Here is a 69,891-nt window from a genome sequence, read left to right on the forward strand (position 1 = left end):
TTTCTGGCCTTGCATTTCTACTCCCATTGGTCTGGGCAGTGCCAGGGCCATGGAGGACACAGAAACCTTTCCCTGAATTCCAGCCTCTCCTTCTCCAGGCTGACACTTCCCAGCTCTGTGACAAAGTGCCCACATACAACTACTTTAATGATGTTCAGCAGGATCAAGGAGCACAGGATTGCAGTCCTTTCAGTCTTTGTTAGATTTAAACCACTGTGGCAGACTATGAAACAACTCCTGAGAGGTTGATGGGCTTGCTGGTTCTTTAATTGCAATGTAGAGTCTCTAATGGTCTGTGGCGCTCTGACATTTACAAACAAGCAGATATGCTGAGAATTACCTGATTTAATTTTTTCCAATGCTTTGAATCAAAGGCTGAAAGTGAACTTGGGATGAGCTAATACGATTCCAAAATGTATATGCCTGGGATTGCCAATCTCTGGTCTTAAAACTGTCTCCTTTGTTTTGATATGAAGGATGTTCTGAATGAGAAGGTGGAAGATAAAGGCTGTGATGACTACAAGGATTTGAAAACTTAGTACTGTGGCATCAGTGTCAGCTTTGTTTACAGGGCAGGAGAGGGTCCATGCACTTGTGCTGTCATCACCATGCCAAGCACATCCTGTCCTGTATTCAGAAGACTTTCAAGTCTGACTATTTACTTGTCTTTGAAATGTGGAAGATGTGACCTTTCCCTTCAGCTGTGGAAGTTGAGGGAAGGATCTGCGTGTCCTCAGCCTTTACATCACACTCTCCTTGCTCCTTTAGAGTTGAGTTGAGGTTCCTATGAGCTGTTCTTAAATCACGTGCCACTACTGCCTCTGGAGTGTTTAAAACTCATTTGAGTTCTCTCCTGCCTTTTCTTACAAAGTTATGCTGACAGCCTTTACCTAAAATAACTTTCCATATCACCTCTTTAAAATGTTTTAATGGAAGCAAAGCATGCATTCCTACTTTGCACAGTACGGCTGTACTGTGAATCAGGACTTCCCACTGTATTTCGAGATGCTAAATCTGGAAACACATTTCCTATTTATTCTATTTGCGTTCGGGGTTTGTGTTTTGGGTTTTTCAATGGGTGTATTCCTTCTGGATGCTGTGTTTCTGCTCGAGAGTAGGCTGTGCTTCCTTCTGTCGTGTTTCAGCCTCCAGACCGGTGGTAGCTGGCACCGCTCGGGGGGTTTCTCCGGTAGTACTGCCGGCCCTGGACGTGTCGGGGGCCGGGAGGCGCTGCCCAGGAGCCTGTCAGCGGTGATGCTCCGGCCGGGAGGAGGCGGGGCCGGGGCGGGCGCGGGGTGGGGCGGGCTCCCGGGATTGGCAGCCCCGGCCCGGCCCCGGCCCCTCCGCGGCGGCGCTGGGGCGGCCCCGGCCGCGCACACACTCGCGGGCAAGCCGGGAGCTGCTGCGGGCTGGGGCAGGGGCAGGCAGGGCCGCCGGCGGCACCATGAGCACCGGCATGCGGTACAAGAGCAAGCTGGTGAACCCAGGTGAGGCGCTGGGGACGCGCGGCCGCTCCGCCCCGCGGTCCGTCGCATCCCTCACGCCTCACTCTTTCTTCTTTTCTTTCCCCGGTGCCGGCTCCTGCCGCGGGCATCCCGCCCTCCTCGCTGTGCCCCGCAGAGGAGAAGCAGGTAGGTGGTGGGTTCGCGGCGCGGTGCAGCAGGGGCTGAGCTCGCCCGCCTTGCTGCAGCAGCGGGTGGTGTCCTGCTACCTGGGCACAGCACCGTTCCCCCCTGGCGCTGGGCATGGTGGCCCTGTTTTAGCTGGGTTCGTCCGGGAAATGGATTCCCCTGCGTTTTGGGTCGGGTTTCTTTTTTTGTGGTGCCTTTGGGTGTGTCGAGTAGGTTCCGATGGAGAAAGGCAGCGCAGGGGCTGGCAGAGGCATTTCAGCATTAGGAGCACGTCGCCCCATCACAACCTCTTCCCTCCGCAGCACAGATGCGCAGACACAGACCCGATTCTGCTGCTCGCCACTCCTGGGTGGTGTAGCAGATCATCACCTCTCAGGCAGCCGGGATTTGGGCGTTAGGGCACATCTGTTTTGCTTTGCAAAGCAAATAGCGTTTTGCCTTTGAGTCCTGGAGAGAGAGGAGGAGTGATGCAATCAGATGACATCGACAAGGGCTTTTTTATGTCCTTTATTTGGTATTTGGAGGATTTTAGAGTGTTTGAGAGGAAGAGGAATCCTTCTCTTCCTGAGCTTGAATGCCTAGGTAAGGGGTTACTAGCAGAGTCCCATGTGTTCCTTAGCACCATTACCATGATGTAGGCGATGTCTGCCATGTGTGGAAGAGCTTTTCTGCCTCACAAAGGTGGGGATGGATATGGTGGTTAACACAGCAGGGTAATGCATCAAGTCCCTGCAGCAGGAAGAAGTCCACCCATCCATTCCCAGCCTAGCTTTGACTTGTCTTTGAGTCCAGTCTTTCTCTGAGGCTCTAATTCCATGTACAGCAGACACCTACCAAAACAGTGGTATTGCACAGCCATTCTGGACTATAGAAAGGCAAACTGGTGGTGTAGCAGCTTGGACATTCACCTGGTTACTGCAGGAAATGGTGTTTCCCTATATAATGCAGACTTGGGCACTGAGAAAAGACATTGGGGTATTTTGTGAGCTGCTGATTGCAGTGGTGAGATGAACAAAGTAAATTCAGGGGTAACAGGATAATTGGGTCACTGGGTGCATTTCTCCCAAGCTACTTAAATTTTCGGTAGTATTTTGTTGTTATTTGTATTTAGTAGTTATCTGTAAGTGTTGCTGTTAATTCTTGTTATTTCTGGAGGAAAACAATCCAGAATGTCTTCTTGAAATTGTAGTAAATTCAATGTAAGCTGTGAACTGGAGGGGAGCTTTGTGACCCTCTCACCCCCCAAAAAAACCCAACAAAACCACATGCTGTTCTTTAGTTAATTTGTTTTTAAATAAAGAGGGGAGCAGGCTATGTATAAGGCTCCTTTCTGCTCATTCCCCAGGGGAAGAAGTGAGGCAGAGATCAGAGTAGTCTGTTGTAGATATTATCATAAATCCTGAGGGCCTTTGTCACACTGCATAGGCAAGAGTGGGCTGGAGTCGGTACCCCAAAGAGTTTGTGTCTGCAGGAGAAGGTTCTCCTGGGGCAGAGGAGGTCTCTCCTCAAACATGCAGTTGTGTGCATGTGCCTTACACCTAGAGCGCAGAATGGGTCTTGCATGGCAGAGCACGGTGCATTATGAATTTGTGCCAGCCATGGACGGTGGAGGGAAACCAAGCTGTGAATACAAAGCAGTCTGTTAAAATTAAAGTGAACACACAAAACCACAAATGATTTTTCTTTAGCATCCTTTGAGAGCAGGACTTTTCTTCCTGTGCTGCCTTGTTCCCGTTCCCTCACGTTTGGCAGCAGGTAGCAGTCCAAGAGGCTTGCTAAAGCTGTGATACTTGCTAAATTGCTTTTTCAGAATTTATTATAAAAGCTGGTTTTTATAAGCAGCTGGGAAATGGAGTGAGCTGCTGAGAGGCCAGTACAATAGAGTGCATGTGAGTAGAGCAGCCTTCAGTAAAATCTTAATTTGGATTTACTGAGTCAAAAAATAGAACAATGTGGTGTCTAAGAATGTGTCTTTGACTTCCCCCGTAGTATAGTCAGAGCTGATGCATTTGTCTAGTTCCAGAGGACTCTGCCTTGCAGGTTGGATTTGTAATTGTTACGATTTATTGAAGAAAAAATAATGGTAGATTCTCCCCCTCTCTGGTTTCCAAGGAATGGCCTCTTAACTGGTACTGAAGTCGTGCCGTTGATGTCAGTGGAGGCTTGATGCTGGTCTCTGTGCACACAGAATCAAGCTTTCCAGGAGGAAGGGTTGTGGTTTAAGACCCTGGACTTGGGAAAACCAGTTTGGTCTGTAGCTCTACAGCAGGTTGCCTGCTAAGACCAAGCTCCTCAGTCTCATACTTTGGTTCAGCACCTCTCAGAGGGATGGTTTCTCTCCTGGCAATTTATATACCGCTGGAGTGCTGAGGGGGATTCTCGTGGTGAAACTGAGTAGGCAAATGAAGCAGCGACTAATGTTCCATGTGCAGAAAAGCAGGCCCCATGTATGCAATTTGTCAAAAGAGCATTGACTTGAGAACCAAACAGGGCAAGTGCAGCAGATGGATGCTCTACCAAAGCCCAAGGTGTTGCTGTGGGAGGAGTACAGGTGAAACCTTCCAAATACCCAGTTAAACTGGAGTCTCCTGGCACACTTCTGCAGAACATGCCTCCTAGCTCCTGTTGTTGGCGTGTGTTTGGGGCGTTACCTTGCTGCTTCTCTGAAGCTCCCTCCTGCTCATTCAGGCCTGTGTCTCTAATGTGCTTTGAAGTCATTGTTTCTTTTTAAATCAAGAGGATGGGAACCTCTCCTTCCCAAGTTGATCTCTCCCCACCCCATCAACTTGCAAAGTTGTTTGGGTGTGGGAGCAGAGACTATCTGGTGAATCCAGTTCTTTCAGTGGATCTGAAATTACAGGGCTGTGCCTTTTGCATTTAGCTTGGTCCTTTTTTCCACTTAAGAGTATTTTGAAGTGGTCTGCTTGCCATTAAAAATATATATGGGGGTACTGCATATAGAGAAGATGCTGTGCAGAAGGTAATTTGACTGGAGGAATGGTTTTAGTGTGAGTCATTGGGAGGCACTAAGAATTCCTGAATTCACTGCTTTTGTGTTTCAGGTTTTGAGAATCTGGGGTTTATATCCTAAAAATTATACTCACACTCTGTTGCTTTTTTCTTAGAAAAAAAAGAGAGAAGCAGAGATTTCCATTGGTCCTGGAAGAGTAGATATCACAACAGCAGAGATGTCTTCCATCTAAAACAGCAACAATAACAACATAGTGCATCATTTTAAGGTCAACCTTCAACCACAGCCTTGCCTTGCAGAGGACATTGACCGATGGAAATCCCCCAGTTCCCTGTCAATGTGTGCTGAACCACCTTCTCCTTTTCTGTACTGTGCTTATGGAGAGATGAGCCCAGATGGCAGAAAGTGTGGCCCCTGAAAAAGCTATGCTTTGCCTAGTGCAGAGGTACCACCCTTGACACACTGAGGACAGCTCCAATGCAGGTAGTTGCTGATGACAATGAGCAGATTAAGAGGAGGGAGGGGTGGTGATTCCTGTGTCTTGAGCTGGTTGAGGATGACCTTAACATCACCTTTGATTTCTGTGTAGATACCTATGTGGTGAAAATTGGTTAGCTTAGTTTTGTGAAACGTGATGAGAAGCATCTTGTGAATTTGATGTTCCCTTGTACAGCAATTGTACAACAAAGACCAGAAGCAGAGCATGGCCTTACAGAATCCCCTCACAGCCTGTGCTGGAGCATCTTGGATAATCTGTGCTTCCACTGCATGTTTGTGTCATTGCCGTCTTTCACCTAAGTATGTTCTTTACAATAGCAGCTCTTGTAATCTTGTGATTAGAGGAAAGTTCTGCACAAGGAAGAAGAAAAGCATGGAACCTGACAGGTGAGCAGAGTACCACTGACTCTTCATTCTCTCAGAGTTAAGCCACTTATTTTATAGCTGTGATTCTTTGAATCACTGGGAGTGGCAATGTGGAACAATGTTCCTGTGCTGTCTGCCATGCTCTGTATCAGTGCAGACAGGGTGGTTTTTGCTCAGAGAAAACAAAATGATGTTTGCAGCTGGCGAGTGGGATATTTCACCACAGCTGGATAGTCTCTCACTGTGTCATAGATCGCCCTGGCAAGGCTGTTTCTCTTTGACTCCCCATGTTAATGTCTCTTCCAACCTCTGTTTTCCAACCCTGGTCTTAACATCCTGACTACCAAGATGCTCCTGCCAGAAAGGGAGTAGCAAATTAGTCACAGACTCTGGAGGTAAATACTGGAAACACTCTTACAGCAGCACATCTCTGTTTGTCTTTCTGATGTCCCAGTGTATCTTGGCCAGATGCAGCACAGGAGTGGAAGCTTTTACTTCTCTGTAAAAAGCCTTGTGTGGTTCATTAATTTTTTTTGGCCTGTTTCAAAAGACAAACGTTGGTCTTTAACCCTCCACACTGGGCAAAGGCTCAGTGCTAAGAACAGTGTGTCAGGAGCTGGGTGGGACTGGAGCCGGTCAGGAGGTTCAGTCTTGCCTGTCCTGCTATGCATCTGTCTAAACAGTCCTGCTGCAGGAGGCCCTTGTGTCCCACAGATGGGCTGTTCTGGGCTGGGGGGGAAGCCCATTCTGGGCACTTTGACTTCGTCCCCCCCCCCCCCCCCCTCCTTCTTTGTCTGGTTGGCTTCTTGGAAAAGGACTGTAGAAAGAGGTTAGCACATGAACTGCATGGTGAAACAGAACTGCTGGAGAGCTGGGCTCAGAATTTGCCTCCTGCTGCTGCTGCTGTCTCTCTTCAATTATTTATGCTCCAAATGGATAAATGGTTATTAGCGCAGGGCAGGGGTTCAGCCCTCTCAGTGCAAGTAGAAATCTGCAGTTTATGAAAAGGGGGAAGTAAATGTTTCCTGCACAGGGATTTCTGTCCCTTGAATTTCCATGAATTGCTTAGCTACTTGTGCATGAGTCCAAAATTCCACTGCTCTTGCAGGAATGGTACAGAGCTGTTTTGGGTACATTGGCCAAGTGCATGAGTGTGACATGCGGCCTGATCCTTGCTAATGCTAATGAAGTAGGAGCAAGTTTTATTTAATGCCAAGAGATGCTTGTGACACTTGCTCAGCTGCTGGGTTGCAGCAGCTGGGGCATTACAAAAGGCAGCTCACGGTTGCAGAGGTGGCAGTGTTGCTGTCATCTGAATGAAGGAGAAACCCAGTCACTGAATGTTTTTGGTCTTCAAAGTCAAGGAGTCTCTTACAACTGCTTAACACTCTCAGAAATGATACTGACTTCATAATGATGCTATTCTTCAGTTGACTGTTTTAGCAATAAACTAAGGGGTATGACAGGTCCCTGCAAAACCTGAAGAAAGTCAAGTCTAGAGAGAGAAACAGCTGTTGAGGTTCAGTGCCTTCCAGAGCCCATATTGCCTACCCTCAGTTTCAATCTAAGTTGCTATTCATTAAATACCCATTAAATGGACATCTTGGAAATCCAGGGGACAGTCCACCTTCAGCCAGCTGGTTGCTTCCTGTGCCATACCGGCTTGGGTCTCTCCTGTGTATCTTTAGAGCTTTGCCAAGTTAGTTTTAAATGTTCAGTCCAAGGGGTTTCCCCAGCAGTTTTGGGACACCCCACTGCCCACAGCAATGTTTCCTATAACAGTGCTGCAGCTACTGTTCATACATGCACAAGCTAGGTCTGGAGAGCTCTGCTCCATCTTCAATACTTCAGGCACTTCTTGCTGAGATATCTTTTAGATAAGCCAAGAAGGTTCCTCTCACGTTGTTTCTCTTCAAGTTAGTGGCTTCTATGTTACTTTTTTCCTGGAGAGCAGACAATGAACTGGAAGGTACCTTCTTTGCTTACCTGCAGAGCTTTCTGCCTCACCAATACTAAGACTTTGTCCCCTCAAGGCAGAGATTTCCCTGGGAGATTGAAACCACATAGAAAATCCTCTAATATTTGTGAAAGAAACATGTGGCATTTCTAATACATTGTGTGACTTCTGATTTTTGTGAAGCATTTTCAAGTTGTTTCATAGCATTCTGGAGTAACTCCATACAGGCTGGATTTGGTCTGTGTGTGTGTGCGCGTGTATGTCTACAGTGTGGTTAGCCACGAAGCACAAGGAAAAATGTTTGTCTGCTATTACACATTCCTTTTCTCCCAGAGAATTGTCCCTGGAGCTGTGAAGAGGTTTGCAGTCATCTTGTTCCCACAAGAGTGTTCAGGAGCTGGATTTGTGTGTGAAGCATCAGAAAAGCCGGGATCAGATCCCAGAATGCATGTTCTTTGTCAGTATGTGTGCTGCTGCTCCCCCACCACTTGGAATCCCGGAAATACTGTTTAAAGTGAATAGGGGAAGGTGGCACTAAGTGTACTGAAAAAAAAGGGTTTGTATGTGCAATGCTACCCATAGGGACTGGGCTGCAGAAAGTGGAAGAGATCAGTTGCTCCCAATTGATGTACGAGTCCTTTGCGTTTTGCATGCTGAATGGGTTAATACTTTCAATTCCTTCTCTCCTGTGTGAGTGTACTTCCTGTGCATTAATTGAAATTAATGTATTGCAGCCTGCTAACATTCCACTCTAGACTGCTGTGCCTTCCCTTGGTCTGTCAGTCCAAGCCCCATCCCATGTGGCATCACCTTCATATAGCTGTGAGAAGAGCATACTGGATGGCTGCAGGGACAGGCTTGCTAATAAGAAAAGCCTGGCTAAGTGTTGACCAGGAGCTGAAGAGGAAGTGAAACCCTGCACAAGCATCTGGGAGGATGTAATGCCAAGAGGGGGAGGAGAATTGTTTAGTTTCTGGCTTGGGTACAACTGTTCACTCCTGAAGTCAAAAGAAAAAGAAATAACAGAGAGAATCTGAGGCTGAAGTTCAGCTCCAGAAGATGGATGTAGCTATGATGTGCAGGGATGCTCAAGATGGCAGAAACCTCTCTGAATACAGCAGCTCAGCCTTCAAATTGCACCAGCCTGGTGCCATGCCGTGGCAGTGGGGCTTGAGGGAAGCTTAGAAGTGCAGTGTGCAGGAGGATCTCAGGCTGTGTGGTTCATACTAGCTCAGGATGGTGTGGGAGGTGAGCCAGTGCAGTTGTAAAGTCAGTCAGAGGTGTGAAGCCCTCTAAGTTAATGGAATTAGCTCCAATTTTCCACTCACCTCTTAAATTTTGGCTATTTTCTGCACAGTGGTACTAGCTGACAGAAGGAACAGCGATTTCCAGAACTGGAGTGCTCATCCTGAAGTTATCTGATGGAGGGAGAGGAGCAGCACGGTGGCCTATCTGTCCCTGTGTGCTACTGGTGGCTGGACTGCACGAAGTCAAGGAGCAGGAGAGCTGAGGTCCTGCATTTGCCAGCTTTGTTCAGCTCAGCTCTTTGCTCTTCCTGGGAACTTTGGGAGTGCCCTGTTTGTTTTGAAGGTTGTTATCAAGTGTGTCCAGGGTGTGTGTATGGAGCTGGGATGGTCTCTGCCTGACCCCACCCGGGGCAGCCGGTACTGTTCGCCCAGAATGACTCCTGGCAGGCAACAGGGAGCTGGAGCGCGGGCTGAGCAAATAAACCACAGCATCATGAGCGTTAGCTGCTGGAGGCTGGCCATGGGGAGGGAGCCTGTCCCACTGACCTCTGGACATTCTCAGTGCAGAAGTAAGGGAGGGGGGAAAAGAAAGATCCACTCAGCTTGTGGGAAAAAAGGCTCCAATGGCTTAACATCTGCCTTCTGCTGTCTGCAGGGCAAAGCCTATGGAGGTACAGATGTGGTCAGGGCTCCAGTGACTGATTTTCCCTTGCAGACCCCTGGTGCTGGGAGCTGTGTGATCACACATGAGAGTGCAGGCCAGGCCTTCTACTGCTTTAGTTTGTATTGCAGTTAATTTTAAGATCACCTCCCAGGCAAGTCACTTTGCTTTTGGCCTTTGTAATCTCTCCTGGATGTTTCCTCAGTGTGGGAACTGTTCTAATCCTGCTTGCTGCACTGAGCTCATTCTTGCTGTGATATGTACACACATGAAGTCTCTTTAGATCTGCAGTCTTACATCCACTTATGTTTTTTTAATAAATTATATACTACATTAATTATATATTCAGGTGAAATATGAGTCACAAAGGCATCTGCTATCTGCCTGCCCTACATACATGGCCCCTTTGGCTGTGCTTTCTTTATAGTTTAAAGCTCCCCTGAGTCTCAGTATTGGATATTAAGTGATGTGAAGTCCTGGAAATGTAGAGGCAGTATTGGAAATGCCCATCTGGACCAATAATAATTTTCCTCTGCCCAAGAGCAGCCGTAAAAAATGTCTAGAAGCTTTATGGCTTTTAGGATCCTATAGATTTCCAGAGGTTCCTGCTGCTCAGAGGAGTTGGTACCAGCTGGGATCAAACAGTAATGGAAGAAGCATCACAGCCTTCAGGAGCTGGTATTTGCAGTGGGCTGAATCAAGGCAGCAGGGGTTAAACTTCAAGTGATGCAGTTGGCTTGCAGCAAAGCCTTGCTGCTGTGATTGCACTGTGCTGAGATGAGCGAGAGTATGTCATGAGGACAGCAGGGGAGCTGCTGTCTGAGGTGATCTCTCATCTCTCAGCAGTTGTGCTCACAGTCCTGACTCTGTAGATGGTTTCTGTGGAGCAGCACCCTGAAGCCCTTCACTGGAGCATGCAGAAGGGAAGCCGCTCGTGTCTTACCCCTGAGATTAATGCCTTTGCTGTTTGCTTACTTTCAAGAGCTCTCCTCCCCTTGAAAGGAGCCCTTGGCAGAGGGTGTATTTATGAAGGAAGTGGATATCAGGGAGGACAGTTATTTAACGGGACCTGGGGCTTTTACTGGGAAGTTAATCCAGGCACATGCTTGGGAAGGACTCCAGGTCCACTGAGTAGCCGAACACTCTGGATCCGCTCTAGTTTGCGGGCAGCCTTGGGGCTGACACTTCAGAAGCTCAGACTAGGCGTGCAGAGGTGAGAAAGTTAGAGGCATGTTTTCTGGGTACACCCCAGTACTGTTAGATTGACCATCACCCTGCAGCAGGAGTGTGTCCTCTTGTCGCTTGGATAAGCCTCTCCTGCCCTGCCCCACCACACTCAGCTCACACTATGTTCACAGCATTTAACTTCACAGCAATTTAAATAAACCAGAAGCGACTGGATGGAGCCCAGCGTTCTTCCTCAGTGGCTGCTCTGTTCAGCCTGCTGGTCCTCAAACAGAAAGGCTTCATGCCATCTCATAGCTGTGTGATGGCATTATTTTCAGCAGCTCTCATTAATGTCAGTGAAAGCCTTTCTGTTTGAGGTGATAGGGCTGGTCCTCAGCAGCTGCTCAGAGGTTCCGGCCAGTGCCAGGAGCTTTGCTGCCTAGTTTGAATGGCCAGTGTCATCTGAACATCTCCCTGCTCCTCCTGTGGTCACACTGTCATGGGCAGGTGTTGGTCAATAGCAGATTTGTTGTTCTTCTGGTAAACAAGTGATGGTGTTGGAGCTGTTCTTCATATAGCAGCAATGCACTGAGTGCATGGGGTTGCTAACAAGGGATATAATGGGGCTTATTACTCTGAAAGCTTAATGAACCATCTTTTGTTTCTTTGCGAAGTGTGTAGAGGCTTCTTCACATGTTCTGTTCCTATGCTGTGTCTTGCACTCAGGTGTATGTGGTACTAAAGAGTATCTCTGTGAGGTAGAGCTCATGGCACAGACGTGGGCATTTTGGAGAACTTTGATTCTGCCTATCATAGCATTAGTGACAGTGAACAAGAAATGTTGGGGGGGGATGAAACCACTTCTTTTGCTTCCTCAGACACCCTATGTATGCCCAAAGGATAAGCTAATTTGTTGCTCCAGTGAATCCATGTGTATTCCTAGGCACCTAGAGCTTGTCCCTTGGGGGTTTAAGGCTTTTCATTCATGACAAATAACTATCTTTCTTATCGTTCAAAAAATTAAATGATTAGGGCATCCACCCACCTCTTGGCAGGCATCCTGCTGTAATAGGCCAGCATGTGTTTTCTCCAGCAAAAAGCATATTCTGCTTCATATTTGTAAGGCAGTGGTTTAGAAATGAGCCTGAAAAGAAAAGCTGATTTTCCCACTTATGCCAACATTACATCAGGAAAGAGTCCCATCAAAATTTCTTAAGGCTGGGCCATGAATTTGGCCTGACATTACTGATTGGATCATGTACAGTGGAAATAGTGTGTTCCAGAGGTGTGCAGCCGAGGGAGCATGTTCCTTTTGTGCACATAAAACCAGACCTCTGCCATCCTGGCACTGGGGGTTAGAAATCCATACAACCCTCTTGAGGCTGGAGATAAGAAGGAAAAGAACTTGACCTCATGTGGTCTGAGGGCACACGGGGCTATGAGTTGCTGTTAACAGTTTTGCTACAGGGCAACTAGAGATTATATTGATGACTCTGATTTGATAAACTTTATAGTGGAAATCCATGCTGAAGTGGCAGCAAAACCAGTGTCACAGCAATGTTACCTGCAAAGAACAGGAGTTATTGTTGAATTGATATTGTTGTTCAACTGAATTATTGAACCCAATTTGTTCAGTATGGCAGAGCTGTGTCCCTGATGCAGTGGCATCAGTTATTCAGCTTGGGGCACTAATCTTTTGTGGTTGCTTTCTCACTCAATTTTTCAGGGGAAAAATTGTCTTAAGGTGGAAAGGACTTGGGGAGGAGTGGGCAATGTGATTTAGAATGTGTGTCCTTTAATGACCCTCTGCAATGTTTAGGGCTTTGGGCTCTGTTTTCAGCAGTGCAGTTGGATGCTAAGGTTTGTTTCTAAGGCTGTGATTTTTGATGAGGAGAGAGGAAAAATGGCACTCTTGAATCTGGTAGAAAACACCATCTCTGAGACTTTCTCAGGACAATATTAGTACTGCAGGTCTGTCCTGGTCACAGTGGGTTGCTTGATCTGGCTGCAGTATTTTATACTGAATTATCACTGATGAAATTTGCCAAAATGGCAGAGTTGGGCTGTAAACCCTGTGCCTTTATGGAAAGATCCGAACAGCAGCTCTGATGTTCTTGTTCCTAGTGCAAAGCTCACTGGGGCCTCATGGCACAGTGGCAGGGTTATTGAGTGTCTGCATGATGACGGTGTCTGTGAAGCCCTCCCTGAGCCACAGACCTGCAGTTTCACCTTGTGCCAGCTCAGAACTGTAGGCTGTTCCTTCCCCAAATGAATGGATCCTGCTTACAGTGCCTCTGAGTTTGTTGGCATATTCTGGATTAACCAAGGAGCTGACACATTCCTCTGGTCTGGGTTAGTGGTGTGGAGATGAAAGGCAATAGGATGAAACATTAGCTTTTCCACAAAGGCCATTGTACAATAGGGTTATTTTAAAGGCAAATTTTTTAGGCAGTTTGCAATAATATAAACCAAGGCCCAGCTTTCTTTAAATACAGATGAAAGTGCCCAAGTGCTTTGAAACTGAGAGGAGCTGAGCACATCCTGTGTTTTTATAAATTTAGCTCTGGTGAGCAGCCTTGCCACTGTTCTCCCCCTGCCATCACTCTGTCTGATATAAATTGCTGTGTAGCACAAGCTCTTGCCATCTCCCATGAGCAGGCTCTGCAGAGGAATTTACACACCTGGTGCCAGGCTTACAGTTGCCTTTCATGTGCTGTGGTCCATGGATTAGGTCCAGGAAAGGGATTGGCAAAGAAAAATAACTGGGAAGATACTGTAGGAGGTAGGTTCCAGGCTGCTCTGAATGGCCCTTTCATCTTTGTCTCAAAAAAATCAGTGAGAACTGTAGCTCTGTGGAAACAGCTTTGAGAGGCTCATGGCCATGCTCAGGAGCGATAGACCCATCCAACATTTTGGTTTCTTTACTGGAACTGAAATTTCTACAATGCTGCTTCTTTTTTAGGGACTCTACTTGGCAGAGATGCTCCATTGTGGATTGGTGTTCCTAACATCTCATCCCACCTTGCTGCTTTTGAGAACTGTCCTCTTTGGAGGTGGATAAACTCCTCCTGTGTGTGTACTTGGCAGCAGCTAGCTAGTGGGCAGTCACTGTTCATCACACTAGCTGTGCTGCTTTCTGACTGATCTATATTCCCTGTTAGTCTTCTTCTAGGGTGGGATTGCTTTTGTGCTCCACTTCTGCACCCTGCACATGGGGATGTGTTCTCAGGGAGCTGGTTGCAATCCATGCCCTGAATGACAAATCCAGGGCTGGAGAGCTAGGCAGTGCTTTACCCTGAGGCTGGATGCTTCTGCATCCCATGTGCCTCTGTGCTTCACCTAGACTTGTCACAGCATGAAAAGCTCATGCAGGCTTTGCAACTGCACATCCCTTCTTATTTTTTGCAGTGTTGATAATCAGTCCTCACCTGGGTAAACTCCTGTGCTCTGCTTTTTGTGGATGTGGCAGTGGGTGATACGGCAAAGAATTTGAGAAGTGCAATGAAGAAGCTGTTTGCTATAGTAAGATGAACATGTATTGACTGCGCTCCTGCAGTCTGGGAGTGGGTACTTTCACCTTTAAAATTCTGAGGCTCTTGCATAAACAGTGAAATAAAATCTGCTCCCAGGGGAACAGTTTATATAGTTAAATCCAAGTATTACTGGAAAAGGAAAATACAACCTTCGTCATCTCTAACTCTGCCAGGGCACTAATGTCCTTGCATCTGTGGAATTCCTTTGCATAGAGGAGGCTTGGTTTGCCTGGGAAGAGAGGGGATTTTTGAATTGAGTTTCTTTCTGTTGCTCTTAATACATTAATGATTTCATAGCATCTCTTCTGTATCCTCTGAGCTTGCAGTTCAGAATGTTCAACAATCCTTCAGTGGATCTGTGTTTTGGAAAACATAGGGTGTGGTTTTGTGTGTTTATCATATCTGTGTTCCCCAAATGCAGGACAGTCTGATTCTTATTAAGCTGCCCTGACAGAAGCCTTTGCCTTCAGTCTGAATGGCTTTTTCTAGTAAATTTAGCAATTAAAACAAAAACCAAACCCAAGCATGTCAACAACAACATTTAGGAAAACTGGGAGTGTTAGTGCATGCCTGCTCTCACTTGCAGGATTATTCATGTCCAGTGGTTTGCAGATAAAATAGCTGTCCTTTCCTGCACACAAGGAGCAGCTGAGTACTGGAAAAGCATGAAGCTGTTTGCGAACAAGAGTCTCCTACAAACAGTGTTGATAGGCGATTTTTTTGAGACAAAGAGTGTGGCTCAGAGCTCTCCAGGGTGTCTGGGTGCAGGGTGAAGAGCACAACCCTTTCTCAGTGCCTTCTAGCCCAGCCAGGCCAGGTGTGGATGCTCATAGTGAAGTTCTCCTCACTGCTGTTTTACAGGTGTTTAGTTCTTCTCATTGCTGTTTTAAAACTGAAGCCCAGGACATAACACCTCTGCATAGATGCATTTCTGTCTGGAAGCCGTGATTTTTAGGGATACATAGCAGCTACTTTGATGAAGGAGTGGCTCCACTCCTCTGTGAGTCAGTCATGCCACAAGTGAAGCTTCCCAGAAGCATTTGAGCCTCAGGAATCCCCTTAGCCCAAATGTTCAGCTTCAGACCTGTTCCTTCCATGTAGTGGTTGGTGTTTCTCAGGGCAATGGGGTGTGCAGCACACCCTGCTCAGCTCATTGCTGTTGGAGCTCTTCCGTTGGGAGCTAGCAGCAGCTTGCCTGTAGGTCTGTGTCTCCTCATCTCTCTGACAAGGTAACCTGCTTGTTGGACATTTGCTTTCTCACCGAGTCCTCACTTTGTTATTGACTTCTGCTGGCATCTTACCAACTTACAGGTGGGAAGCCAGAATGGGCAGAATGCAGCCAGGTTGGAACAGCCTGCTGCTTCCCCTACTGAAAATTGTCTGTCCTACACCTGTTTATTCCTAGTCTGTGCTGAAGAGGAACCACCTGTACAGCCCAGGTCTGCACCTGATGCCTGGATCTGAGAAGTTCCTTCCCCTGGAGCTCACTGCTTCTAGAAGGGCTGAAGCTTTTGCTTTTATTGAGTTTTGCTGTTTGGTATCCAGGACTGGCCTCTGGAAAGAGGCTTGGGAGCAAAGTGCTCTCTGGGAGAAGCAGTCATGCTGTACTGCTGCTGTTCAGCCTCAGGGGTGGCATGTGATCCAGAGAACCTAGCACAGGATTGGCAGTGCACATAGTCCTGAGTTCCAGTCAACCATGTGGTTGAGGAAGTCCTAAAAGTATGCAGCATGTGATCCATAGCTGCACACTTGAGCATGCTCTGTCCCTTGAGAATACTCTGTCCCTTTCTTCTCTGTCTGTTGCTTTTGCAATAGCTCCCATTACCCCATGGTACTGAGAAGGTACCATGCCCAGTATTGCTTTGGCCAGTTGCTGCTGTGGCACAAGTGAGGCCAAGGCCATGTGCATTGGGCTGCAGTTGGACTTCGTCCAAGCAGCGTATGGATCACAGCAGCTGTAACTGCTGACACAATGGCCCCATCCAATGGCTGCCATTGCAGTGAGACTGGGAATTCTGGAAGAGACCCACAAAAGCTCAGTGCCTTCCTGTGTAGGGCAGAATCTGTGGTGAGGGGAAAAACCCCACGACCATGTAGGAGGGTGCTGTGTGACATTGATGTGTCTTGGCCGTTACTGCTTGAGGCACTGTTGGATACTGTGGTTGGTTTAGTGCTTCCAAGAATGAGACACTGATTCAGCTGTGGTCAATGTGTTTTTTAAATTATGCTACTGAACTGGCAGTCTGGTTTCTTCTGGCCAAACATGACCACTGCAAGGCTCTTTCCCTTAGGACTCCCCTGTGCTGGTGACCTGAATTTCCATCCTTCTTGCTCAGCCTGGTTCTTCAGGCATTGGGTTAAATACTGCCTGATCCAAGTAGGAAAATCCTGCTGCTGCCTTGGCCAGTGTGGCCACTTGGACAGTGGAGAATGGGGCTGTTGTAGAGGCCACAGGCTTGTGGTATTGGTTCTCAGTGCTTCATGGACAGGCTCAGCTGCCCACTAGAAACCATTTCCAACACTATGTGTGTGTGTGGAGAAAGCTGGGCTGCTGCAGTGCAGGCATTTGGAGACCAGCAGTTGGAGCTGGGCACAAGGTGGAGTGGTGTGGCTGAGCTAGTCTGGCAGCACCCAGCTGTGATTTCTCCCCACTGCTCTGCTTGGGTTGGCTTTGGGGAGCCGGGGGTTGAGTGTAATCCTATGCAGCTTGTGCCATACCCTGCTATTAACTCCAATCAGTCCCTGCCAGGTTTGTTCTTGCAGGGGAAGAAGGGAGGGTGGGGGTTTCGGATGGCAGTTTATTGGGAGGCAGAGATTAATGAAGTGTTGAGCTCTTAATGGGGAACATGCTCCACTGATTTGGGTTTCCCTCCCCACCCATCCCACTCTTTAATCTGTGGCACAGTCTTGAGAGCAGCTTGAGAACGGAAGTGATTTCAGACTGGAGATGACCTCATCCGTCTCCAGCTCTGAGGTGGAGCAGTGTTTGAAGCCATGGCCACAGCTTAAGCCACACTGAATGGCAGAGGCAAGGCATGAGGCTCCTGGGAGGCCCCTGTGCTTCCTGCTCAGCAGAGGGCTCTTGGTGTATATGGGGCAGAATCTCACCCCAGGGCCTCCTGCAGCTTGCCAGCCCCTTGAGTGTGAGGACCGGTAAGGCACAGCTCCAGCTGAGAGCTCCTGGCATCTTGCTCTAGTTACCAGGACTTCAAGGCTGCTTGTGCTGCTCTCTCCAATGGTTGTGACCTTTGCAGGGTGGGATCAGGGGTGTGATGTGTCCCCTTTTGGTGGAGGGAACAGCTCTATAGAGAAGCAGCATCACTGCTGGGAACCAGCTCCATGTGTCTGCTTAAGGAAGTGGGTGTTCTGGGGTGCTGGGCTGTATAGTATGGTGCTCCCTAGCCCCACAACTGAGGGGCAGCACCCTGCTGCCAGGTGGTGTGGCTGTGCAAGTGGGGATGGCTGTGGGGGTTTTTAGCTTTCTGTTCTCATCCTTCTACATGCTCACACAGAGTAGGGTGGGGAATAGGAAGAAGACAGAACAGAGTCCAAAAAACACAGCTGGATAAAAGGCCTAGAAATGGTACTTTTTGGAGCAGTTTCCTGATGAAAACTTCTGGCCTCTCCTGCAGGGTGCTGAGCCTGGGCCGGCTGGAAGATGTGCTCAGTGCAATCATGTGTGGGTGCAGGAAGGTGCTGAAGGAATGTGAACGGATGTAAAGAGTCCCCACGGGGGTCTTTGTATCTGAGGGACCTGTGGATTGATGGAAAAGGGGATCAGGGCCCTTCTGGAGGCTTTGCTTTCTAGGAGCAGAGATGTCAGTAGGAGCACTGAGGATTGGGAGCATGGGGTGGGAGCCAGCTGGGGAGTCAGCTCCAGGTCCCAGGCAGTGGCAAGGAGGTTGGAAAACCTGAAACTGCCAAAGAATTCTCCTTCCTGACGTGGCAGAGGGCCCTTCTCCCTCCTGCCTTGATATCTGCTGCTGAGGTGACCAAGATTTTCTCTGGCACCATTGGAGCCTGGAGTCCTTGGACTCTGCTGGTCTCCCTGGCTGCTGGAGCTGCTTTGCCAGACGCAGCTCTGGACTTCAGTAAATGCCTGTGTGCTCTTGTAAGGACAGTTTCCAAGTGCTGTCTCACAACCCTTATTGGGAAGTCCAGCCACTTCGCCTTAAACCTAGTTGTCTTCTGGCTTCAGCTCAAGCTGAAGAGATGCTGGGTTGTGGCAAGCTATGGGTGGGAAAATAAAAGCAGTGTTTTCTCATGGCCCTGTGGCTGTGGAGGAGACTCCCAGTAGGTGGTAGGCAGTATAGGAGGGGATAAGTTCACTGGAGGAATTTGCTTGTCCCTTGGCCTCATCACAGGTGGTATCAAGACTCTTGCTTGAAGATAAATTCCCTCCAACCACTGCTAAATAAGGAGAGTTTAACCATTCATGGGATCTAGCAGGAGTTCCTCCAGCCCTCCTACCCCTCTTCCTGGTTCGACTGAGAGCAGGGACTGCAAACAGATCCCACCATGTCTGTGTCACAATAAGGACAAGAGTTTACACTCCCATTTTCCTCCTTCCTGCTTCAGAGTTGTCTCCATAGTGGTACATAATGGAACAATCTGAAAGTGCATGGACAAGGAGGGATTTTGCACAGAAACGTGTTTTCTGTCCTTTCTGCTCAGCATCCCACAGCTTTGCCCACAACAGAGGAGTCAGTGGCAGGTGACTGTGGCTGCCTGGGTGATGCAGGAGCTCTGCCATGTCTGTGAGAAGGGGTTTAGGTCATCGAAGCCCCAAGAGAGGCTTATGTTGCTGTCAGTAGTGAAAAACACACAGTGCCAGTGCTCACTGCTTGGCAGGGCTCAAGACCTTGGCAGTCCCCTGCCATTTGCAGCCTCCTGTGTGTGAGCTCCAGCCTCATCCCAGAAAGGGGCTATTGAGCCCTGCCTGTTGTTCAAGTCAGGAGGGCACAATAAAGATGATGTGTCCAGGCAGCAGCCTGGAAAGGGCTTGTGTGTCGGAAACAAAGGAGCCTTTGCGCCAGGCGCTGCCTTTGGTGGGAGGTTTGTCAGCTCTGGAGCTGGGATGCTAATGTGGGGTGCTGTGCCCAGCTCCACTGCACTGCTCAGGGACTCCCCCCAGTTCAGAGCTAACCAGCAGGCTGGTGGCAGAGGTGCTGGTTCTTCCTTGTTTGTGAGAGGTCTTTGCAGCAGGTCCTGCTTGCCTGAGCATGGCTGTGCCCAATGGGCTGCAGGACTCTCCTGGCCCCTCAAGTCCCAGTATTCAGCAGCCAGGCTGTTCTGTGCAGTGTGTGTGGCCTGAAGCTGTGTGTGTACAGGCTGTGTGTATGCCCTGCAATGTGTGTGAGTCCCCAGGATTGCCTCAGGGTGCCTGGGACAGGGCTGTAATGGACCAGGATAGCAATGTCGCTATAACTGGGGCTCTGAAGGGAAGTGTCTCCTGGAGAAGTTCAGAGCTGAGTAGGACTGCTTGTCAATATATAACAGCAAGGCAAAGGCAAACTGGAGAAGTGAGGGCAGATCCTATGCTTGCACTGTTACACTAGATGTGCTTGTTACAGGGTGGTATGCTGTAGAGAAAGCTCTCTTTTCTGGTGTTTGAGAATGGACTTGAGGTCTGGCCACTCGCCCATCTCTGGTTGCAGCATCCGTGCCATGGTGGTGTAGAATCGAGCGTGGCCGTGCTTCAGGAGGTGCCTGATGGGTGATTCAGAGCTGCCATCTCCAGGCATTGTGGCTGGTGGTGGGGTAAGCAAAACCACAGACAGGCTGAGGAGCTGGTAATGGGATTGAGGCAGTAGGATAGGATCATGTTGGGAATCCCCTCTGTGAAGCTGTGTAGGATGCTGTAGGCTTTTGCTTTTGTGTCAGTTCTGTCCAGCTGGTTGTTACTACTGCAGTATCATAGTGTGCTGTTGCATTTTGTTCATGGTATGTCCTGATATTTCATACTTTCTCACCAAAGAGCACCGAGAGTTCTATAGGAAAACGTAGTTCAGCTCCCTCCAAGCAAGACTATTTTGTTGGGAAGGAAAGGAGAAACTATTGCATCTTCTGTTGCTCTGCCGTGGTTGTGAATCCACTATAGGCACCAGCTCTTACAAAGGGAGTTGTTGAGGGGAACTGCAGGGCCCAGGGAGCAGGCTGGGGGGAGCATAATGTCTCTTCTGCCTCTGAAAAAGTGTGTGCTCAGAGAGGAAGCAGCAGCCACAGGAAAACGGTAGTTGCTGAACTCAAACTGCCAAAGATTAAGCAATCTGTTTCAAGCAATGAAACCTTCTGTTGAGCAAGAGGACTGCTCTCCCTCCCAAGGCAGGTATGACCTGTAAAACAAGGTGGTAGAGTCCTGCAGCTCAGCTGCCAGGCAGGGCCAATGCTTCCTTAGCCCTCCCCACACAAGGTGTTCCCTGTTCTTTATCCCTTTCCTCCTGCTACTGTTTTCAGAAGCCACCTGGACACTCCCATGCTGCTGTTTTGATGTTCAGTGTCTGCTCCGTACTCTTGTGCAGGCTAGGACTGTGCAGACACTGCTGATACATCATGCCCCTTTTTGGGGCAGGTGGGTACATGGTTGCCCCAAGCACTGTGTACATAAAAATGAATACATGAAAAAGGTGTCTAGGTAAGGATTTCTCTGCACAGTGTGATCTCTACAGGACCCTGATCTAGAAAGAAAGAAAATAAAAAGGAAGGAAACAAAGCCTGGTAGATGTTAATTTTGGGGTCCTGGCTTATCACTGGCAAATTCCTTTTGGCTTTGTAGAGGACAGACCAAGAGATGTGGGAACAGCTTAGTCAACCCCTCCTTTGCTGTGCTGCCATGCAGAGCAGTTAAGTCAGTGAACTTGTGATGTCTGTTGGGAGCAAGTTCTCTGTGCCTGTAGGGAAGTGGCCTGTGATGGAGCTTGATAGCAAAACCAAAGTGGGAGGGCTGCTGTGCCTCCCAGGTGTGTACTTTGCACAGAAGGGAAGTACTAGGCTGCTTTGGAGAGGTGAATTCAGGCTGTGTCTGTCCCAGCAGCTGCTGTTCAGTCTCTGTGTGCTCAGGAGAGCAAAGTCTCTCTGGAGTCCTTTGCTCTGTAGCTGCTCCTGTAAGCCAGCACTTAAGTGGAAACAGATGGCATCATCTCAGTGGTTAGCAGGAATCTCTCACTGCTGCAAAACTGCTAATGAAGTTTGGGACTGGACTGAAGCAGCCCAAGGCTGTGGCACTGGCAGGGTGTGCTGGCTCTATGCTGGGCTGCCTCTTACTGCCTCTCTGTTGCAAGAGCACTGCAATTGCAGAGCCAATCTCGCAGGCCAGCAAGCTGTGGTGTTACCTGTAGCAGCCTCAGGCAGGGTGTTCATCTGGGTACCAGAGGACCATTAGGACCTGTCAGTGTCCACCTATCTTGGTAAATAGCCTGTATTTATAATCACTCCTTGCTTTGTGTTCCAGACCTTGCATTTCACACCTGCATTGTGGAAGGGCATGGGTAGCTCTCTGGTATCCAGCACAATCTCTGTTAAGACTGAGACAGATATTTCTCGATCCAAGAAGATCTTTTGGTGTGTTTCACTGTAAATTCAGACTGACTATTCTAGGTTTTTCCCTACAGGTCAGCATCTCTGATAAGGAGAAGCACCATTCAGTAGTTTCTGACTATTACTCTTCAGCTTGGAAGAAATGTTATTTAAATTCCTTTTGACAGCACCTTTTGATTTAGATATTCTGTGACTTCAAGTTTTCTTCCATCATCACAGCATTTAACAAAATGCGAATCTCCAGTCATGCTGCAGGGCATAGAGAAGTGGTGAGCTGTGCAGCAGAGGTGTAACCAGACTTGGTGTTTGCTGGAGCAAGTAGATGAGGGAAGATGGGGGAGAAGGGCATTGGAGAGCATCTCTTGTTTCCCTTTTTGATCATTCTGATGACATCCTCCCCAGCCACGGCGTTGGTGTCTGCACTGGCAGGGTACAAGAAGCCAGTATGAATGCTCCATCCAGTGCTTGGTGGGCAGCCAGCAGTGGGCTGACATGGATCTGGGAGCACAGAGAGCCAGTAGCAAGCTCATGAAATCCAGAAGTCTTCAAAGTCCCATTCATTTGGGGTAGGTGGCAGTCTGGGTTTTACAGCCATGTGGAGAGTCAAACTACACAGCCCAGGCTGGGATGTGGAGCTGCTGGAGGTCTTGGTGGAGGGATGTGAGACCTGCAGTGCTCTGCCTGGGCTCAGGACATTGCCTGTGGAGAGCACAGAGTGTTACAGGGTACAAGAGGTCCGAATTGACAGATCAACTCTGAAAACCTCAGTCTGAACATTTGTGAGGGGTATCTGCAGGGGAGCTGTAAATCCCAGCAGGATAACTCCTGCTCTGCTGTCCTCTGTCAGGTGGAGATGGTGTGTGTGTGTCTCTGCAGGTCCAGGGGATGCTTTCGCCACCATCAAAGGCTTCAGGTACCAGTACTGCTTCCAAGAAAGCCACTGCTTAGTGGCAGGGAGAAGGACAGACATCTTGTATGCTCAGTGGGGATCTGTGTGTATACTTCATCTGGGCACACACTCCTTCCCTTCTGTGGGAGCTCTGAGAGACAGCTCTTTGATTTACCTCAATTTCATCGTTGCCCCATCTCTTCCTCAGGTGTCCTGCAGGAGAGCACCATGGTCTGTTTCTGAGAGCATCTCACACCATTGCTGATAGGCTTTTTTAGCCCCTACCCTCAAGGAGTGCTTTGCACCATGGCTCATAAATTGAGGTGTGCTGCAACCCCAATCCAGCTGATTACATATTCCTGATCATTAGTTAATTGCTTCCAATTGCCAGGAACATAGCACTCATTTTAATCACACACATCAGCTGTGTTACTTGGGGAGAGGGTGCAGGATGCAAGTGTGTTTGCCAGCCTGAAAAGGGCAAATGCTTCTGCAGCTCCAGCTGTTGCGCAGTTCCCTCTGCTGTTTATATTGAACCAAGAGCAACATCCAGGGGAGGAAGGGAGCAGAATTTCCCTGACTAATGTTGCTGGATTGTGCAGGGCTGCGGGGGAGCTGCCAGCCAGAGAAACCATCAGGAGGAGAAAGGAAATGGAAAGGGAATTTAATTATCCATCTGCAAAGACAGACACTAGTCCTGACGCAGAGCCCAGCCCTGGGCAGACTGACGTGGGCAGGGAGGTTTACACAGACCTGGTTGTATGGCAAAGTTGGAAAACAGGCTCCCAGGGGTCCCCTTTGGGATAGCAGATGGTTGAGTGCTCATCATGGGGAGCCAGGTGAGGCTTGGAGGCTACATAGCTGTGTTTACCAGGGACTCTGCCTTGTGCTGGGCTCCAAGGGGCAGCACTTTGCAGCTGGGTATGGCTGTGTCCTGTCTTGGTGAAGAATGGGCAGAGCTGTGCAGGTGCAAATGGAGGAGGGTAATTTCTTGGCACCCTCAGCATGCTCCTCTTAGTCAGGTGGGATGGTGGTGCAAGCCCAAGGGCAAAGGAAGGAAGGTGGAAGCCCCTGTGCACATGTGTCATACTTAGCTGGTACCACTGTGCTTTGTGGTACTGCAGTGTCAGTGCTGGGGCAGCTGAGAACAGGGAGGGAGGGTAACAAACTGGAGCTGGGGGATCTGAGCACTGGATGGAGACCTGCAGGACATCCCTTAGGAAGGAGGTGCTTCTACCTCCTTGTCATGGAAAGCAGCAATCTGTCTGGCCTTGAAGGGTGCAGTCTTCAGAGCTTATTCCTTATACAGACTAGCTTTCCACTCCTTGGGTGCCTCCCAGGACTGGAGGCTGCTTTAGAGAGCTGCATTTTTCCCCTTAAGTAGTGGAATTAAAAATGAGCTGGTGAGCTAAGAGTGGGCTTATTCTCTTCTCTTGTGGGCATCAGCTGCTCCTAAAGTTATGTTAATTGTAGCTGGGAGGTGGGGAGCTGGCCCAAGACTGTTGGCTTTCCTTCTCCCAACATTGTTTTCAGGAGCCTCCTGGGAGCACAGCAGGATTAAGAAAAACCTCCTCACAGAGCTGGGATTATCTGTGAGATGGCATGCTGAGGATGAACCAAGAGTATCCCTGTTTGGGTGGAGCATCCCTTGTCCAGCCTTATTTGTCCACTGCCTTGCTGTTTGCAGATGTGGTGCCCCAGCCTGGACTATCTCCCAGCAAAACCCTTGGACCAGGCGTGTCTCACAATGCTCAGAGGCCATGATGTCCTCTCCAGTTCAGGATTCATCCTCTATGGTAGACAGGCCTGATCCTGCATCCCTTACTCACATGAGCAGTCGTCTCTATTTCAAAGGGACTACTCGGTGAGTAAGGATGGCAGGACTGGGACCACTACCTATAACTTTAAAGTGGACCTTCTGTAGGATCCTGTCCCCAAACCTCTTTTTGTTCATGTATGTTAATGTGTATCAGGAGCTTCCAAAACTGCTGATGCTCTTGTCATTTGGATGGAGAACCTGAGAGCTGGAGAAGCAGTGCTCTTCCATTTCATCATTATTTTCCATCCTGTCCCACCAAATTGCTCCCAGTCCAGCCAGCTTCTGTGCCATGGAGCCGTATGTGCCTGTTTGTGTCCCAATCATTCCTGTTCCTGGCTTCTCGAGACTGGCAGGGCTCTGCCTTGCCTCTCTGGTTTTCCCAGCTGTGGCTTTGAGATGAGAGGCAGCAAATCTGTTTAAGCCTGATTTGTGCTGCAAAGCAGGAGGTGAAGCAGGAGGAATGATGAGCAGTGCAGACCTTCCTGCACCGCCTGGCTTCTCCTCCTGTCTGAAGAGGCTAAATTTGGAAACCTCTGTCCTTTGCTAAGGTTTCGAAAGCGTTTGCCGTTGGAGTGCCAGTGCCTGTGACCCTGGGTGAGGCAGCAGCACCAAGGGTTGCAGGTTTGATCTGCGAATTGATCCCTCTCTGGCCCTGCTCAAGGGAAGCCGCCGTGGGAGCTGCGGGTCCCTGTTCCTGCTGTTCTGCGGACAGCTTCTCCCTCGCGTGGAACGAGCCGGTACCGCACCAGGGAAGGGCTGGCTGGAAGCGGCTCCTGCGCTGCTCTGGAGAGGGGAGCAAGCAGGCGCTTTGTGGAAGAGCTCCAGGCAGCCCCATGTCTGCCCTCTTGGATACAATTTGCAGTGGAGCTGGGTGTGACAAGAGCTGTGGACTTCCTCCAGAGGGAGTTTAAAAGAGCAAGAGGCAATTTATGGTCGTTGGTCCTTTTTCAGAGCTGGAAGTGGAGGCATCACGTGGGTTGCTCAGTGCTTGAGGGAAGCATGAGGTACTTCAAGTGGAAGCAGGGAGCACAAATACCTCTAAGATGGAATTTGCTGGGTTTCTGGAGGGATTATGTGACAAAGCAGCAGTGACCTTAGAGCGGAAATTAAAGCTTGACCTGTGGCGTAGGTAAAAGCAAAACCAGGAGATCTGGTTGCTGATTGCGCTTTGTGGCACTGTACGTACAGGAGATTAGTGCAGTGCTTTGGGTTTTCTGTGTTTGTGCTCTGGTATCTTGCTTTTATCTGAGCATCAAAGGATGAAGCCTGGCTTAAGTGTTAGGGTTTGATGCTCCCCATAACCACTTACAGAGAGCCTTGCTTGTAAGTTCAAGGTTAAATAAATCATCAGAGTTCAGACCAGCAAGGCATTTTCCCTTGGGTCAGCTCCGCAGGAGCCTCAGGGTGAGTGTGCAGCTTTACTGGTGATGAAGCAGCAAAGTCAAAACCTTGTGATACCTGTAAGATCCCTCAGTCAGCACTGGTTTTCCATGGAGTGGGAGAGGAAGTGGCAGGAAGAGGAGGTGGGAACTGAGCCATGAAAGGTCCTGGCTGTGGACCCACAAAGAAGACACCTGCAGCTTCTCAGCCTCCATTGCCATGGTCCAAGCTGGGGATGTATTTACTGTACTGCTGCTCCCATCTGACTTGAGCAACTGAACTGCCTTTCTCATCCTGGTAGAAAACAGACAGGAACCAAATATCCCTTCAATAGGGAACTCTGAAAATAGCTTTGTATGCTTCAGAGGAAAAGACCATAAATGCTGTTGTGGTGTGATGATGCTGATCCTGCTGAGCCATGGATGTACAGAGCTTCACCAGTTGTCTGTGCAGGACAGGCTGGTTAGGTGCATCCCTCATGGGACCCTGTTTCCTGACTCTGTGCTGCTCAACACTGCATGGATCAAGCCAAAGACTTTCCTTCCATGACACACTTCTGGTTGTTCACCAAGGATGGAGCCTGTGCACTGCAGTCTTTAGAACATAGCATCTCTGTGAGAAAACGGCCCCCCTGAGGGTGAGTGACCTCTCATCTGAGCTGGCTGGGGCTCTGTCTCCCTCCACGGTGCTGTTTCCCCTCACTCCCCTTCCCCTGGATGCTCTCTGGTTGATGTGAGGGGAGAACTTTTCACACCTGGAGCTGGATGTAGTTTCCATTCGTATTGCTGCTTATAGCAATAGAGTGGAAGAGCCAAGTGGCTTGAGCTTACAGTGAGCTCACATACCATCAGTATTGGCAGTGTATTTTAGAGGGCATAAGATGTGTCTGTGCCCCTGTCTGATGGATGCCTCAGTCTGTATCCCTCTGGGCATCCCAGGAGGCTGAGCATCTTGGCTAAGGGCATGCCAAAGGGTGAGTGTGGAAGCTGCTGAGATGAAAGCGCCTTTGATGGGAGCAGAGGGCTGTGGGGAGGAAGGTGTGCAGGGCTGTGGTTGTTGTGGCTGGAGCCTGGCCAGGATGCTGTTATTTTAGCCAAGGCCAGAATTTCCTCTCCCTGCCCCCATCTCTGATCTGTGCTGATGTCTCTGTGCTCATCCTTGTGTTGGTTTTGCTCCTGGCATGTCAAGTTAGCAGCCACCTCTCCCCACCATACTGAGCTCCCTGTGGCTGATCTCTGCCCATCCCTGCTGCCAGGTCCTAAGCACTGGGTGTTTTTCTTAACTGGGTGTATTGCTTCCAGCTCCAATGACTGTGCAATAGCACAGCCCTGTGTCTGCCTTCAGTTAGCGCTGCTGCTGAAGCACAGCTCCTTGTTCTTTGTTCCCTGGGCTGGTGTGTGGAGTGAGCATGGGTGTTTGTCCCCCCTGCCCTCACAAGGCTGATGTGCTGCTCTCTGGAAGCATTTTGACACTCCAGCCAGCTGCCCAGGAGTGAATTTTGCCTTCTGTGGGTTTACATCTAAACCCACAATTAATGTGTTTTCTCTCGTCTTCTTAGAACCATCTTCAATACTGCAGGCTAGAAATCCGCTCTAATAAAGGGAAAAGTAGGACATTGCTCTGTTGCTGCTAGTGCACAGCCACAGCTCTACCTACACGTGCTACAGCCCCTGCCCTGAGCAGCCCTGTGGCTGTGCTTGTCCCAGATGGCTTCAAGGAGCTAAAGAAGAGAGATGCTGCAGAAGGGTGGGTGCATGGCTTAGCTCTGCCCTGGCCTTGTTGTTAATGAGCAAGTGCTCAACGTGGCAGCACCATGCAGGACCCAGACAGTGCTTGTTGATTATTTTTTTTGTCTTTCTCTTCTACTGTCACAGTTTGACAAAGAAGAGCTGGTCCATGAGGTGGGGATGGGTTTGGTGCACCCAAACGCCTGCATTTCCCTTGCTGAGTGCTGGGCAGGTTGGGGCCAGGCTCTGACAATTAGAAATTTGGATTCTGCTGCCAGCTTAACCCCTGAGCTGCTGCTGCTGGCACCTGCCTAGAGATGAGGTTGGAGGTGCCCGTGGCCCACTGGCTCAAGGAAGATTTGCCCTAGATCCTGAAAGGGTAAAGACATGTATTTCCCTGCTGAGCTGTGCTGCACAACACGAGGTATCCTGTGTGCTACTTTTCCTTTTGGAAGCATATCATACATCAGATCTCTTGTTGGAGGGTTTACACTGGGCTTTTCCAGGGGCTGTATGGAAACTGTGAAGCAGGCAATTAGAAAGGATAGGACCAAAATAAGATTGGCTTGGTTGTCTTTTGGAAGTTCACACACAGACCAGCCTGAGCCAACAGCTCTGGGAGTGCCATGCAGTACATCTGAGGGACACATCTGTCCCCTCCTTTCCCATCATTTCTGGTTGGGTGACTCTAGGTAGGAGGAGAGCCAAGATGAGCATTGTTGTGAGAGGCAGAGGAGGCTGATTCTAAGAGTAGCTCCCTGTTCTCTCTGCACTGTCAGCATGGCTCCTGTGGCCATAAACAACACTGTGGTTTTGTCACAACCAAATTGCTGTTGACTTCATCTGTGATCCCAGCTCAGAAGAATGCTCTCATTTTGTGCAGTGGGCTCGTGGGGTCACAACATGTCTCCATGTGCCCTTGGAAGATGCTTGTGGTTGGTGGCAATGTGGCCTGTGGTCCTAAGACAAGGGTTTACCAAGCCATGTGGATTCGTGGGGATTGGAGAGGGCAGTTTGCTTGCAGCCATTGTGGTTTGTGGCATGGAAGGTCTGGTGAAACCTCTGTGTTACTTCAAGTAAGTTTGGATGCATCTTTGGTGTGCCACAAAGTGCTCTTACTGCCCACTGCAGTCATGCATAAGCTGCAGACCCCAGCAGTGGAGTCTTCTAGTCAGGAAAGCAAGGATTAGGTATTTTGCACCTAGGAAGAAGAAAAACAGTGTAATGAGCATGGTGTGACCTGCCGCTGGGCTGGGAGGCTGATGCAGGGTTATTGGCTCCCTAAGGAATGGAGCAATGCTGCAAAGCAGGGGCAGAGCTGACAAACATGGACATGTTCTGAGAGGTGGCAATTCCTGCCACCTGGCTGTCAGCCCAGGCCTTCTGTTTGGCTGTCACATGCAGAAACAGTTGGGAACAAAACCCAATGGGTGTAATTTAAAGGATGCTGCTGGCAGAGCAGGGTGGTTTGGAAAAAGGCTGCTTGCATGCGATGTGACAGCTGCTGTATGGTAGGAGGTTTCCTGCTCTGGGAGTGTGTTCCAGTTCTCCTACATTTACTTTTCTCAGTCTTTAGGACCTTATGCCTGCAACTTCTGAGGTCTCCTTCCCTCAACTTGCAGCATTGGTAAAACACTGTTCTTTTTTGTTTGCTTTTCTTTGTTGGTTTTTTTTTTCAGCATGTGGTGTGTTTCTAAACCTTTTTTGCTCTCACACTTCAGGCCATTGGAGACCTTGCTGTAACTTGGTACCTTATAGCAGAACCTGGTGTAAGGCATGCTTGGGGTGCTTGGTTGTGGCCCAACAGTGACCAGCACAGGCCCTGCTGGTCAGCTGCTCTGTGGAGCCGTTGCTGGAGACCTGTGCTTCCTAGGGAAGCAGCGGGAGCTCTGGGAAGTGAGGGAGGAGCGTGGCTGCAGTGTGCATCCTTCCTCATCTATGAGCAGAAAGCTGCTCAGGAACCCGTGTGGCAAGTGTCAGGTTCCTCCAGCACCACCAGTGTTGTCATCTTACGTGGCTTTATTATAGGTGTTGTGATAGTAACCCCCCAGTTCCTGGAATCATATGATAATATGAAGTAAGCAGCTGTTGTCTGTTCCATATAAATTCCTGTTCAGTCTCTGTGGCTGCATAGAAAAGCTGGAAAGCAGGTCTTGCATGTAGGTTCAGAACCCAGACTTGTGATTTGAATGACTTTTCTGTGCATGCTGGGTTGCTGCTGGGCTGTGTTCTTATGCTTAACAAATACACAGATAGTTATTTTGAAATGTCTTCAAAGCTTAAATGGTTGCTCTAAGGTTCAGAACACATCTCCTGCTACTCCAATTGGATTTAGAGATGAGGCTGTAATAGAGCCTGGACTAGACAACAGATGGCCCAGTGCCATGTGGAGGCAGATCCATGTCAAGAAGGGCTGGGATCTGGGGACTCAATATGGACCCTGCTTTTTGGGAGCTTTCTGGACCCTTCAGACCCTTCCACGGAGCTGGAAGCAGCACGTTTGTGTTGAGAGCAGGTTTCTTTGCAGCAAACCTTTGTCCTGTATCAGGATATCCGAGACCTCCTCCAGCTGCATCGGCCCATCTGACAAAAGGAGTCAGGCTGATGGCTGCGGCAGCATCCGGTGCATGCAGAACCCGTCCGCGGCACACTGTCAGAGCGAGAGGCATTGGCTCTGGCCTGCGGCCGGTGGCTTTTGTCCTGTCCTTGCTGGCAGGCTCCTCCCGCAGCACAGGCGGAGGCAGGAAATCCCGGGCAGCTGCCGTGGGAGTCCGCTCTCCTCTCCGGGCTTCGCCTCGGCTCTCCTCTGCTCCTGGCCTCGCTGGGCCGCCGCGCCGAGGCGAGCTGAGCCAGCCCGGCGTGTGTGTGCAGGCGCAGGCGGGGGGGCTGCCGCATGGATATAGGGAAGGCTGGGAGGGAACACATGGGTTGGGTTTTTTTCCCTTGGCTGCCGGTGGCTGTCCGTCCTGCCGGCCGCGGGGATGGATTCGATCATTATTCAGGAGCGCTTAGTGGAGCGGCTGCTTTCTCCCCGGACGCAGGCACAGCGAAGCCACCCAGCCAAGCTGAAGGTACAGGGATGTATTTATAGCACTGTGCGAGCCAGGGAGCAGCAGGGACGGGGGGGGACCGGGGGGGGGGGACGGGGATGGTGCCCGAAAAGATGTGTGCAGCACAAGATGAGACCTCTGAGGAGCAGAGGAGCAGAAAAACGCTGGTAAGGGAGAGGTGGTGGGGACAGAAAGGAGGGGAGCAGCTCCTGCGGGAGCAGGGCAGAAGGGGTGTTGGACAGCTGGGAGATGTGCGACATAGTTCTGTGTGTCATATTATCTGACACCGTGATTCCTTGTCTGTGTGCTGGCGTCCGGGGGGGTCAAGGCAGGAGTTAGTGCTGCGTGTGTGCCCAAACGCGGGCTGGTTTGCATTATCGTGTTGTGCTTTGCTAGCTGGTTTCCTATGCTGGTGGGCGAGTGGCTTTGCTGATACTCTTGCGCTGAGCCCAGGCCCGAGGTAGCAGATGGACGCCAGACATGCCCCATGGCCTGCTTGTGTTGTGAATTTAAGCAGCTTTCTGGCAATGAGAGGAAGTGAAGGGTCTGCCTGTTCTCTGGGGCTGGGCTGTGCTGGTTCGTGCAGATGCGGATGTGGCGGCTGTGCCTGGCCAGAGAGGAACAAACAGCTGGAGGAAGGGCCGGCTGGGAGGGAGGTGGACAGCTTGTGCTGGAGGCTGTGACATTTGAGAGGGCTTCCCCCCGAAGGATCCCAGCACAAGGTCCATCATTTCTGGGGTTTGCTGCAGACCTGGGGAAGGGCCTGTTCTTCAGATTTTCTGTGGTCCCATGGTGTTTAATTTTAGCCCTTTTGAATATACCCAGCAAGGCCCCATTTATCCGCAGGCTGAATGATGAAGTCACACAAGATCTGGATGGGTTTAAACAGCACATTCACGAGAGAGCTGAGGAGGGAATTGGGAAAGACAGGAGTGATGGAGGCTGTGCTGTGTACCCTGCCTTGGAGATACAGACAGCCCTGTAGATACCTCAGTACCAGGGATGGCTTCTTCTTTGTTCAAGAGATCCCAAATATTTTTACCCTCAACAGGAAAAGGACGTGAACCCACTAGTGCTTTGTTCCTTAGCTTGAACTTCCAGAAAGAGCACTGCCTGTCAGGGAGCCTTGTCCACTTCAGCTAGGTAGCAAAGGATGCGAGGACATGGTGTGTTGCTGTGGTGTCCAGTGGACCAACAAGCACGTGCCACGGGAGGGTACAGATGTGTTTTGCTTGTCCTGAGGTGCTTTGGTTTGTGACAGGGCCCCAAAGGTCAGCCACATCTCTTGCTAGCCACCCCTGTGGTGCATGGGGCATGTTCCCAGGGGAGCGGGAGCAGCACACCAGTGGGAACAAAGACAGCACGTGGAGGAGGCAGTGGGGAGAGGGGCTCCTTGTGCCAGAGCTGCTGGCTTGGCTGACAGCTGGGGCTGGCAAGGGAAGCACAGTGCAGAGACCGGCTGTCCAAGCCTGTGTCAGCTTGATGGAGCTGGCTCATTAGGGTCAGGAGCATGAGGAGGGCGCTGTGGTGTCTCCAGGAACTCCCTCAGTACAAGTCTCTCATCATGTAGTTAATGTATTTTAATGTACTTTAGCTTTCACAACCCAGAAATCTTCCTGCCGCCTTCAGCAACCCTCACAGCAGGGCTCTGCAGCAGGTTCATGGCTGGGGACAGGGCTTTACCAGTGGCTCTGGTACCTCCCACTGTGAGGGAAGCTCTTGAGCCCAGCACTGACCTGCCTCACTGGGAAGGGAAATGACCGCATGAGTCATGGGTAGAGAGCAGGGTCCTGCACCACCCGGGATTTGCTCATTTCAGATGTGATTCCACCAAGCTATGGGGAGGTACCCAGAGGTACAGTAAATCCATGCTTTCTTGGTTGGTCTGAACAGAAATGAGAGATCAGGTTCAGCCAGTTACACTTGGCTGGAGCAAGTGGGGTTGCACCAGAGCTTGGTTCCCCGGTATCTCCATTGTCAGCCCTTAGTCATCCAGGTTAGAAAACAAAGAAAGTATGAGAAACACACCCCAAGCTCCAGCTGCAGTTCACTAGTACTATTCCCTGTGTCAAGTCACTGGATAGAGCAGGTGATCATTGCCTTTCCAGTGCCTGCTATAGTATGTGGGAGGTCACTTCCTGCTCTGCCTAAAGCTTGGTGCTATGAGAAGTGCAAGGGGAAGGATGTTGTATATTTGTGTCACCTGCTGGGCAGCACTGGTCCTTGCAGTGTGAGGCACAGGCTTGTTACATGTACATGTTGGGCTGGAAATAATCTTTTTCTCTTGTCTTCTTGATCCTGCCATTATCACAGTTCTCACCTCATGTTTACCCTTTACTGAGCCTTTTGGGTGGCAGTTCAGTGTCCCTCAGGCAGGCATTGCTTTGCTGCATGCAGCTTCTCAGAGCTGCCATTGCTTTCACCTTGGGTCTCACTGCTGCTCACTGCACCACTGCTTTAGGTTGCCAGCATCTTTGGGCCATGATGACCATCAGCCATGTCTGTCCTGTCTGAGTGGGCAGATCCAGAGCAGCCATAAATTGGAAGGAGGAGACTGTGTCCTCCCTGCTCAATGTCCCCACTGGGACTTTGCTGTTTGCAGGGCTGAGGATGCCCAAGGATGCTCACACGTGTGGACATGCAGCCAGAGGCTGTAAAGGGCTGCTCAGGTGCTGCGCTGTTCACATGCAGTATGGAAATAGGTGCCTCAAACATGACATGCTGGATTGTGATTTGCATTTCTTTGAGTGTGTGCCCCAGGAATGGAGATAAACAGAGAAACAGAGGTCTTCCCTACTGTGCCTGGAGAGCCAGTGTCAGCTGTAGGGTGAGGAGAGCCGTGTGCTTGAAGGTATCCATGGCCAGGTGGTGGCTGAGGCTGATTTTGAGGAACTCCTGGCTCTGTGGATTTGCCTGTAGGGTGAACCCCAGGGGTATGTTCATTTTCAGTGATGCTGAAAAGCAGTCTGTGATGTCCAAAGCTCAGGCATTTGTGAATGGCTGCTTCCCCTTGGGTCTAGTTTGGAAAGTATATGAGAAGGGAAGTGTTTGCCAGGGTAGGTGTGCACCTCCCTCAGCAATAGGGCCTGGGGAGGGAATGCACTGCAGTGGGGGTGTGGGCTGTGAAAGACCGGGACCAGGGGTGCTCAGGTGGATGGATGAGTCCATCGTTACCCACATCCACCTGAGCTGTGAGCAGCAGGCTGTGTGCTGAGCCCAGGCTGAGGGCAGTACCTGGAGCAGATCTGTGAATCCACAGATGAGCTGTGTTCACCTTTCAGGATGTACCCTGCACAAGCCTAGGACATATGTACCCTAGGGCATAGCCCAGGCTGTGTGTGCTCCTGGCTGTGGGATGCATGCCATGTGCTTGTAAAACATCTTTGGTCATGTCACTCCTTGTGTGCACTTAGCGTGCTTGTACACAATGTGTGCCACGCTTGTGGGGTGGCTGTGGCTGTTATGGTGCAAGAGTGCTCAGTGACAGGAGGTTGTGTTTTGGGGGTTGATTATACAGTAGGCAATGCTCCAGTAATACTGTATGTAATACCCTCAACAAAAGCATCTCACCTGTGTTATCAATACTTCTTCATATTCCCACTTCCCATGCTCCTTCTCTTCAGAAATAACACTAGAGATTATTCAGGATTTCCTCTTACTCAGCCAGGAGTGGCTGTGACACAGCAAGAAATAATCCTCTTTCAGGTCAAGCCAAAGCCAAGCCACAGTGCCTCCAGACACGGCTCAGGACACCACAAGCCCTGGAGTGCTAATTACAGAGAGCTCTCCATCGTGTCCTGCACACACCTCTGGAGGGAGAGGTACAAAAATGACTCTGAAAGACCTGGGGAGAAGTGACACTTGGTGACCCTGCTGCGAAGGGAGCCTGTGACTGTGCAGGAGGAGCAGAGAGTTAGGAAGGCTGTGTGTCAGTAGCAGCCCCAGATGTGCTCTCTGGTTGGAAGGTTGTGAATGCTCTCAGGGAGGTTGTGAATGCTCCATCCCTGGCAGTGTTCAAGGCCAGATTGGACAGAGACTCGAGTGACATGGTTTAGTGTGAGGTGTCCCTGCCCATGGCAGTGGGGTTGGAACTGGACGATCTTAAGGTCCTTTCCAACCCTAACTATTCTATGATTCTATGAATGGTGAGAATGTGCCTTTTGTCTTGTGCTCTCTGTGCTGGGAGGCTGCTGTGAACTGCTGTGTTGGAGGTGAGAGCAGTCAAGCAAGGACTGTGGCTGGGAGGAGATGGCCCTCCATGTCTATCTGTAGGAAGGGCAGAAGTCCCTGAGCATAGAGGAGATGTGTGCCCTGCCCTGCACCGCTGCCAGGACAGGGACCAACCTCTCCTCCAGCCCTTGGCTCTGCCTCAGGAGCTTTTTGAGTCCAGCTCCCTGTTGCTGTGTGAGGCTCGAGCAGGGGGAGTGGCACACCCTGACCTGTTCCCATCCACCTCTGCCCTGCAGGACCATGAGAAGCAATATGTGGGCTTTGCCACCCTGCCAAACCAGGTCCACCGGAAATCTGTGAAGAAAGGTTTCGACTTCACCCTGATGGTTGCAGGTAAGGCTGTGTGTCAATGTGGCTGATCCATGTGATGGATGCATGGAGGTGAGACCAGCTCTCCTCACTTCCCTTAGGTACTCCCTTAGCACCTGAATCCTCTCCTGCTTCTGTTCTGGTCCTTGTCTCAGACCTTGCTTTGATCCCCAGCCTTTGTAGCAGTTCCCCCAGGAGGAATGGGCCCCTCCTGACCCACTCGAGCAAGCTTCTCTAACAGAGTGGCTGATCTGGGTGGCGAAGGCAGAGTCAGCCAGGGTCCAAGGGAAAGGAAGGGAGGTGGGGAGGATGGAGGAGTTGGGAGATGACGTTTGTACAAGGATTGAGACATCTTGCAGCAAAAGGCCTCCCACTGCTTGAAAAATTTAATGCTGATAAACAGCTTGTGACAGCTCATCTCTCACTTCCTCTGGCTCAGGATTCAAAGCCTTGTTCAGAGTTTGATTTGTAAGTCAATTAGTGGGTCATGTTGCTTGCTTCTCCCTCCTCCCCTTTGCACTCTGTCAATTAGGAGAGTCGGGTCTGGGCAAATCCACTCTGGTGAATAGCCTGTTCCTGACAGACCTCTACAAAGACAGAAAGCTCCTCAATGCAGAAGGTAAGCTGGGGACAAATGGGGTGAATGTTCTTGTGCCTAGAGATCTGGACTGTCTTAAGGAATAGGGCTTTGGTTCCTGTAGCAGCTACAGGCTTGGCTGGATTCCAGCCCTGTGGTTTGTTGCTGCCTTGCTCTCCTTTACTGGCTACAGGGACACTAGCGTTTGAGCAAAAGGGATTTGGCTGTAGGGCCCTTCTGTCCTACATGTGGAAGATGAGGCTGCAGAGCAGCCTTAGTCCTTTGGGTTGAGATGTTGATATTTGTCTTCTGATCTTGGGTGCTGGAGTGTGGTAGGGATTCCCCTTCCCAAATGACTGGACAAGATGTTCAGAACAGCTGGGCTACAAGCTCTTCAGAGCTGTATCTTCGCAGTCTGTCTGCCTGCTGCTGGCCTCCCATAGTACCACTCCCTTGAGGCTCCTTAGAGGATGATCAGGGTGAAACCCATGTTACTCTGTGCTCAGTGATAAGGAAGGAGCTGGATTGTTGTGGGTATGAGTGGGGATCCTCACCATTACTGCCTGGCTTTAACTCGTATATTCCTGTTCAAAGAGAGAATCAACCAGACAGTGGAGATCGTCAAGCACACGGTGGACATTGAGGAGAAGGGTGTCAAGCTGAAGCTGACCATAGTGGACACACCAGGCTTTGGAGATGCTGTTAACAACACTGAGTGGTGAGCAGGCCACTGTTGCCTTCCTCCTAGTCCTTGGTCACATCTGTTTTCTGTGGGTGCTTCACAGGAAGGGGGGTCTGGAAGCAGAAAGAGGATGATGCTGCCTTATAGCACCTAGGAGACACTGTCCTGTTAAACACATGATTTTTTTTTATTGAATTGCCCATCCCAGCTGGAAGCCCATCACCGACTACATTGACCAGCAGTTTGAGCAGTATTTCCGTGATGAGAGTGGCCTGAACCGCAAGAACATCCAGGACAACCGAGTGCATTGCTGCCTTTACTTCATCTCGCCCTTCGGGCACGGGTGAGAGCCTCCACTCCAGGGCCAGGGTATAACTCAACCCAGAGGGAAGACCCTTGTGCCTAGGATTGCCCTATAGCAGCTTGTATGTTGGTAGGGCTGTTGGTACAGAGCAGCTGTTTGGATGCTCTCCCTTAGCTGAGCATAACACCACCTCCCTCCCTGTTACTGGCATGACTGACTGCCTGTGATCAGGCAGAGCGGATCTCCCCCAGGCTTTACAGCCTGTTTTGGAAATCAGGAGAAATAACAGCACACAGATGTATCTTCCTATCTAGCTAAGCCTGACTGATGGGTCAGAAAGGGAATTTTAAGCTGCCTTCAGTTCCTTCCCCTTGCTGGCTCCTGTGCCAGCCTGGAGCGGCTGGAGGGGCCATCTTGCAGCACAGGGCAGCAGGAAGAAGTCTCTAGACTGTGGTCTGAGCAGTATTTAGCTTGGAACAGAGCAAATACCTGGCCTGTGTCTGAGACATTCAGTAGCTAAAATCCGAGACAGCTTTCCTGAGGATACAGCTCTGCTGAGGGCTGTCCCTGTGCTGCTGCAGGCTCTTGTGGCAGCGCTGTCCTTTTCCCTTCATGCTGGATGGGTGGGAGAGGCTGGAAAAGAAGCTGCTCAGTGTGTCCTTGCTAATAGTGTCCTGCCTCAACTCTGCTGCAGACTGAGGCCTGTGGATGTTGAGTTCATGAAGGCTCTGCATGAGAAGGTCAACATTGTGCCCCTGATTGCCAAAGCTGACTGCCTGATCCCCTCTGAGATCCGGAAGCTAAAAGAGAGGGTGAGATGCTCTTTCTCTACAGGATTATACCTGAGGGGGTGGGGACATACATATATATATGTATGTATGTATATGTATAGTGTGTGTGTGTGTGCATATGTGTATACATGCACAGTACCTGTAAATCTGATTGCAGGAGTGCTCTGCTGTGAGAAGGGAACTGGTGTCTTCAGAGAGACCAGCTCTGTAGAAACTTCAAATCCTGTCACCGTCTGTAGGCTATAGCAAAACCATGGTAGCACAAGCAGGGAATAAACCCAGCATTTCTGTATTGCTCAGTGTTGTGTCCTTTTGGCTTTGTCTTGCATGGACACAGATCCGGGAAGAGATTGACAAATTTGGCATTAAAGTGTACCAGTTTCCTGAGTGTGACTCTGATGAAGATGAAGAGTTCAAACAGCAAGACAAAGAGCTGAAGGTAAGGAACCTGCTCAGCAGGGTCTGGGAAGTCAGGCTCATGGGTATGTAGGTTGCTCCAGAAGGAGCCAGAGCTGCCTCATGTGTGCCAAAGCCCTGTGCTACCAATACCCAAAAGACAGCCTACGTTGGCTCACATGGTAGATAGCATGAAGGAGGTGCTGATGTCCTTGCTGTGAAGTCAAGAGTGTCATAAAGACCTGGCAGTTCTGCTCTCCCACCAAACAGTGTTATTCTTTCCCCAGTCTACCTCAGCTTGTGTTTAAGATGAAGGCTGTATTGTGCAGTATTTGCAAACACCTATTTCTGAGTGATTCCTTGAGAAAGGAGGGGTGATTTTTGAGTGATGAGACACCACTGTGACACATTGGTTACATGGGGGGAGACAACATGATCATATAGACCTGTCTGGAGGTGCCAGCAGCCCAGGCCTGAGCCTCTCCCAGGCTGAGCCAGCCCTGTGTGTGCATTCATTATGGCCTTGCTTCTCCTGTCAGAGAGGTGCAATGGGCTTTGGCTTTCTTCTGAGCAGAGAGGAGCAAGCCTGTACATCCCTGCCTGGACAAGCTCTTGGCCTACATTGTCCCATTTGCTTGGTGTCCCAGCCTCTCTACTCTGGCTTCCTTGTAGAGGAAAAGGGATGCAGGCACCAGCAGAGACACAGCTTCCCTCAGGACAGCTGAGAAGAGGTTGGGCTGGGAGATCCCAGTGCTGTAGGCTTTTCTCTGCAACTGGATTGTGGTGCCCTGTACTGTGGCACGTGTGGATGTCCCTGTAGGGTTAGGCCTTTCCAGCACCTGCCTCCTTACTCCTGAGTTTAAACCCTTGGAGAGGGATCTGCAGGCAGCCCTGGGCTGAGCTGGGCTCAGCAGTGCCTCTCATTCCAGGAGAGCGCTCCCTTTGCTGTCATCGGCAGTAACACCGTGGTGGAGGCGAAAGGCCAGCGGGTCCGTGGACGGCTGTACCCTTGGGGTATTGTGGAAGGTAAGCATGTGGAACCTGGGAGGGGGCAGGTAGGGGTAGGGGAAGGACAGGCAGGCACTTACAATGGATGGCATGGGAGAGCTTTACACGGCCGTGACTGACTGTGACACCTTTGGCACATGGCAGGGAACAAGGCATGGTAGAGACAGAGGCACTGGGACTGGCTCAGGAGGTCTGTTACTGGGGGTGCAGCAGATGCCCTGCCTCTGAAGCCATGACAGACTGAAGAAGAGAGGCTCCAGTGTGAATGGGAGAATGCTTGGCCTTTAATGCAGTAGGTTAGGGCTTTTTATCAAGGGGGGGTGACTGGGCATTGCCAGTGTAGTTTCTGGGGTGAAGCCACTGCCCTCAGTCAAACTGAATCAGAAACCTTCCTGCAGTCCATGCTTTGCTGCTGGTCCTGTATGTGCTGGAATTGCTGGGCTGGAGGCTGTGCTTGTGCACAGTGTGTTTGTCTCTAACTTTCTTCCTTTCTAAAGGGATTTCATGAGGCCCATAGGCAGAATAACCCTGGAATGTCGTTTGCTGCTGTTGCTGACTCCCCCATGCTGGTGCATTGCTTTAAGCTCCTGCAGCCTTAGATCCCAAAAGCTTGTGTGTGCACTTGTGGGCTGATGCTCACTGCTTGAGCTGCCCAGCCGCTGGCTCTGTTCTCTCACTGGCTCCAGGGGGAGCTGTGCCTGTAGGAGTGCCGACATTTGTCAGGGAGATCAACTTTGTGAGAACCTGGGCCTGACACAGCGGCTTCCTCCAGTCCCTGCAGAGAGGCAAATGGACATCACCACAGCAGGCACACAGCTACTGAACACAGCACTGCCCTGCGGAGTCCTGCAGTGCTGCCTGGAGCCTACAGGGGCCTTTATGTCAGTCTGAAAGTCTGAGATGAGCAGTTTGCCACCACACCAATGGCTGTGCTCATTGTGGTTATAACAGTGACATCCCATGTACCTGGGAGCAGCATCCTCCAGGGCTTTCTGCATGTGCTTAATACTCTTACCCAGAAAAAGTCCTGGGAGCACAGTGACTCGAGCAGCCTGGCCTCAGCATTGAGAAGCTCAGAGCATCATCAAGGCCAGATGCAGGGCCAGGGGGAGAGCCCCCAGGCAGTGGCAGAGGATAAGAAATGAGCCCTGGGGGGGGATTTTAGTCCAGCCTGGGTGCTAGGAGGTGAGAAGGGTCTCCCTGGAAAGGGCTGCTGAGGTGTGACATTCAAGCACTCTCCCATTGTTGCTTCCACAGTGGAAAACCAGGCACACTGCGACTTTGTGAAGCTGCGGAACATGCTGATCCGGACACATATGCATGACTTGAAGGACGTCACTTGCGATGTCCACTATGAGAACTATCGAGCTCAGTGCATCCAGCAAATGACCAGGTGGGTCCCCATAGCTTCATCCAGAGGTGGCAGGGGTGTCTCACTGCAGAGCTGAGGTTGCTCTCACCACAGCCTGTTCATCTGGAGGCTCAGCATCTGCTGGGGACATGCTGGGCTGCAGTCTGGGGATTGGCACTAAGGGCTAAAAGAGCAAATCCAAGCATGTCTGTCCCAGCCTGAACCCATGGTGGGGATGCTCTGAGAATCCATGTTCCTGTCTGAGGGTTCCTCATGTAGATCTGAGAAACAGGCCTGGAGATTATTTTTAAGAGCTGTTCCTAGCTCTGGGTGAAATAAACCCAGCCTAATGAAAGAGGGGATAAATCGTTTCTCTGGTGGGTGATGGCTGCATGCATTGCCAGAGAGGAAGGCATTCTGCAGTGTGTGGTTGTGTCCAAATCACAGCATGACCCTTGGGATGCTGTTGTTTCTAACACAACAGAGTCCAGGCAATTAGCAAGACTCTTAACACACCTCCAAAGATGTCTCTGTGTTGTCTTCCCATTGCATTTGATCCTCTGTGGTTTCAGTCACAATAATCAGAAAATAGAGAACGCTCACAGGCTTCTAATTTGAAACATCTTAATTCTTTTTCCTTCTTCCCTCCATGACTGCAATACTGGTGACACATTTTAGGTTTAGTAGGTCTTGGCTCATTTGTTGTAAACCATCCCCTTCACTTCCTGCCTGAACTGGCTGGGTAGCTCTGTGCTGCCACGTTGCAGACATGGCTGCACTTCACCAAGGAGCAGTCCTGCATGTGTGCAAACGTAGGTTGGCGCATTCTGTTCACACACAGTGTATCTCAGCACTATTGCATAGCAGAGGAGCCTGTCTTTTTCGACGTTGAGAATAGGGAGTCCAAAAATAACTGTGTTAAATGCTAGAGATCTGAGAGGAGTGTCACAGCTGCTGTTTAGGTAGGCTGTGTATCTATTAAAAGAAGAGCATGATGAAAAAGCAGTTATCAGCTTAAGAAAAGGTTGTTTGGTGACATTTCTCACTGCATGGCTAGTTCCTTGCCAGTGAACAGGTCTCATAAAATCAGACCGTGGCTGCTTCTAGCAGTAGGATAAGGGTCCTCTAGAGAGATGTTCTGGGAAGAGATCCCGAGCTCTAGGACTGGAATTGACTCACTAATGAGCCAATGGTGACTCCAAGTGGTGAACGCCTGCAAGTGGCATTTTGAATTTCCAGTTTTAGCACAGGCATCTTCGGTCATTACCACCCTGTCCTCTGACTTTTGTAAGCAAGTCGCCTCCTTCCTCTGTTCCCAGCCTGCACTGATGGGCACCCCAGCCCCCATCACAGTGCTGCTGTGCCATGCCTGTCGTGTCTCATGTCTACCACCTCCTGAATGTGAAGGCGGGCTTTGTTATCAAGACTTGCAGCAATTAAACTGCTCCTCTGGTTTTATTTCCCTGGAAAGTAAAGAACCATGGTGAGCATGTGGTGCCTTAGGGATGCTCGTAGTATGTATCAATGCTGCATAGGCACATGCCCATATGAGCCAAAAGAGACCAGTTAAATTGTCTGTAGAAGTCTCTGCTAAGCTCGCCAGTGCTATGAAAGGTGGTCAGAAACATCAGCCCTTTCTGTGTTTGCTCTCAGCGTGAGCCTGGTTTGGATTTTCCCTGTTAGCTACCCACAAGCTTCATCTTGAAAACTTTAATTGGCTTTGGTCTTGTTGTGCATCTGAGTGCATCCCACACCTCTGGGCTAGATTGCCCCACAGGCTCTCCACTTGGCTGGGTGCATGCTGCTGCGTTGCTGGCAGGTCTGCTGTTGTGAGTGACAGCCATCATGTGGGAACACCAAAGCCAGCCAGCCTGAACCATAACTGACTGCATTTCTCCCTTCTCTCCATCTCTATAGCAAGCTGACTCAGGACAACAGGATAGAAAGCCCGATTCCTATCCTGCCTCTCCCAACACCAGACACTGAGACAGAGAAGCTGATCAAAATGAAGGATGAGGAGGTGAGAGCCATTTCTGCCTTGGTCTCTTCGGTGTTGGAGTTGGAATATGAGGACTTTCTCCAGGATTTCTGCATTGAGGCTGTCCTGGGGCTTCTCACTCCTGCCTCCCAGCATTATGGGCTCCTGATGTGGAGGACAGGGTGTGAAAGCTGCAGCTTCCTCTGTCAGGGAAAGATGGCTCCATTCCACCCCAGATACAGATGCCTCTATGCTCAGGCAGGGGTTAATACTACCTGAGGGATCCCTTTTTCAGCTCCAAGGGACTGTGCCCAGTGCAGGTGACTGTCTTCAGGCCACAGCAGATCTCTTTTTGACTATCTCTTTTGTGTCTCATGCAGTTACGGCGGATGCAAGAGATGCTGCAGAAGATGCAGCAGCAGATGCAGGATCAATGAGAGGCAGGCACTCGGAGGGCAGAGGGAATTCCCCAGTGACCATCTGAGGCCTGGCAAGAGCTGTGGACGTTTAGAAAAGGTTTCCTGTTGTATAGAGACTTGTGGGCAAGAGCTGCACCCGCACCCTCTAATTTATTAGCAGCAGTGCTGGCTTTGTGGTCAGCTGGATTGTGGAGGAGGCTGTTCACTTAACAGTTTACTGATGCGTATTTCTTTTTTAATAATTATTCTTTCTTTTTTTTTATTTTTAAAGAAAATAGCCTGGGAAGTCTCTAAGACATCCCCAAAAAATTAAAAAAGAAAAGAAAAAGATGCCCATTTCCCATGTACTAATCTCTTGTTTGGGAATGCTCTGGTATTTAAAGTCCTGGTTTCTCTGGTGTACGAACTTGACTATCTGTGTCAATGCACGTAAATGTTTACTCCCAACTGAGGTGCGGTGCCCCCTTCCCCATTCCCCTTGTCTGGGGCCAGCACAAGCATTGTAAAGGCAGCTGTACCCTCCTGTGAGTTTGACCTGTGCTGATTGGGCTCCTCAGCCTGAGGCCAGCTGTGGCCCAGAGAGCTGGGTCTGGGGGTTTCTCTGTGCACTGACCTGCTCAAGGGTCCTGATGGTTGCCTGGTTTCCTGCCTGGGTTTTTTGTTTAGTTGGTTGGGTTTAGTTTTCCTGTCAAAAAACTCTGGGACCTTTGCACTGAGTGGTGAGGGACTGAGTCTCTTGAGGTCAGTTAGAAGAAAACATCTTCTATTGCTCTCAGTTTTGTCTTTTCTGGCAAAGAGGACGAGTTGTTGACTGCTGCCTGCAAGGAGGAGATGATGTGAATGAGCATTTTCCCAGCCATGGTTTCCTCTCATGGCAGGCTGGAGGTGTTAGTAGAGGAATCCCAGAGTCCTGCAGTTGCTAGCTGGGTGAGGTTTAGCTCAGGTTATCCAGCTGCAGTGTGTCTGGAGTATCTGTTCTGAAAAGCACTGTGGCAGCCAGAACACTTGGTTGGGACTGCTTAGGAAGGGATAGAAACCCTATGGCTGAAATCCATCCCTGAATGCAGAGCTGGGCCCTAGCTACAGGCTTTGAGGTCCTACAGGTGCAGTCCTTAGCTGCTGCTGAGAAAAGGACCAGTTTTTGTAGACTTGTTCCAGAGATCTGCAAGCTGCCTGCCCAGGCAGGTGTGGGATCAGCATGTGCAGGAGTGTCACTGCATGGGGCTGAGCACAGCCCAGCAGACTTGGCACTTGCTCCCATGCCCTTCCCCTGGGTTTCAGCCTTTCTCCCCCTCCCTGGTCCGAGGCTTTTCCTGTCTCAGTGCTGGGAAGGCTGGTGGATCTGCTGGGCAGAGATAAGAGTACTTGTTGGCCAGCAGCTTCTGTCCTGTTCTTGCTTCCTGCAGTATTTTTAACTTTAGTCCAACCAGAGCAGAGCCCTGGGGTGTGATGGAGCTGACAGGGCAGGTCTCACACTGCTGTGCTTGTAGGGCATCAGGAAGAGAAACACACTTGGCTCTTGTCTCTGACTCCAGGGAGTGCTACCGTGGGCTGGACCCTTCAGCTCCTCTGGCTCCCAGCCGGATTCCTCTGTCTCCTTTCCCCTTTTCTATTTGTTCCTCCATCGCTGACTCCCCAGTAGATCTACCTGGGTAGGAAGCACAGTGTTGGCCAGGAATGGCTAGACCCTGAATTATGTTATTAGGCATTGCAGGGCTTGTCCAGGTGGCGAGTAGGTTGGCTGGTTCCAGTTATTCACTGTACAGAGCCCCTGCTTACCCTGAACATGGGCTGTAGGGGCAGGGTGGAGGCCCTGGAACAGGGTGGAAGGACGAAGCAAGGGTGGAAGCCCCTTAGCAGAAATGTACAAGCTGGGCAAGAGCAGTGTCCAACAATTATAGTTTTTTTCTTTCATTTTCCCCTATATTTGGCTCATAAGCAACAGTGGCAGTGCCAGCCTAGGAGAGGGGAAGGGCTCAGCTTGTCTTCAATAATATGCAAGACCAAGGTGCTTAAGGAGGAAATACACCCTTTCTTTGTACAATGTGCTTACTTGAGCAGGGGAGCAGCCTGAAAGAGGAGCTGTCTCCATGTTCCTCTTTCAAACAGATTAATTCCTGGAGAACAAAGGAGACCTTTACCTTCTAAAGTATAGACATAGAGGAGCTGACAGCTTTTATTCTGGGCTGTGTGCAGAAGTGCTGTATGCTGGTGAGAGCACTGGGTACACTGATCACAGACAAGCAGGATTGCTGAGGATCTGTTCCTCTGGGTGAGGAAGTCTCCATCAGCTCAGTGCACATGGCTCCTATGTCAAGTTAATAGACACAAGTCAGTCCCCTACAGTGAGCTGAAGCCTTTGGCTACCAGCTGATAAAGGTTGTTCAACTTGTCCACAAAATGTGGAAAGGCACTAGAGATGGCTTCTGCAGAGGGGCAATGGTACTGGTGAAATCATGTCTCCATGCAGGAGGTTCCCTGCACAGAGTACCAGTTTGGGGCTGCCTGGAACAGGATTAGAGACTGACTTTGGGGTACCAGGGCTTCCAACTCTGACCTAAAAGGTGGCATCTCTTTATTAAAGGAGGAATGTTTTGTACTACAGCATTGAGCTGCACAGTAAGTGGAGAAGAGACTCCTGAGCAAATGTAGCTTGGCCATTTGGCTCTGGCAGTGAGAAGTGTGGATAGCAAAGCAATTTAACACCTCCCCTCACACAACCCTCCACAGCCTCATATGCAACCCCTGTACCTTCAGGCACATTCCCATGTCTCTGCCAAGCTTTGCCCTGCTGAGTGAGTCGCTGCAGGGCTGGTGTCCTGCTCTGCAGAGCTATCCCAGGCTGCAGCTGGGGCTGTACAACATCTCAGACCTTGTGCCTGGCTGGGAATGGAGCCATGGCACGAACTCCTTGTGTGCCGCTGCCTGTGTCCTGCCTGTGCAGTCCTTGCTGCCTTCCTGCATGCCTCCCCCCAGCGAAGGAGGGGATCCCCACTCTATGTGCTTTGCTCGTGCTTTCGCAGGCGTTCCCTGCTCCTCCTCACAAACTCTTGCTGTGTTTTAACTCTGGCTTGCTCCTGCCACGCATTTTCCCCACCCCTTGCTCCACTCCTAGGCTCTTTGTTTCCTGTTCATCTGTTGGGTTATTATAATATATATTTTTTTGTAAATTTCTGTTTGAACATTTTGTCATTGTGAAAAAAGAAAAACAAAACCTTTTAAACCATATCCATTTTATTAAATGATGATGATTATTATTATTAATGTTTACTACCTGAATTGATCAGTGAAATAAATACATTCAAAAACAACAACCTCTTTGTGTTTGATTTTCAGTTCCCTTGAGCAGTATTGGTGATACATTATGGGTAAGAGAGAGCAAAACTGACACTGGTTCTCCTTTTGTGTGATTCTGTCAGAGAGAAGGCTTCAGGCAGGGCTTCTCGATGTGATTCCTGGCCTGTTGATGTCAGAAGCTAGACAAGCTAAACTTGAAGATCTTCTATCTTTAAGCTTCCCCTAGGAGCAGTGTCTAAACCAGCAATGGGCAGCTGGGCAGGATCCAGTCCTGGGAAATCCAGTTTTAAGGAGCCCAGAGGAGCACTGCTAAGTCTCTGCTGCATGCAGAGCCACAGTGGATCTGTCTGTGGATCAGCTCTCTGCCATTCATCTGACCGTGAGTAAATGTAGCACCAAATACATGAGACAATGTAAGTTTGCTGAGCAAACTTAGTAGTAGTAGCTTAGTAGTAGGAAATAGTCAAGCTGCTCCCAAGTGGAAACCAGGCCCTGTGGGACAAACTGGGTTCATTTGTTAACCTCTTTCCTGCTCTGCCTGTCAGTGAAACAACTGGAGTGACCTGCTCCAACTTTCTAGAAATTTAAAGTTTGTTTTGTTCAGGGTGTCAGATTTTTCCTTGCTTAGTGCCAAATTCTGCTGCTGCTTACACCCTAAATTCTTTTATCAGCACATTCAGGATGTTCATCGTTTCTGCTCTGTATGATGTGCACAGTACAAGGTAATGGAGAGTTGTGCCCAATGCAGCAATAGTTTCACAGTGTAATTCTGGTGGCTGTATCCTAAGGAGTATAGCCAATGCTTTGATGGCAGAAAAATATCTGTGAAGGTGTGGTGGCCTTGGGAAGACAAGATTCTACCTAAATATAGTTTTGACACTTGGCCTTACCTATTCTAGTGTATCTGTATAATGCAACTTCTGAATAAAGGATGTGGTCAGTCTTTTATCAGTAACTCCAAGAGCAGTCCTCAGAGCACTATTTTTCCCAGTCTGTTATCTTTCCTGTGACTCTAACAGGTTTGTTTTGATATAGACAGTGAAATGCCGAGAGTTATATTTTAGCCGTGTAACTATCATGAGAGGATGCAGGTGCCTGGCTGATCTTTCTCCTTGGCTCAACTATTGACACTACTGTGGTCACTGGAAGTCCATTTTCTTCCACTGCTAATTAGGAATAGATTTGTATCACTGCTTCAAGGGAAACCTCAGGGTCAGCACACTGCAAAGTGCTACGTCTCCCCACTCTGCCAAATATAGTCTTCCTGATGAGATGGAGAAACCAAAGGCTACAGTGCTCGGGGAGTTTGGTACAGATCAGTAACGTCACCTTCCAGATTGAAGTGCATTGTGAGTTACTACTTTGCAATTGAGCCTTTGTGATGTTTCTGTTGGACCAAGCCTGTGGGCTCAGAATCTCTCCTGGCAAACATGTTCTTGTGAGCCATGTCAGTTCCCATTTCTTGGAATACTTGCTCAATGAAGCCTCAGCTTCCGGTGACATGCAGCAAACTTGCAGGAAGGCCTCATGTGGGAGGTGTCCTTGGGATGAGCCTGACCCTTATCTTGCCAGCCAGCTGCAAGGGGATTATCCGTGAGCTCAGCTATGCAGCTGCAAATACTCTTGTGCTGGCTGGACTGCCTTACAACCTTCCCCTTGTCTTGTAAAGCCAGCAAGAAAGCAAAGATTGATCTGCTCTGGTAAGTCAACAGTTACCTCTGGTAACTTTAATTGTTTATTTTATTTTATGTTTTATTTGCACAGAAAAGCATTGCCTTGTAGGTATGTGTAGTTTTTTTCCTAAAGAAGTTACAGCAGCTCATGTGTTCAGTGGTGCATGACTGCAACACAAAGACAGCTGATTGACCTGTGTCTCCCAGCATGGCCACAGCTCCAGTAGGAGATTATTCACCTGCTGGAGCAATATCTAGCATGTAAAACTCCCCTGGCCTCCACCTTTCATGGTCAGTAGCCTCTCTGCTGGCCAAGGACTCTTTATCACTTCACTTCAAAACTGGAAAGGATATTTTTTACTTGTGGTAACACTACATTTATTTCTGAATCTCCTCTTGTAGTTTGCATGAACAAAACTTTGCTTACACTTGTGATTCAGTGCTGTGATAAGGCATGAGCAGTTTCATATTCTAATTTTTGATTCCATCACATAGATTTTTCTTCACTGCCCTAGTAATGCGCCTCCAGTAATGCTGAAAATACAAGCAGCTCTTGTACACTTCTGAGGACTAGTTAAAATAAATTTGATGGCTGCAGCTAAGCCTCCCAGTAGCCATCTGTTCATATCCGTCCTCAAATCCAGGGTTGGAAGACCAGGAACATTCCTTCTGTAATAAGAGACCAAGAATTTGCATGCCTGTTTTAACTCTGTTCTTTTCAGAGCTCTCGTATCTCCTGTGAAGGACAGCAAATTCATCCAACCTTAGAAACTCGTTCTCAGAACAAACCAACAAAAGACCTGCTGTTGTCCTAGAGTGTGTGGTGTCTACTTGCCTGATCTTCTCCTCATCCAGTCTCGCCAGGGGAGTGTTTGCAGGTGAAGATGAACAGTGGAATTCTCTTGTTGCCTCTCCTTGGGTTTCTCCCACTTGTGATACCTACATGCCCTGTGCCATGCAAGTGTACCACCACCATTATCGACTGCACTTCAAAAGGCCTAACTGTAGCAAAACTACCGCTTGCTTTCCGCCCTTCAGCTGAAATTATCCACCTTGGTTACAACAAGCTCACCTCTATTCCCAATGGGCTCTTTGACAACCTGAAGAGCCTTCAGGTTGTCTACTTGCAGGGCAACCCTTGGGAATGCAACTGTGACATCCTCTACTTGCGCTCCTGGCTCCAGTGGCAGCAGAACCGGACTTTATACAGGGATGTGAGATGCAGCTCCCCAGCTCACCTGCAGGGCCGGATCATTGCCTATCTGACAGAAGATGAGATCATTGCCACATGCCAGTACTGGTACTGCATCCTGGCTCTCCTCTCTCAGTTCTGTCTTTTCATCCTCCTTTTCCTCCAGGGTATCTTTATTATCTTCATCATTGTCTACCTTCAAAAATTTCGGAGAATGACTGCTGAAGCTCAGAGCACCACCCAAGATCTACACCAGCATGTAGACACATGGGCATCTTCAAGAAGCCCTTACAATGGTGATTAACATCACAAGACTGAAGACCCTCCTCCCCCTTGGGTGATGCTGTGCTAAAGTCATATGGTTTGTGATATCCAGAGGGAGCACTTTGGTGCAGCATCTGACCCTGACTGCCATCCAAAACAGGACTGGAACTGATCAGACACTTGCTGTATTTCCAAAGACCTGATCTTGTGGGTTTTTTACTGCTTTAAATTCTTTAGCATGATCTTTATTGCTTTGAGCTGGGGGTGGTTCTGGTTTGATAGACTAAGGAAATCATCAACTACAGCAACCAGAACTGACTCAAACTGCTCCTAACTGTGGGGCCTGTAGTGCTTGATCTTTCCTGTGCTAGAGTATTTCAGCCATATTTTCACAATGCTCCTGGTTGCATTTGGTCAGGTGAGAATAGAGGTGGACAGTGAACAGTTGAGGTACTGGACTAGGACAATGGAGAAATACAGTTTCCTTGGTGCTACCACAGACTGCCTTAGTAAACTTTGACAAAGTGACCGAGTCTTCTCCTGCCTCAGTTTCCCGTCAGTAAAAGGGAAAGGACGCTGCTTCTTGCTTAATGCATCTTTCCCAGTGTTCTTCTGGAGGAGGGAGGGATTGTTCAGAAGCCTTCCCCTTTCCCCCTATCTTAATTCCTTTTAATCTATGTATGGTTTCTATACTTATTCCAACAGACAGACTGGGGCTCTGTGTCAGACTGGGGCTCTGAGTGTTTGTGAGACATTCACCTGGAACCAAGTGGTGTTGAACCTGAAGGCTCCTCCTTCTGATTGTGTTTATATGGCACCTGGCACAGGAGATCTGGTCTTGTTAGAGACTCAAACTGCACAACCCACTAACGTGCCCACTGCTGGTTATGTTGTCCCTCTGTTTCTGGAATGAATCAAAATTGAAATAAAATAATGATGCATGTTGATGTAAATGGCTTCTTTTTTTGCATTCTACACTGGGAATCTTGCACTCTGTTGCACCCTGGCAGTTTCTTAGGCTCCCATACACCCATCTGTGCCAGGCAGAGCATGTAACGAAGGCAGGTGGAGATGTTACCAGAAGTGCACCACAGGGTTAACCTTGATAGCTTCTGCCTTTCACACCGGGCAGGTGCTGCGGTGTTTCTGCTATAGCTCCTAAGCTGCTGTTCGCTGTGGTACTGGTGGGTCTGTAAGAGGGGGCGATGCTTGGTGCAAGCCTGTGGGTGAGGCACGGCCCCGAGCCCTCAGTGTAACGGTCGCCGGCTGCTGTTAACGGTCATTAACCGCCACCTGGTGGTGCCGACCGGCGCTGACCGCCCTCACCTGCTGCTGAGGGGAGCCCCTGCGAACCGGGAGAGGCTTCGGGCGCTGCCGGAGGGGATAAAGAGGGGTCTGTGTCCTGGTGCTGGCTTGGGGGCTGTGAGATGGACGCTGAGGTGCGAAGATGGAGTCCTGTGTGCAGCATGAGGCCGCCTCGCCCTGCCGAGGGCGGGCTGGCGTCAAAGGCTGTGAGGGCCGTTCTCCATGTTGTGTGCGCCTGGGCCACCCTGGCTGAGGTGAGTGATACACGGTTCTGCTCGGTGGGGTCTTTCCTCCTTTTTCTCTCTCTGCCCCATGTCCCTCCAGCACTGGTTCGCTGTGGTATTTGCCTGACTGGGTGTTGCAGTGTAGCAACCAAGGAAATGGAGTTCCAGCTCAGATTTGGTTGATTGGTTTGTTCTGCTGGGGATTGAACCTTGATCGATGTTGTGGTCAGTGCACCTCTTGTTTGGGGCTGCAATGTCTTCTGCAGTATCAGCAGTAACCATGGCCTTCAAAAGGGGCCACAGTTCCATTGAGGAGCCTACTCTGTGGAGATGCCCAAAGTGATGCTTCATGAGGCACCCAACACTCAAATCTCTTGACTTTCAGGTACTGTGGTATTACTGCTGTTGTATTGCTATTCCCTCCACACCTCCAAGGAACAGCTTTTCTTCAGGAGTAGAAAGCCTGTTTTTTAGCTTGTTTTTCCTCAGTATCCTTTTCCCAGAATCCAGATGCAGATGTGTAAGGAAGTAGCGCTGTCTCCCTTTCACCCCTTCTTTCTAGTTTCATTAGGTCAATTATATATCGTTATTGTAGCTGGCTTGTGCCTGTTGGTAAGTCCCTTTCCTTTACTGATACATGCAAAGAATGTAAAAGGCCATTTGACTTCCCAGGGTGTGCTGATGTGTGAATGAATCCCGGAGTTTTCTGCAGGTTTTTAGCTGAATTTACTGGGTTGGAGGATGTTGCGGTGCACATGGGCAGGTACTGACAGTGCTGCAGGCACAGGATCAGGTACTGGGAGAGGCTGGACTTGGCACAATCCCAGCCCTGTGGCTGCTGAGCTTCCTGCCTGTCACGGCTCCTGTGGGGTGCTGGGGAACCTTCAGTACTTGGTGTGCCCACAGCAGGATGACTGCTGACCTTGGTTTCATTTCCCTGGGGAGGCAGGAGGGGTCCTGACTCTGCATGGTTTAGTCTTGGCACATGAAAGCTAAAAAGCCTTTTTGGCATCATTTGCACCTATGAAGAATATGACTAGCCATAGCAATGTGATAATGAATTGCACTGAGTGCAGAGTGATTTGTATGCCATGGCAGCATGTCTAATCCATAAATCTAGAGCCTGCATGTCTTGGCTTTTCCTGGCTCGGAAAGCTGCATGTCACAGATGCTTTCTTGCTCCACTGGCCTGTGGAGGATCTGCTGTACTGCTGAAGGGAGAACTGGCTTCCTTTCTCAAGCGAGGGACTGTCCAAGGCTTCACAGTGGCTTCAGAAGGGAAGCAGTGATGAAATATGGCAAAGATAAATGCCAACCATTAAGATGTTGTAGAAATAATTTAATAGTATCAAGGCCAATCCAACACCTGGGCATGCAGAATTTGGGCTGCCAGGCCTGCCAGACAGGCTGCTGCACTGCCAAAAGTTCACAGTGCTTCCAAGCAGCTCCTGTCTCTGAAAGACACGGGAAAACAAACTAAACCAAAGTGTGTTTGCAGCCTCCACTGATGCAGAGCTCCAAACCTGAGGTGTCTGAAAAGCAGGTCAGCACTTTTTAAGTGAAGGATGAAATGGTTGGTACATGACACTGTGGAAGGCACACTGGTTCTTCCTTCTTTTAAATGCTGTGTTTTTCACCACATGGTGATGCTTACATGCTTTGCACAGTAAAAGAAGTCTTGAAAGCAAAGCAAGCTGATTTTGGAGCTTTGAAAATTTTAGCCTAGAATCCCGCAGAGAACCAGTTTTTCAGTCTCTGTACCTCATGGTGATAATGGTTATGTTTTGCTTCATGTTTGCTGCAGGTGCTTGTTTAGGTTATGTATTATTGACACCTGGGAACCTACTCCTGTTATTTTAAATAGACTTTCTTAGTTTCTGATCCCTCATATGTAGGATGAAAAGATCACATTTTTACATGTACAGAACAACTTATCCACTGTAGGGCTTGGTCACTGAGACAGGCCCATTCTATGCAACAGTTGGAGATTAAGCACTGCTTAGAGATCATGTGGAGGAAAGTGCTGGACAAGCATGGCATTTCCCTGTCACACACAGTCACAGCTGTATGCTGTGCATGTGCCCAAGTGGGAATGTTCAGTGGATGCCCTGGTGGCAGCCTGATGTGGGATTTGTTGCATTGCTTACAAATTAAAAAAGACATTTTTTGTGGTCATTTATATGAGGCTACCTGGCCATCTTCAAGCCCCTAATTTCCCTTCAGGATTGAAGTATACAGTTCAGGATTGAAGCATACAGGACACTCCAGAGAGAATGACAAGAAAAACGGTGCTAATGCCACATCATGGGGCATCTTGTCTGTCCTAGGGTACATGAGAGAAGAACTATTTGACAAATATTTATAAGTAGGATTTACTTTTTTTTAATATATATTTGCATATGAAAACTGAGGCTTCCTCAGGGTCCTAAGCCTGATTTCCGAGGGCTTTAAATGGAGAGCACACAGTCTAACTTAACAGATTTCCACAAATGATTAATTATATTGGATAAATGTCTTGAAAGCAGCAGGTTACAGTGTTAAGGTTTATTCTGAAGATAGTACATGCAGTTTGTTCGGACGATACTGTACGTCTGGATAAAGGTATATGTTCCATATGTTCCTTGGAAAGACAGGTTAGAGCACTGCTGGAGGACATAAAATCTAAATCTACAAGTAATTTTTTTCCTATTTCTTTATATGTTTCATGATCTTCTTCTGCTCTGAAGTGTTTGTGACTATTGAGAACAGAATATGCTGGGAGTGTTGTTTTATGTTTTCACAGGGGAGGATTAACCTGAGAGTTATGAAACCAAACTGTAAAGAATGCCCTATATGGATATGGATACCTAATAGTTTCTGGATACCTAAACTATGGATACCTAATAGTTTAGGCTGTATCATTGATTTATGGTGCTCCTCTGTAAGAGCTGATAATCACTTCTAGCTCAATGCTTTGATGCCGTATCAGTGTCATTCATTTTGCATGAAAACAGCTCATTGGATTAAAGACAGTCTCGGGAGCCGTTACCCATATTGACATGTATTTTGGGTTTGCTCGGAAGAGGGCAGCAAGTAGCTTTTAATCTCCTGTTTGCTTTTACTGGTAAAATCAACGTGAGATGCGGGCCTGGGAGAGAATAAAGGCAAATGTGACGTGTGTCTGCCCAAGGAAACTAAATGAATCTCTGAACTTAGTTGCCCAACCAGCAGACATAGCTATTTTAACCTGTAATTACTAGTTTACACAGTTAATTTCACACTGGCATTCCAAAACATCAGACTGAAACAGAAAGGGAAGGGAGGTGGACATTGTCTTGCTATGTCCATAATGGAAACAGTGTTGGTTCTCTGTGGGGTGTTTAGTCTGATGAGCTTTGGAGGGATGAAACCTAGCCCTTGGTGGGTGGGGTGGGAAAAACCTTGCCCATCATTACCAAGTGGCGAGAGCAGTGGGTTTCTGCTGGCATGCCTGCTGGAGATGGGAAAGTGTCTGGAGGATGGGTAGAAGGCATGTGTTCTGAGAATACACCAGGGCTAGGTAAGGCAGAGATGCAAGAACAACTCAAAGTTATTGGGGGTGGTTCTGTGTGTTCATGGAACAGAAAATGCAGAGGCTAAACAGGCAAACATGGAAGCAGCCACGGAATATAAATGCCCTGCACTGGTAAGAGCTGTGGGGAACTGAAGTCTGGATTGAAATACTGTGGAACACTGACATCTCCTGTTACAAATCATAGCCCTTAACTTGGTTGTCTCTTGTGGGATACAGTATATCTGTGCCTGTGTTTGGGGAGCTTTTTGCAGCAGGGGCTTTTACCTCCAGCATTCTTAAGCTCATCAAGAGATGATGTGGGTGCCCATGCTTGCTCTGCATCTCCATTACCTGATCTTTCAACACAGTTTTAGCAAGCTAATTTTTTTCCCAGGATGAGGCTTTAATTCCCTCCCATTGATCATGGCCAAAGAAGAGAGCTCAAATGCAGATTTTATTCCAGAAACAATGCTCCCCTTATGTGCTGTGTCATGATCTCTGTGAATGAACCTGCTGGTAAAATGAAGGCTTTTCCCCAGGCTGTTTTGTACCTTTCTCAGGTGAATCTTCTTGTTAGATCAGCTGCCTGGATTCCTGCAGGGAGAGAGAAGGGAAGTAAGGCATAAAATCTTTGTTCCATGGGGACATGAGACAATACAACAGTCAGTGGGACTTGGGCTTCATATCTAGTTTCCATATATCCTCATGTGCTGCAGTGAGATTGTCCACGTTAAAGCCTATGAAAGCAGAGGGAAGTTTCCCTGTGCAGCTGTACATGTTTTTCTGTCTTGTAGCACTTCGAGTCCAGTCCAAAGACTCTGCCCTGAGCTGGCTGTTCACTTCAGACCAAATCTGGTGTCATCTTTCCTGTCTCATTCTCAGCTCTGCTGTGAGCTGCTGCCTATTCTGTTGGTACCTGTTCTTCCCCACCCCTCAGAGTGCTGTCAGCATTTCTCAAGTTGTACATAAAACATACCTTGCCACTTTTCCATGTTTGGTCCTTTGCCGGCCAAGCTGCACCATAACCACCAAACTGATTAATTTGATGGTCCAGTACAGAAGGCTTTGAAAGTGAGACACTGGTGTTCTTGATCACTTCCTCTCCTCTTATCCCCCCTGCCACTATTCATCAAGAACGGCATTTTAATGATCCCTTAGCTGCCTTTCCTCTTTTCCTGAGACTTTCAAGAGTTCAAGAAGCAGTGTTGTCATTTCTGTGGTGCTGCCTACCCCTAAATAAAGGGAGCTACCTCAGAGTGCTGTGACTGAATTTCAGTGTACAAATTCCCCTGCAGTTTCCTACAGTGCTTCAGGTTGAGTGTTTTATATCTGTCCATTGCTGATTCTTGACCTGAGGAAAATGAGAGGAAATTGAGATGAAAGTTGTCCACTGTATCCCCTAAACTTGTTCCAATGGTTAATTAGCTGTGAAAAAAAGTAGCATGTAATTTCAATCCCTGTTTGTCTCTGAGTTTCCAACATTCCTACCTTGCTTTGCCTTTATCTGTAGATGTCTGTGGGGCCCCATGTGCTAGGCACTCTACATTCCCAGGGGTGGGAAATTGTGAAATCCATGTGGGATGGGAAATTATCTCAGATGTTTCCAATCTTAGGGGAAAAAAAGTCTATCTTGGAAACAATTCAGTTGAAACCCAGGGCATACAGCTGGTGCATTCATCTTCATGCTCACTCTCCTGCCTACCAGCAACCCACTTGACTTTCTAAATGAAAAATTACTCTAATTGAAAATTGGAGTTTCAGTATTTGTGAGGCTGAAAGCAGGCATCTAAACAAGTCCACTGATTTATAGATACATTTTTTAAATCCATGTTTTAAAGACAGACGCTTATACCAACTGTTATTTGGTCTTGCCAAGTTGGGGGTTTCATATTAAAATAATAACTTGCTGAGTGTTTTCTAGCAGCTTTGTATCTTGCACAGTGAAGAGGGTCTGTCTTCTGAAGTGTCTTTCATTGCATGTAGTGAGACAACAGAGGAACAGAAAGAGGAGGATAGGGTAAATGACCTATGATTGCAGGACTACCAATGACCTCATGGCCTAGTGCGCTGCTGCTGTTGAGAAGTGGCTTATGGTCCTGTCTGGAGCCAAGCTTCTGTGGTATCAATCTTCCTGAAAGAAGCTGGGTCCTGCCTAAGATAGAGCTTTATTTTTGCTTTGCTGTGGAAGTGGATCCACCTGATGGAAGCTGTGCAGGACATGACAACATTTGGGGTTTCTCCAGCAGAAGACTTTTGTTACTCAGAGGCTGAGAGTTTATTAACCACAACCATCCAGCAGGTCTTGGAAGGACTCCCAGGACCCCTGGAGGTGCTGAGCTGCATGTGTTGACATACTGGGAGTCCAGCGGCTGCTGTGTTTCTCTTATTTCAAAGGAAATGTCAATCAGACAGGGAACATCTCAGTTGGGAAGCAGCTGGAGTGCATATCAAACAGGACCTTTTGCTGGGGTAGGAGGGCAGGGAAGGAGGCAGTTTCTTGGATGGAAGGAAGCAGGCAGTGATCCTGATGGCTGATGCAGCACAGAGATGGCCTGGCATTGGTGCAGTCAAGAGCCATTGGCTTTAAGCCCACTGCAGGCAGGCTGCAGCCCAGAGGTGCTGGGGTGACATCTCCTTGGTCTGTGCTGTGGTGGCTGGTGGAAGAAGCAGGTGGGATGCGATGCTGATCTCTGGTGCTGCACACTTAGCTGGACCCTGCCAGTTCCCTGCCTTCCTTGGCACCAGCAAGGTGTAAGGTAACTCAGTACTGAAGTAGGCTGGTATGGAGCTGGACATACTTGCCCAGGACAAGTGTGTAAAGCTGAGAGGTCATGTGTAACTGCTCTCCTTCCTGTTGTTAGAGTAAGCAGGAGCCTTGTGTAATTTGTGCCATGGCTTCAACGACTGCTGATTAGGAGAGATAACTTACTACAGTATGGGGTGCTATTTTGTATCCTTCTCTGGAGGACTTCTCCTGAATGCTTAGGCCATGAGTGGATTCACCAGTGTTCCCCATACTGAATGAGACAGGCTGTTCACCTGGCAGTTGCATGATTGAACTGATGCCACAAAGAGTTAATCAGGGGTGCTGGAGGGCACTGTGGCTGGGCTGTCCTCATTATCTGCCCAGGGTGGCCAACACTAACCCATCCTCTCATCTTCCCAGAGCAAGGAAGGTCTGAGCTGAATGCTACAAAGATGAATTGCTCCCTGGTGTGTGTGTGAGAGCATTCATTGCTAACTCTATATTTGCTGTTGTGAACTGCCTGGAAAAGTTTGCTTGCTCAGCTAGGGAGGAAGAACCTCACTGCAGAATTTATATAACATCAATGCTACCAATGGTCAAAGCAAGCTGACAGCAAACATCACACAAGATTAAGCCTATGCATATGACCAGAAGCGAGCAGAAAAAAGGGCTAGACCTGATGGGCAGCTCCTGGCAAAAGGAGCATGATCTGGGCTGATTACTGAGTATTTACAAATGCTGAAAAAGTTACTGCCTACTGTCTTGGCCTAGTTGTATCTTCAGCAATTCCTACAGATGGGGGATGAGCGGCAAGAATAATAGAGGAGGGAGGATCCAGTTACATGCTTGGAGAGGAATGCCAGGATTTCCTTGCCTGTGTTGGCAGTGGCTTTCTGCTCCTCCTGCCCTGCCCTCCTACCTTTCTGGCTAATCCAGCCTTGGTTCAGAGTCCAGCACTGCAGGAAAGGGAGGCTCTCCTGTTGGAGTTGCTGCAACCAAGTCAGTGTATGCCAAGCTGTGTATAAAATAAAACATAAAATATATTGGAGCTGCTGCACTTCAGCTTGCAATGGAGAGAAAAGCAGCAGAATTTGTGGGCTGCCATAAGACACCCTGTAGCTTCTCAGCAAAGCAGCTTTTGTGGGGACTTTGAGCAGAATGTGAAAGCTGCAGTCTATTTTATTGAGTAGGGTTATCAAGGAACTGAATCTAGAAAGTTAATCTCGGAAGTATGCTAAGTTTGAACATCTGTAAGTGTTTTGAGATTTGTGAGTGAAAAATTCTAGGCAAGAGGAGAGGATGTATCTGTGGTTCAAAGCAGGGGCAAGGGTATACCTCCTGCCTATAGCTTGGCTATGCAAAAACTTCTGGAAAACTATTTCTTTGCTTTTGAAATACATTTGACTGCACTAAGTGGTATGGTGTTCTCAAAATGTTTTCCTTGGCTTATCCAGTGCCTTACGGACTCTATTTCTTCTCTTTTCTTCCCTGTTCTTCACAAGCAATTCAGTTTGAACCTTACTTTACTTTGTTTAGGTTTAGCATTTCCCTCAAGTATTTAAGGCTATGATACTTATCTTGAGTAGCAAGCCAAGGAATCACAGAAATTCTGTGTTAATGTCTCACTCTCCTTTGGATACACAGGCTTCCTGGAGCAGATCTGTAGCTCCCCAGCTGCTGCTCATTCCATCCTAACACAGCATAGAGGATTTGGTCTTTTACTTCTTGGATGGAGAGACATCTTAAAATAGCACCACACACTTCATCCTTTCACCTATCTTGTGATGAACCTGCTGGCTTAGGAAGTGTAGAAAACATACTTAGTAAAAATTAAAATATCTATTTTGGAGACTTCTCATTATCAGACCTCAGAGGGCTTTGCCAAGCTGGATACCAGTTGCTGCATCTACTGCAAAGATGGAGAAACTGAAACAGTGAGAGTTCTGGGGTGTGCCTGCTCTCACAGAGCATGTTAGCAGCAAATCTGGGATTGAACACACCTGCATCTCACACCAGCTTCCTGGGAAGCAGGAAGGAAGGTACCTCAAGGTGGCTATCTTGCATGCAACTCTTCCTCACTTTCTTCTCAATTAATTATCACCCTGCAGAAGAGGGACCATGTTCCATGTTCCTCATGGTTCAGTTAATCAGCAAGTTCTTTCTAGATTTCAGTAGGTCGGAGCCTGGAAGAGTTGGTATTACTGCTGATACCAGAATCTTGAGGACAGTGTCTGTTTCCAGGCCCTGTACTTCTATGGGCAGCTGCTGCCATCTCACAGAAGTTGCTTATAAAATGCTGCTGTGAATCTTAAAATATCCAACTCCTGGGTATTACAGGAATGAGAGGTAACAAGGGCACTTTTTGATGTGTGGTGCAGTTGGGAACTGGTATACTGGGAAGTGATCTCTAACTTTGGTCTTGTTGAGCATGAAATGTGTGTATCCTGAAGTCTGGCAAGGTGCAGAATTAGCAGTGGGAACAGAAGTGTCCAGTCCCAAACACACTTCCCTCAAGTGTGCACAGAGATGTGGAACAGTGTCCCCTTTCAGTGTGCAAGGGAAGCCAGATTTTGCTTTTATCAGGTCTTTGTACTTGGAGTAACTTCATTTCTTTCTGCTCTGCTGCAGGGGTGCACTCAGCTCCCCTACTTGTGAATAACACCCACTGAAGGATGTGTCTTCAAGCCCTCAGCCATTTTTCCTGGAGGCTGCTACTCAAAGGCACTTGTGATGCTCAGAGAAGGGAGGGAAGAGTGCATGCCTGCCCCATAAGATAATGTATCTCCACCTACGCCTGGCATGACTGTGTTTTTCTAGCTCTTTTGTGGTTTTGTTGTTCTCCCCTTGCACCCACAAGACCCTGGTCTGGCTATAGCAATTGGCTAAATTTTTCCTGTGTTCCTCCCGCAGGACCCAGGCACAAGCCCAGCCAAGCTTTTCATAGATGTCTGCAGATGGACCTTTGCCCCTATGGTTTGCCTGTCCCCCTCTTCACCCGTGGACAGGCACTCCAGTGCATGAAGTGGACATTTTCCAGCCCTGAGCTGCCAGAGTTAATTAACCTACTGCTAAGGCCAGGCCAGTCTTTCTGGGAAACTATATCCATTGGGCTGTGCATTCCACAAGCTTCTCTTTGCCTGGCGTCTTGTGTATCTTTACAGGAAAAATCCACTTCTTCCTCCATATACTTATATTTTAGGATTGGAGGAGCATAAGTTTTGTGAAGAGAGAAGGGATTGAGTTCCCCAAGTCTTCCCGCTGTCAGTAGCTGCCGGGAATTTGCCATGGGAAAAAACCATCCTAAAGCTGCTGGAGATGCCTTGGTCTTCCTGGGCAGAGGGTGCACACATGAAGTTTTCCTCATCTCTGAGAAAGAGTAAAGTCTCTCCTTCATTTGAGCTGTTTTTGTATAAGGCAGCTGCTACAATTTCCTAGAAACTGCTTGGTAAGACTGGTCATAATGTTGCTCTCCAGTTTAGCCCTTGTCCTCTCTCTTCTAGCAGGCCTGCTCCACTTTCAGAGGAAAATACAAGATTCTCCTCTGGGCTCTGTTTAATTCGTGTGGTACTACTGGTCAAATCCCTACAGAATTATGTTCTTAATTCTGTTACCCTTTTGAGCCATGGGGCCCAATTCCCTTCTGTGCCTTGATGTCCTTGAGATACTGTTCTCCAAAGAGCCTGTGGAGATAGAAGTCAGGGATTGACTGGACTCTCACTGAAATATTCTGGGATCCAGTGGTTGAGTTATTGGGGAAAACTATAGAGATGAGTGTTGAATTCTTCCCTGGTTGATCTTTATCTTAAAACAAAACACCCCTTTTGCACTATCCCCAGTGCATCTGTGTGTTTTCAGGCTAGTACCACCTGTGTCACTGTGCTTCATCTCAGTATGGGATAGTGCTGGTGCCAGAGGGAACAAACACTGGGTTGTTTGGTCTCCCAACATACACATGCCTGACTCCCTCTGGTATCATGCTGTATAAGGCCATTTATCTCCTCCTCTGTGGGGCAAAATGCTCCCTTCCAAAACACCCTAGTCAAGCAGAATGCTGGCCAGACCTGTTCCCGTTAACTGAGCCTGTCTTTCCTTGTAAGAAAAAGAAGTCTAATAGTGCTGTCTTCCAAAAATAATAATTAAAAAGTATAAGCTTGCATGAAAGCACGTTATGCTCTGGAGAAAAAAAGATAGGGACCTTTTTGAGTGGTGCTGGGGCAGGATACAGAAAGTTGTTTGCTTAATGTGAAAAAAGCCAGAATTTACCTGCATGGTCTGCTCCTATTTGGATAGAGGCTACAAATCCCCCCTTTCCCATCTAGTACTGTGAATGAGTTGCAGTAAATCAGGGGAAGCTGAGAGGGGTTTTTTGTGTGTGGGTTGGTTGTTTTTTAAAGGGTCTTGATTGTCCAGCTATTTTTCTCCCTTGGTGCCGCTTCACGCCACTTCTGACTTTGATTAATAGGTCTCTGAATAAAATGTTAATCTAAATAGGGGTCTTTGGCCCAGCCCCCTGCCCTCTATGCTGTGCTCCAGAAATATCAGAGAAAACACACAGAGGTTTTGTCTCCCTGCAGAGCACTTGTAGCTTTTGATTAATGGGTGGAAGGGCCCAGCTCCAGGTTTGTGGCATCTCTCCCGACTGCAGAAAAATAAGCAAAAAGTCACCAAACATGACACAGAGAAGGAAAGTCCCGGGAGCTGTAATAAGAAGAAAGAAAGGAGAGAGAATAGCTTATAATTCAAGATGTACCCCACTTTAAGCCTTGGTATTTGTGAGTCTGAGTTCAGACCCTCATCTCCATTTTAATCTTTCTTTATAGTAAGCTCAGGCCATGTTGCTGGATTCAGCAGTTTCCAGGCTCTGGGTTGTCTTAACTTCTAATACCTGCATCATGAGCTACTTTGCACATTGCCCTGGGTTGACACTTCATGTGCATGTGTTAAAAGCGATTAAGATGGCTTAATAAAAGAGACCTTACACTTCAAACAGGACACGTGTTTCCCCTCTTCCCCTTCAAACTCTTGCCCATTCTCTGAATCAAACTTCTTTTGGAGCTTCTGAAATTATCAGAAACATGTGTTTCATTCCTGTTTTCTGGCCAGTACTGAATTCAGAAAGGCTGTTCTTGTATTACTTTCATGTGGAAGCCAGACCTTTGGAAATTTGCTTGATTCCTCAAGGTGAATGATTTTGTAGAACTATGTATATAAGAAGCCACTCATGCAGGGGCTTGTCTACATGAGGTAATTAGGCTAGAGTGAGTCAGGAAGTTAAACTGAGCTACTATGTTAGTCTGAAACAAGAGTCCACTGAAGGGCTCATCAAAAAAGCTATTCCTGAGCCAAGCCTCAACTAATGGTGCGGGATGCCCAAAAAGTGTGAAGAAGAGTGAAGGGTGACATGTGTGCCATCTTACAGCTCCCTTCCCTTGCAACCCTTCTGTGGAAATGTTATGCCCTGCTATGTTTGTCCATTTTGTAATGGAGTAACTGAAGCAGAGCTTGCATCACTTAGTTGCTGATCACAGAGCTGGAAGATGCAAGCTGAGCTGGAAGTTATGTGGGATTTCTTGTATGTGTCCCCCAGTGTCACAACACTCAAACTGGGGGAAGCTCACACTATTGAGGAAAGGTGTGTGTGGGGAGTATTACCTGAATATTTTAAGCCTGTGGTTTTTTGGTCAGAATGTGTAAAGGGCTTTAATTTGTGCAGGTGCAATACTTCTTTATGCCAAGCAAAGCCCTGCATCCTCAGCTACTACAGAAATCTTTCCATTAAGCAGAATCAACCTTGGTATCAAGAGATTTAGTCTTTCTTCACTTGGCACCATGTGGGATAAGGACAATCACTGTATGCCCTTTCTTCTACTCTTGGCATCTCCCTGGAGGCCTCGTCAGTCCTTGACGACCTGTCATCCAGCTCACTGACAACTGACATGCCTGGAGGATGCAGCCATCCCTGCTGACAACAGCTTTGTTTCACATGTGATGGATGGCTTTGTGGCCCAAGCCTCATCATTGTCCCCTCGCCTGTGGCCTTGCTTCAGTGATTCTTATCTCTACCCTGGGCATCCACTCCCTGTAGTGAAGGTGAGCAGTTGCCAGTGCTGCGCCTTCTCCTTGGGTGCTTCTCCAGGAGTGGGGTGGAGGGAAAGACAACAGGCATCCCCTCGAGATTGAGTGGAACCAAACTGTGCTGTTTACCCAGGCCTGTGTGGCATTTGGCTTTTATCTGCAAGGGGAAGGCAGATATGAGGGATTCTTTTTGTTAGTCAAACAGTCAGTTGTATGGGCATGTGGAAGCGCTCGTGTAATTACCATTCTCCAGCTCTCACATCCCTATCTTGTAAATCACCAATCCATCACAGCCCTCCTCCTCGTATTGTTCTATAATTAACTGGACAAACTACAGGAGCATTGTCATGGCTCCCCATTTACAGAGGAGGGACAAAGACTCGAAGGAAGAGTTCAGTCCCTTTCAGCTTTTTTCCTCCTCTCCTGAACCCTTTTTTTTCCTGTATCTTCTGCTCCATCTCATGACTCTAAAGATGTCTCACCTGCTTCTCTGAATGAGCACTTATTTGCAAACCTACAATCAGCACAGAAACAGTGGCCACAAAAGAACAGACTCAAGGATTTTAACCCTTCTTGTTCCTCTACAGATGTGTGCAGGTGTGCTCACTCCTTCCCTCTTGTAAGGAGCAGCTCAGTTCTGAACAGGCTTTGGACCCTCTGCTAATGAAAATAGGCTGCAGTTGCCTCATCCATTCCTTCATGATAATATGCTGAGGATTTAGCTCCTAGCAAACAGCCTGCTAATGAGTTAGACAATCCCTGGGGCTGGATTATGAGCTGCAAGGGAGATGGAAGATTTCCAAAGGGTGTGGTAGTGCAAAGTTTTGGGGAGTTACTGATACTTCGGTATTATTGACCTAGGAGCAAATTTTGGCTCAGAGCATGAAGAGATCTATACTATTCTTCCTTATTTGAGGTGTCAGGTATGTCTGCTGGATGAAATGTATGCCCTTATGTTCTGGAAGGCTAGGCCTTGACAAAAACCAACATTGCTTATTTAACCTCCATCTCTAAAATCTTCTTTTCCAGCTCTTGTGAGCTGTAAATTAGACCTGTCCATCCCTCAGAAACTCTGCAGAAGTGACCTGAGGCTGACCTCTAAGCCATGGGGGCACTTCTTAATGCTATGTGCATCCCAGTGACCAGGTCACCTGTATTAATATCTGAGCACATTGTGATTCCCTCTTGTGAGGCCAGTGGAACGCAGGGTGTCTAAGCTCTGCTTGGAAAAAGTCTTTGCCACTTCAGTACATTTGAATGGAAAGGGGAAGACCTGTTCATGTTTATTTTACTGCCCCTTTTATTGGCTTGATTTATAGCCTGAGGCTGTGAGTTAATTGAGGTCTAGTCCAGGAAAGGGCACCTGGGAAGGGGAGGTGCTGCAGTGCCACCAGAGGGAAAACACCCAGGAAAGTACTTTTATAAAGCACAATTTGTTGCTCTATGACAGCAAGTCAAGCTCTTGCCACCAGAACAGGTTGTTCTGCCTCAAGGAACACCCTTAGCTCACTGTGGGTGGCAAGGACCAAGGGGCAGAGGTTAACCAAGAGAAGGTGCTGCTTCTTGGTGTGGCCTTCATTAAAGCATCCTCCTGCCTGTCTTTTACGGGTGAAACCTAGTCACCTGTATAAGTGCGACTGTCATCGCCTTCTCTAATGGAGAACTCATAGGGAAGTTCCCATAGCCTGAAAGCAGTTACCTTTCAGTGCACACTTCCTGGGCCTGCAGAGCAGATGCCAAGGAGCAGAGCTCTTATCCAGATCAGCTAGCTCCAAACAGGTCCGGGAAAGGGCTTCTTCAGCCCAGTGCCACTCCTACAAAGAAAGAGAAAATAATAGTGTTGTGGGTGGCCAAGGGCTAAGCCTGTTGTAAGCTGGAGGGTGACATATTGATCTGGAGGGGCTGGTTCACCCTTTTCTGTATGGGAAACAGTGTTCTGGCTCTGGGGTTTGCACAGCCCTGTAGTGCAGGTGCTCTGATAGCTCCTGAGCAGTTAGGTATGGAACAGGCTGGATTGGAAGGGTTGTCAACATCTGTGCTTGTTCTTCTGACCTAGTGGGTTATGAACACCATGTGCTGTCCCCCTAGCAGCTGTGCTAAGAGAGCAGTGTTTCTATCCTGTAACATCCCTGATAGGCCAGGGGCTTAGTGGCAGCACCTTCTTGCCAGGCTGACTCTGCCACAAACACATATGCTACTCTTTTTCCTTTCAGCTATTTATAGTGTGTGTGTATCGTAAATAGTACTATGCAGCCAGTATGTTCTTCACAGGGAGACCCTTCCTTTCCCTGGGAAAGCCTTTTTAGCCTGGTTTGTGCCAGGGAGGGCAAAGGGAGTAAGATGCTGTCAGATGAACTGTGAGGCTTCCTTCCCTTCCTAGGCTGGCATGGAGCATGTCTTCATTTCTAGTGCCCAGACCCTCCTTGGATGGCTGGTTCAGTAAATTCCAACTGAATGGGATGGAGCAGCTATATGATGCAGGTATGGAATCAAAAGGAGCTGAACTCGTTGAATGATTAATATCCCAAAGTCCTTAGTTTATGTTACTAAAAGGGATCACATACTCCATGTCTCTCCTTCCACATAATGCTATGGTAAAGTTTGGTAAGAGGAAGGCTGGGTTTCTAGGGAGAGGCAATATCCTTTTTCAGATAAACTGATACAGCCAGGAAAAGCAGAAAAGCTGCAGATGCATGAACTCTTCTTAAAATCTGAGTACAATCTCAATAAGCTTTTCCATCTGTAGGATATATGATCTCATTTCTGGGCCTCAGAGTTATAGTTTGGTGATTACTTTCTTTGTCTTGCATAAGCTTGGTACTAAGCACTGTAGATCAAATCCCTTTGCAAGAAGGCACATCTTGCAAGTGCCTCTTGTTCTTTGAGACCTAGCTGTATTTGCTCTGTGATAAAGTTGTGCCTTGTTTGTTTGCTTTCAACTACTTTGCACTACTTTTTGGAGGAACCCCTTTAGAAAGAGGCCTAGCTGTAAATAAGAATCAATTTAATAACTTAAATTTTGTTTGAATGGTGAAAAGAAATGTTGAGATCAGCCAGGACAGAGTGAACAAAGCATGTTGATCTTGGCATATTACTGCACTGGCCCTTTCCCTGCTCCATAGCAAGGTCTAGAGTTCAAAGGCTGTCACACCATTAGCACAGAGCCCTCTTCCTCTCTCCTCATCCCCTTCATCAGCCTCATGGGAGAAGCTGCCCAGCCATAGCAGCAGTCCCCAGGCAGCCCCTGCTTCTCCACCCAACCTGCAGTGAAAACCTCAGCCTGAAGAAGGCTGCAGCAGCGTGCTGCTGGACAAGGCAACCCCATCGGCCCTGGTGGAGCTGAACATCCCAAATTCTCAGCCTGCTGGTCAACCCATTGGAATTCTTCAGCAGGGATCCATGTTCCTAATTTATCACCAGCTGACATGAGCAGGAAATAAAAAGAACAATTTACCTTTCATTTCTCCTGTGCAATGAGCCCTTTTCTTCAAGCCATCAGCCCCTTTATCTAATGTCATCAGAGTGGCCACAGTATAGCTTGTTTCCATCTGTCTCTGGACATTGCTTGAACTTTCAGGGCCCTTGTTTAGCCCCAGTCAGATAATCCCCTCTTTCACTCTGAACAAACAGAGTGCTCCTGGGCTGCACTGCTCTTCCCCTGCCCTATTGTAATGCAGCAATACAGAGGTGATACACTTCAGTATGTGCTGAGGGGTCTGTTCATTGAAGACAAACCCACAGATGCTGGTGATTTTTTACATACCTCTGCTCAGCTTTCCTTTTGCTGGCTGGAGAGGGGCTGGGAGTGACAGGGATGCTGAGGTTCAGAACAGCACTCACAGCCATTCTATGTGCATGATTTTACGGTGACCATGTCATCCCTTTGCAAATGTGTGGCTGTGTAGGGTACCCGATCAGGCTGGGAAAAGAAAGGAAAGGCGTTTCGTACGCCAGGGGATGGTCTGTGCATTGCGTTTGAAGTCTTCTGACATAGGTTAAGCAGAAGTTTGGAGTCTTCACCTCTCTGCTCCGATCAAGCTAATTCTCCTCCCGCTGGTCGGCAGAGGGCACCAATAACTTGGATAGAATCGTTGAGATACACTTGCTCTGCCGCTTCCAGGGCCGAGCAGAGGAAAAGGGACGTCCTACTCTGGCGCAGATTTCACTGACATTTCGATAGAAACGTCTCCCAGCTGGATCTTCCCTCCAGTTGCTTACTCCAGTCAGCTAGTCTGGGGGAATGGCTCCAGGAGCTGTTCCCACAAAAAGGATTCTCTAAATCCCATTGCCTGCCCACTGGGGCTTGTGCATGTAGACTGTGCCCTGCTCATCTTTGCTGCTGGTGTTGGAAGCAAATGTTGACAGGGTCAGTGGCTGGATTGGATCCTTCTGCCTTTACTGTACTTCATGCTTCACGTAGTCTGGAGATGTTTTTCAGGGAGCTCATTCCTGGATCAGAGTGCAACTCTTCTGCATTTCCCTGTGTGAACTTCCTTTAGATCTGAATAGGCAATTTAAGAGTTAGCACTGGCTGTATGAGCACTTCCTACTTAACCTTTGGTTGGCTTTTTCAGACCCCATCCCAAATCTGACCATCACGGCTCTGCTAGAACTGTTTACTGTTTTCTGCAGACACAGATGAAAAAACACAGTGCTGTAAGGGCAGCTTTGAGGCCAGACATGCTGCACTGACTGGCACTAATGACATTCCTTATAGCCTTCTTGCCCTGGTTTTAAAAGCATGTGGTATCTGAGAAAACATTCCTTTTGTCTTTTTTTTGTTACATCTCAGACTCTTACTTCCTTCATGACCTGCTGAACATCTTGTTGTATGGCCTTTTTAATGCAGGATCTGACTCCACATTACATGTAATTGAGCTGCTGCAAAGACAAACCTATTTCCCTTTTCTCTGGTTCCTCCTTTTCACTAGATCTAAACCATGTAATTGAAGGGGATGTTGATAAAAAGCTAAAAAGAAGTAAGTTTTCTCTTTTTTAATGTAAACTATTTTCCCAACAGCAGAACAGTGGAGAGTGAAGCCAGATTCCCTTCTCACTTCAGACTGCTTGGCAAGTGGTTTGTAGACAACCTTGCCATCCTTCAGTGTGATCCAAGTGAAACAGTCCAACATTAAGTGTCCAAACCAGTTTTGTCAGGTTTCGGTTGTTTCCAGCATGTCCCTGTCAGAGAGGCATGTTTCAGTACACCAGCTGCACTGGAAATAGTGATGATATTTTACACTTTCTAAGTTATTGTCACAGCTACCTTCTAAACTCTGTTTCATGTATGTTAGTCTGGAAGAATGGCAGCAATTTTAGCAGACTTATTCGAGGTTTACATTCTGTAACTGAGGTTGGGGTCAGGCTGACTGATGTCTCAGCTTTTATTCCTCCATGGTTTTCTGTCCCATTTTAATTCCACCTGTTGCTTTCCTAAATGTAGTTGATCAAGGATGAGCGATGAGTCATACAGGAAAGTCTCACACACCTTCTCATATGTGTCACCTAAATCCCAAACCAGATCTGTCAGGTTCTTGATTTATTTTTGTTAATTTCTATTTACTGTGTATCATGGTTTAACCTCGGCCAGCATCTTGAACTAGAAAAACAATAGAGGCTGGAAGGCTACAATAAAGCCATTTCTCAGAGGTTTCTTTTTCCATATGGAAATGTGGGAAAGGCGTTCTATTAGAGCCTTTTCCTTTCTAGTCTTCTGAAGTGTTCTTCCTCAAGCAGTACAAGCATAATGTAACTGACATTGAGTTATGCCGTCTGACAAAAACAAGGAAGATTTGGCTCAGTGTCCAAAATGACAGATGAATTTGTAACTGTATTTAATCACTATTGATATTGGCACGCTATTTATTTTATGTAAGCAAGGAATCTTTCTACCAGTCAGTACAGAAATGTTTATCTCAAATTCATTGACTACATATAAATGCTGGGCATCTATAAAAGTACTTTTCCAGAATTACATTAGAGATATTTCTGTAAACTCCAGAAGACAATAGTGCTTCTGGAAATATATAGAGCTGGTGGGCTGGAGCAGTGAGCTTTGAAATATGGTCTGTATAGATCTACTGGATGTGAATCAAGCCAGAAATGTGTTTGCAGCTGGAGGGATGCGGCACAGAGAACCAATCACAGGTGATTTAGGTTAAGGTAAGTTTCTCTTGCCATGATTGAATTTCATATAAGTCCCTCAAAACATCTTGCTTTGATCAGAAGAGCAGGTCTTAAATATTCATATCTTCAGTACGGCATCAGCAAAGTCTGTCTATATGTCTCCTCAATTCTTAGCTTGCTGGTTATGTTCCTGCAGTCTGTTGTCCCAGAACAGTGCAGTTCTTCATTACTGCCCTGATTTCTTTCATCTCCATGCAGTTGTCACTGACTAGATTGCCTGTACTGTGGAAAGTTAAATAATAACCTTGCTTCATGCTTTGGATTTGGCCGGTGAAGAGCATGTGAGCTCAGAGCTGATGTTTTCTGTTGGCACCTGCTGTTCATCCACATCTGGCTATTGCTAGGACTCTGACACAGGAAAGTGGTTTCAGTCTTCTGGGCTGGAGTCAATGTTTAGATTGTACTGTTTTTTCTTCATGGAAAATGTTGGGGCAGGAAAATATTTCCGAGGAAACTGTGTTACTTCTAGTGCAACCTGGAAAGAAACACTAATATATTACCTTTGTGAAAGTTGTGTTTCTCTCCTAAGTGGGAGTTGGATTCTGCTATAGAAATCTTATTACAAGGTAAATACTTCCCAGGACATAATGATGTTAAAGCAGATTGTCCTTTGGACACTTGCTATGGAAGAGACTTGAATTCACTAATACATGGTTTAATGCTCTACAGGATCCTGTGAGTGAGCTTTTACTGCAATTTAATGCAAGACCATATAGAAAAGTCAAAGGATGCTTTTTTTAATCATCATAATTTTAAATTCCAGGGGTTGTCTTGATTTCATTACAGTTGCAAAAGCTTTTTGGTTTGGGTGTTTTAATTTGGTGGGCTCAAGTTAATGCCAAGAAGAGGTAGTGAAAACTCTCTGTTGATGTTCTCGTGCCATCCTGTTTGCACAACTGTCTGTGCCAGAGGTTGGATTT

At 48.4% G+C, this 69,891-nt stretch overlaps 2 protein-coding genes across 3 annotated transcripts; both read left to right on the forward strand.

Moving 5' to 3' along the window:
* The first annotated feature begins 1,365 nt into the window (after positions 1-1,365).
* SEPTIN5 (septin 5) lies at positions 1,366-45,785 on the forward strand. 2 transcript variants are annotated; one of them, XM_034068244.1, is made up of 12 exons: positions 1,366-1,487; positions 1,621-1,631; positions 34,899-34,995; positions 35,504-35,590; positions 36,143-36,266; positions 36,439-36,573; positions 37,229-37,346; positions 37,663-37,764; positions 38,651-38,747; positions 39,987-40,122; positions 41,998-42,100; positions 42,439-45,785. In XM_034068244.1, exons 1-12 carry the CDS (start codon positions 1,445-1,447, stop codon positions 42,493-42,495), a joined length of 1,110 nt encoding a protein of 369 aa, XP_033924135.1. In that variant the 5' UTR covers positions 1,366-1,444; the 3' UTR covers positions 42,496-45,785. The 2 variants fall into 2 exon arrangements, with proteins under 2 accessions (XP_033924135.1, XP_005147802.2); XM_005147745.3 differs by lacking the exons at positions 1,366-1,487; positions 1,621-1,631 and adding an exon at positions 30,130-30,453.
* Positions 45,786-46,082: 297 nt separating this feature from the next.
* Positions 46,083-49,539, forward strand: GP1BB (glycoprotein Ib platelet subunit beta). Its single transcript, XM_034068425.1, has 2 exons — positions 46,083-46,153; positions 48,170-49,539. The coding sequence occupies exon 2, from the start codon at positions 48,332-48,334 to the stop codon at positions 48,941-48,943; it is 612 nt and encodes a 203-aa protein (XP_033924316.1). The 5' UTR covers positions 46,083-46,153; positions 48,170-48,331; the 3' UTR covers positions 48,944-49,539.
* Positions 49,540-69,891: the final 20,352 nt, after the last annotated feature.

The sequence above is a fragment of the Melopsittacus undulatus genome, chromosome 12 (genome assembly GCF_012275295.1).
Source record: "Melopsittacus undulatus isolate bMelUnd1 chromosome 12, bMelUnd1.mat.Z, whole genome shotgun sequence".
Classification (NCBI taxonomy): Eukaryota; Metazoa; Chordata; class Aves; order Psittaciformes; family Psittaculidae; genus Melopsittacus; species Melopsittacus undulatus.

What these genes read in the sequence shown, in the direction of transcription:
- SEPTIN5 (XM_005147745.3), top strand. Translation starts at nt 30,364, where the DNA reads ATGGATTCGATCATTATTCAGGAGCGCTTAGTGGAGCGGCTGCTTTCT. An exon ending in ATCTCGCCCTTCGGGCACGG is followed by an intron (nt 36,574 to 37,228) that starts GTGAGAGCCTCC and finishes ACTCTGCTGCAG; the next exon opens with ACTGAGGCCTGTGGATGTTG. An exon ending in CCCTTGGGGTATTGTGGAAG is followed by an intron (nt 38,748 to 39,986) that starts GTAAGCATGTGG and finishes TTGCTTCCACAG; the next exon opens with TGGAAAACCAGGCACACTGC.
- GP1BB (XM_034068425.1), top strand. Translation starts at nt 48,332, where the DNA reads ATGAACAGTGGAATTCTCTTGTTGCCTCTCCTTGGGTTTCTCCCACTT.